The sequence below is a fragment of the Oryzias latipes genome, chromosome 11 (assembly GCF_002234675.1).
Source record: "Oryzias latipes chromosome 11, ASM223467v1".
NCBI classification, from domain to species: Eukaryota; Metazoa; Chordata; class Actinopteri; order Beloniformes; family Adrianichthyidae; genus Oryzias; species Oryzias latipes.
This window is the reverse complement of record NC_019869.2, coordinates 25886661-25947608: the sequence shown is the minus strand read 5'-3', so window position 1 is coordinate 25947608 and position 60948 is coordinate 25886661. Positions and strand designations below refer to the sequence as shown.

Genomic DNA, 60948 nt, shown 5'->3' with positions numbered 1-60948 from the left:
GTCTAGATGACCCAACTCCCAATGGTAAAGTGCCTAGGATAGCACAAGGGTTAGCGGTGTAGATGATTCGTTAACGTTCCTCAGATCAATCTGGATTGCAGTCAAAATGTAAATCAAAGTTCATCCCTAAAACTCAATGAAGCAGAATTTCAGCATGAACTTAACATCCTGAACACTAGAGGGCGCCAAATGATATTCTGACATGAAAAGAATGCAGTGTTTGTTTACATGTGTCTAATGCAGGTCACACTTATTTTTGCCCAAGATGTTTTATTTGTGACAGGCTTGAAATAAATCTGGAAGGATCCATTCTTTTGACGGGTCAGGACCAAACCTTTGGATCAGCAGTTTCCGGATGCAAACCCTCATCCAGGTGGATGTGAAGCCCAGCGTCTGCAGAGTGAAGCTCCACAGACTGGAGTCCAGACTTTTTGCCATGACCGTACAGTTCCTAGAAAGAGCAGCGGGCCGCACATTATTGGTTTATGACAGGAGCCTGCAGGATGGTGGAAAACTGACCGCGGGCCGCATGTGGCCCACAGGCCGGACTTTGGACACGCCGGACACACGTCTTTCAGGTCAGAGGGTTCAGATCTTCACACAGGGCTCTTGTTTGGTTTAGGATAAATCAGCAATTTTCTATCCTGAAAAGTTTCTGGCCGACTGACAGAAAAACATTTCTGTAAGTGGGGAAAATAAAATCCCAGTTAAAATAAGACTCCATGACAGTTGATCAGCTTCAGACAAACGGGAAAGAAATCCACAACGAACGTCTTAGGAAGATTTAATGTACATTTATTCTTAACACGTGGAACATATAGTATAAAGATTTCATACTGAATAAATGATATTCATTGAGCCAAAAAAGGAAAAAAAGGAATTTACATCAAGTCTTTAGCTACATCATCTGAAATACAAATATGCAGAATCCGCATCACTGGAAAAATCAAATAAAATTAAACCGCTTCTTCCTCAAGGTTCCGTCCATCGCCCCGGTGAGCCGGGACGCCGTTTGGCCCCACCGGACACAAACTGAAGCGTGGAGCTAGTGGGGGATGGCGTTGGACAGCAGCGAGACACCCCCGAGGCGGCGCCGGCGGGTGTCAAGTCATCACATGGCGCATTTGATGCAGTTCAACTGGTCAAAGGTTAAAAACGGTGAGGCGCAACAGAAGAGGGGGGGGGGGGGGTGGTCATGTACAACATCGTATTTACACTGCAGCTGGGACTGCATCTAGCGTTGAGAACCAGTCCTATAGGCGCCTCTGAGCGTCCGGGTCAAGTCATACAATCAAGGGACAGAGAGGTCGGGGTGTTGTAGGTTCACCATACTTTGGGGGGAAAGCCGTCTTCTCTCCACATGAACTCAAACGGATTTAAAAACTACAGTTTGCTGCCGAGTCAGCGTATCTCAGTGTGAAACAGTATCATTACAGTATGTTTACAGTTCCAGGTGTACAGTACAGAAAAAAGTCCTACAATCTACTGCACAGCGCCCCCGCCTGTTCACGTGTGGTTCCTGCCAGGCTGAGCCTCCACAGTCACAGCCACGCCTCCACACAGTCTGTGCCCCCCCCCTCCCACAGCGCCCCTCTGTCCGAGCCTCGGAGGGGGGGCGCGAGGGTCCCCCAAACTCACTGTAAACGAGACAGCAACTTTGGTTACAGTTTCTTCTTTTTCAGGAGTTTTTATGTTTCTATAAAAAAAAGGGTCCTGCCCCCCACCCCCACCGCCAGCATCCCTCCGGTTGAAGATCCACAGGGTTCTCCTTCCTTCAGGGGGGGTGGGAATAAAAAGACAGCGGAGTCCGAGGTGAGTTTGCATAAATTAAAAAAAGGAGAGGGAAGAAGGCCGTCTCACTCTCTGAACTCACTCGCAGCAGACGCACACGCAAACACGCAGGGAGGGGCGGAGCCCACACCTCCCCACGCCTGTCATGACTGGCCGATCAGGAACAGAATGTCACAGATTACTTGGGACACGGAGGAGTTCATGAGCGGCGACACAGAGATGTCGAGCAGCCGCGACTCGTACAGTGTGAACTCCGAGTGGTTTTCCTCCACCTTGGCCAAGGCGTGCAGCGCCCGGGCCGCCCGCCGCATCATGTCCACGCTGGTGGGCTCAAACTGGGGGCCGCCCTGCATCTGCAGCAGCGGGTTCTGGCTCTGCGAGTACTGCGTGGCGGCTAAGCTGTCCTCTAAGAAGCCCAGCAGGTTGCCCACGCTGGCCTTCTGCACGGCGATGGCGCGGGCGGCCAGGGTGTCCCCCTGGGCCAGGTTGGCCAGCAGGACCACCGCCATTTCCCGGCAGACCGCCACCTTGCGCTCACCGACCAGGCGCACGAGCGAGCCGTAGAGCTTCTCCAGGCGGCTAAAGGGAGGCGTGGCCAGAATGAGGTCAACATTGTTGTCCTGGATGCTGAGCTTGCTGAGGGTCTCCAGGACCAGTCTCTGGGGGGACAGGGAGCTGTGGGGCCCGAGCGTGGGGAAGGGGTCCAACGCCTCTGCAGAGGGGCAGACGGCCCAGTGCAGCAGGCCGTCCAGCAGGGGGAGACAAATACTCTCTGGGTAGATAGAAAGGTCCAACTGGCCTGAGATGTTTGCCAGAGTGACCAGGCAGTTCTCCCTCAGCACCTCCAGGCAGTCCCACCACCACTCGTCCCGCTCGCAGCTCACGCCCTCGTCCTCGTCCTCCTCCTTCTCGTAGGTGACTGGCGCCTGTTTGCGCTCCGGGTGTCTGTGGTGGAGCAGCACCAGGCGGCCCAACAGAAGCAACAGGCCCGGGTGTTTGGACAACTCCAGGTCGTTCCCGGGAACGAAAGACAGGCTCCGGACGATGTTGGAGATGCAGATGCAGCGCCGCGCCAGCGAGTCCTGCCAGTCCGACAGCGTGCTGAGCGGCGTTTCGTCCTTGCTGTGAGGCTCGTCCTCCAGGATCTTGATGTTGCGGCGGTTCTTCAGATCCGGGTTGATGCTGAACAGGAACTTCTCCTTCTGCTCCCCGGCTCCTCCGCGGACCACCTCCTCGGTGACCGAGCCCGGGCGGGCAGACAGCACATCATCTATGGTGGCGGTGACTGGCGCCCCGGTGGACGGAGGGCTCTTCTCGGCTGGAGACCTGAGAGGCTCAGACGTTGGGGGTTGCTCTCTGGACTCGTCCTCGCCGCTGCTCCTGGGTTTTTCGCCGCTGTCCGGCGCTGTTCCCTGCACCTTCTTGCGGGCCTCAGTGAGGACCGGGGAACGTTTAAGCAGCTTCCGACGGTCCGTCTGGCTCTCAAAGTGGGTCTGGATGTGCTCAGTAGTGTCGCCGCCGCCGATGCTCCAGTGTAGCAGACCGCTGTCAAAGCTTTGCCGCTGGCCAAGCTTGGACAGGTGATTGAGGCGAAAAGGGTTCTTCCTCCGCACCAGCTTGATGGGGAGTTTATCAAACTTGCTGGCCTGCTTGGGCTTCTCTGAGTGGTTGCTGGAGTTGTGGTTGGAACCTGCAGACAGCTTACTGGACGCCTTTTCTTCGTCCTCATCTTCTGAAGACTTGCCTTTCAAAGAGCTCTCTTCCTCTTCCTCTTTGACCCGGATCAGCGATGGTGCGTCAGCAGGTCTTTCAGGTTCCTCATCTTCGTCCTCGTCCTCGGTTTCCATGTCCTCGCCCTCGGCCATGGAGGGGTCCTCCTCGGAGTCCTCTGCGGCGTTGGGGTCGATCAGGGTGCGCTGGCCGTGGTCTCCGACCTCGTACTCCTTTAAGATGCCGAAGATCTGGATGAGGCAGCGTCTGAAGTACTCCACGATCAGCTCCAGGAACCCCGGCAGCTGAAAAACCCATCAGAGGACCTGCGTAAGTTGACTTTCAAGGAGAGTCGCTGTGGAAGACTAGAGGAGAGCAAAGCAGGCCTTACCTGACAGAGGTTGAAGGTGGAAATGCTGCCGTCGTCGTACAGCAGAATGTTGATGGTGTCCAGAGCCCATGTGCTCTCCGCTAACAAGCCGGACTTCAGGGACATCATCACTCGCCACGCTTCAGGGGTGCCTGGAAACAAAACCACTAACTGAGCCGGACGGACTGGAATGTTTTAGACTGGGAAGAATCCTCCATCTAAATGACATTTTGCTCTGGTTTGTGGTGAGTTTTTCTTCTTCTACTCAAAGATGAAGTCAAAGGTTTACCTATTTCTTTCATGGTGAGCCTCCGGCGGGGTTTAAGGTGGGGTTGGGAAGCCTCCACCGAGCCGGGAGGGAAGGCCATGTCACGGCGGATCATGGGTTGTTGCACTGGAGCCTGGCCGATGTGGGAGGCAGGCACAGGAGGTCCAGCTTTGTGCACCTTAATGCCGGGATGCATGTAGGGGGACTTGCTGGGCGACGTCCTGCTTTCTATAGGCCGAGGCATGGGGGCCGGGCTTGAAACCTGAGGAATGTGGTTCTGGGAAGCCTGGTAGGTGGAAGGTAAAGGCCTGGTCATGGGCGGTCCAGATCCGGCGGGGCCAAAAGGCGGCTGCTGCCTGTTAACGTGGCCGGGCCACTGCCCCTCGTGGTTGATGCGTTGGTCTGCTGGCATCATCTCCTCTGAGCGGTTCATGCTGTGGTAGCCGGGGCCCTGACCCGGTCCAGGAGGTCCTTGACGGTTGGGATAGTTAGGATAACCCATGTCGTTGCGGCCCTGCCACATCGGGCCCTGTGGGCCATCAGGACCTGAAGGCATGGGGCTTGGCATCATCTGGGGAGACTGGGAGTTGGGGCCTGCAGATGGCGGCGCTCTATCCCGTCCAAACGGGAAGGGGAACTGGCCCTGTGGACCTGGAGGTCTGCGGTCTCCACCGGGGTACGCGTTGTACTGGTTGTACAGGTCCTGCTGCCCTTGGTGCCCAGCAGACTGTGGACCTGGCTGCTGTTGGGTGCTGTAAGGAGGAACGTTGTACATTTCTCCCTCATGACGTTTGGCAGGAGGACCGTACCCCCCGTCCACAGGACGCTTGTAGTTCTGTTGACGAGAAAGATTCAGGACAGCGGGTCAGTTTGAACATCCTGCTTTTAATAAGAACCCCTTATGGTCATGTGGAATTTTGAATTGTTCAAAGGAAGTAAGAAAACCACAAAAGCTTGTACCTGCTGCTGTTGGTACATTCCTGGGTGTTGGTTAGGATACGGGCCACCAGGGGGCGCTCCTTGGCCAGGGTACTGATTTGTGTAGGAGTCGTGCCTACAAAGAATTCGTGTGCATCATTACAAATGCACATGCTTTGCTGCAATGAGGCGTTTCTGCTAACAAAGATCTGGACTCAGTCACTGACCGCTGCTGTGGGGGGGGGCGGCTCGGTGAGTACATCCCCGTGTCTCCTCCAGAAGGCATCATGTTGGGCTGAGGAGGTCCTGAAGCCATGTTGCCTTCAGGGCCCATCCCCGGCTCCTGTCTGCAACACCAACAGCCCACAGTCAACTTCCCCCCCATCCAGTCATCGTCTCCATTCACACGGGAAAGCGGGCGCTACCTTCTGTCGTATCCGTACGGGAACTGCTGCCGCTGGCCCATCGCCATGTTGCTCATAGGGCCCGGAGGTCCTCTGTTGTACTGCTCCCCCATCCCACTGTTGGGGCCCGGGGGCATGAACTGTTCCCCGGCTGTGAGAGGAAAAGGCGGTTAAATCCGGCTCCCATGAAAGCGTTCAGGTTTGCTGGCGTGGCCAAAGCGCACCTTTCCTCATGCCTCCAAAGGGGTCCTTGCTAGACTCATAGGGACCCATCCGACTCATCATTTCTGCACTGCCCATCCCTGACTGGTAGCCCTGAGAATTGGGAGTCATGGCATTCCTTCTGGAAAAGGCCGGATCACTTCCGTCGGCAAACGGGTCCTGCAGGCTGACGCTGTTCCTGCAGGACGGCATCAAAGTGTTTGTCATGAAGAACTGGCACCTGCTCCTCTAAACGAGGCGCTCTGGGGACAACTCACCTGACACCGGGCATCTGAGGCATCTGTGGGTGTGGGGTGGAAGCCGGGGTAGGGGGCTTGAGGTCCCCCCCCTCAGCCATCGAGCTGCTGGTGGACTGGGGAGTCTGGGGTCCCTGGAGGGATCCAGAACCAGCTGCAGGAGAAGAGAAACCATCGTGAGCCCAGATGAAAAAGAACAGAGGAGATCTTGGTGGCTGGACGCCACACGGAGCTCCGCCCCCGACGCGCTGCTGCCAGGGCTGCAGAGAGCAGCGTAGAGCGCATGCTGAGCGTGCACGAGAACGACGGAGGACCGTCATGGTTAGGCTGCTGAGTCATGCTGAGTCATGTTTCAGCCATGACTGCTACTAAACCCTCAAATGAGCCGGGTCACCCACCCCACCCCCACCCCCCAGGCAGGGATTTCCTTTCATGAAAAGAGGGGGGGTGGCTCTCACAGGAACACACATGAGTAATCTAATCTTGGGGGTGGGGGTGGGGGTCCCCTCATGTTACAACCCTGCACACTTTCTGTAAATGTAACCCCCCCCCCCCCCCAAATACTGAGTGACAGCGTAGCCCCGCCTCTTTCTACAGACCCCATCCCATCAAAGCTTGTTGAGCGACAACACCCCCCCCCCCATTTCCTGTGACTCATAGCAGCCGTCATTTTGACGAATGTGCCCAAACGCAGACTTCATTAGTCAAGCGGAGGGGGCCGGGGGTGTTGGCGCTCACCGGGGCTCGGAGGCTGGATCTTGGGCTGGTTCTTTTTGGTGTCGGTGTTAAAGAAGTCGGGGGGCGGGTCCTCGCCACGCTCGATCTTGCATTCGAAGGCGTACAAACACTGGATGTACTGCTTCTTGAGCGAGCTGGCGGCGCTGCTGGACGTGCCCACGTTCAGGTTGGTGGCCAGCTCCCGCCACTTCTTGTTCTTGTTCACCTGGTGGGAGAAGGAAGAGAGGCGGAGCTTCAGCGGAAAAGCATCCCAACAGAACGCAGGCGGGCCAAACGCAGGTGGAGCTGCAGGTGAACCTGAGTCAGGCCGCCGATCTCCTTCACCGAAACGTAGAGCTTGAAGAGATCCAGAGGCTTCCGACCCACGGCGGGAAGATTGTGCATTCCCATGGCCTTCTCCTCAGCAAAGGCCAGGTATCGGTCCACCCACATCTTCCTCTCCGGCTCTGGGCCGAGTTCGTACAGCCGAGTGATCTTCTCGTTGGTGATGGTGGAGGAACTCGACTTCTGTGTCCAAAGTGAAGGAGACCGTCAGGACATGCAGGAAAGGTAAAGAAAAGGACTTTCTCTGGATCTTCTACCTTTTTGGATTCTTGTTTGGGAGTCCCATCAACTTTGTTGTTCATCTTCTGGGCTGGGGTTATTTTTTCCATACCAAAGTCAGAGCCTGGAGCCCCCCCTGAAACAAAAGATCACCTTCTGTCAGAGATGCTTCAAACAGCAGGAAGGAGCCCATGAGAGACAGCTGGACTCACCGGGGGTGCTGTTAGGCATGTTCACACTCATGGGATAAGGCCCCGGCCCCCCCTGATTCATGACGCCGTGCATGCTGTTCATTCCTGGGCCATATGGAGACCCCGCCCCCATCATGCCGGGGGACATGTTGGGGTAGCCCGGCGGCCTAAGCAGGAAAACATTTGATGTTGAATCATAGACAGAGCCCGACGTCTCTGGGATGCTTTCAGGGTTCCCTTCAAAGTGTGGGAAATATGAGTCTGCTTGCCCACCTGTTATGTATGGAGTTCGAGGGTCCGTGGTGCATGGGGGGGGCTCCGTCCTTCCTGTTCATGCCTGTGGGCGGACACATGCCCGATCCCATCTGGGGGGGCATTCCTCCCATGTTAGAGCCCATTCCAGGTCCAAAGGGTCGAGCCCCCATCTGGTGTCCCGGACCTATCCTGTTGGGGGGCATGGTTCCATATGGCCCCCCGCTGCCCTGACCAGGCATGGGGTTCATGGAGCCGGCCATGCCGGGCCCGCTGGGGTAGTTGGTATTGGGCATTCCCGTGTAGCCGGGCTGTCTGGGATAACCTGATTGGATCCACAAGGAAAACTCAGTGTCAGGGAAAAAGGACGGACCCCCCCGGTCCTACCGCGTCTGCCCCCGCCTTACCTTGTGGGCCGTACTGGCCTCCCTGAGGGACGTAGTTTCCCATGGTACTGTTCTGGGGGTAAGGTCCCATCCCAGCGTGCATGTGGCCTCCTGAAGACTGGCGTGGAGATAAGGCGGAGCCAGGCTGTCCAGGGGAGCCGTACGGGGGCATCTGAGGGTTGCGCATGTACACTGGAGGAGATAAAGGGGGCCGTTACTCATGCACTTATGTTTAAATGCAAAGTGCTGACCACCTGACTCCACCACACCAGTCTTTTCAGAAAGGGCAGAGCTTAAAAAGGAGAATTCCAAACTTTGCAACATCATCTTTAAAACAAACAAAATCATTCTCTTCAGAACAACGGTTCTTCCAGGTTCTGTCTGTAGCTTCACCATCAGAATTCATCAGTTCTAGAGCCAGTCAGAGGAAGGTTCTGGTTCTGTTCAAAAAGGCCTTTCAAATGGAAAAGAGAACCGACAGAACCGGGAATCAAACCCTCAACTTGAGAGACGTGGAGGAACCTGAAACACAGATGCCGTCAGACGGGGAAGCGGGGGCGGAGCTCCACTCACCCCTGTCCTGACCCATGGCTGACTGGTTCATGGAAGGATGCATGATGCTGTCGGACTGGACGCTGGGGGGCCGCAGCGGCATCTGGCTCCCTGTGCAGGAAACAGTCCTGTCAGCTTCAGAAACACGTTTCCCCCGGACTGAAACGCTCATCAGTGCTTCAGTGCCCCCCTCCCTCACTGTCCTTTTTAAACAGTTGACACTCAAGTCACAATGGAGTACTTTGTGAGCAACCCTTGAAGGAAAACTCTACCTGGCCCTGCAGCGGGGGACAGGGGGCCACTGCGAGACGGGGTGACGTTGGTGGGAGAGCCCACAGGTGAGGGGGAGGGCCCTCGAATGCCTGGAAGGTGAGGGGGTGTGTGCGGAGAGAAGGGCGACTGGGCCGGGTTGCTCTGCTCGCCCTGACTGCTGGACACCCCCGACGTGCTGACCCCCGGGCTCAGGGCCGCCTCGGTGCCGGTGGGGAGGTCGTCGATGGAGCCGGAGAGGTCCTGCAGCGGAGAGAGCGTGGCATGTTTCACCGCCGATCGTGGAGGAGCGTCAGAAACGTGCAGCCACAGAGCAAAACGCTGCAGCGGTTCAGACACAAAGACATTTCTGTGTTTGTCGCTGTTCAGGAGACGCTACAGAGTTTCTGTCTGACTGCAACAACATGACCGAAAAACTACAATTTACCAAAAAGAAAAAACCTGCAGAGAATCTCTGAGAAACTGGGGTTTCACTGCATGGAGCAGCAGCAATAACTGTGGCTGGGCGGGGGCTCTGCTGCCATGTGGGGGTGTCATGGTGCTTCAAACAGGGAGGTTGGTGTTTACACATCAGCCAATCACGTGGAGCCCATGTGCTCGCTCTGAAATGCAAGCTCATCCGGCGTCCAAGGAGGGAAAAATGCGAGGGGGAGGGAAAAAGAGCAGATACTGGAAGAGAGCCAAGCATTCCCACAGAAGTCTCACAGGCTGGCTGCGGCCCCGAAGCCGGCGGTTTCTGCACTTGAAACGGCGCCCGCTGCTATTTTTGGGATGTGACCTGATGGAGAAACCCCAGAGGGAGTGACAGGAGGAGAACGCTGATTCAGAAATCCCCCCCCCCCAAACACACACCTCCCCACTGCCTCACTTCTTTGAGAGAGAAAAAAACACAGCTCCTCTGACCTGCAGCGACTCCAGCTTCACTCTCAGCCTGTTGGCTTCATTTTAATGACAGGCAGCAGCAGGAAAACAGAAAACAGGCAGGAAGGACAGCCAGAACAGGACTGAAACGGGCCTCAAACGGGTCTGAAGCCCAGCTGAAACATGGCAGGAACAGGACTGAAGGTGGTGGGATTCTCCATCCTTTGCTTAATGTTTTTTTTAATCACCCGGGTCAGCTGACCTGCATTCATAGTCCAGAACTTTCTCCGTCTCCAGCAGCAGACATCACAAGACCAAACCGTACCAAACCGTGCCAGATCAAGGTTGGTGTGGTAGAAGTTCTGCAGATGATCTGATTTTAAGTTTTCAGTATAGTTTACAAAGCCCCTGCCCCCCCAACCCCCCCTCCCCCACCCCCACCCCACCACACACAATCAAACCTCTTCTCAGTTTTGGGATCCTGTTGGATGTTTTAGCCCCACACATCAGAGTTCATGTGACAGAAACCTCAAACTGAGACGGAGCAGGCAGACGCCAGAGGACCTGGAAGGCTTCCTTATGACCTTAGGAGGGGGCCGAGCAAAAATGATCCAGGTTAGCTTCTTAGTCACTAGCTTTTGATATAAAGTTGACTGTGTCCATCTCAGTGAGAGCCCCCCCACCCCCCACCCCTCTAACTTTTAAGTCAATATTAGTGTCATTGTCAACGAGGATTCAGAAATCATCAATACAAGTTTCTTTAAGCATTACAAAAATACCAAAGCCAAACATTTTAAACAAATGAAAACAATCATAATAGTGTTGAGCTGCCTTCACGCCGGACGCCATTTGTATGTCAACGTTGGACGCCTGTCTTTGGACGTGGGTAAAATTTGCTCCTTGACGCCTGTCCAAAAATGTCCTGGAACGATAACGGCTGTGGGAGGAGCTACCACCAAATGTCTCACAGAACGGTGTGTCCAACCTGGACGAGGCCTCAGCGATCAGATTTCTTGATTTGAAAGCTGATCCTGTTCCCGTGTCTGGTTGATGACATCGTTCAGAGTCTCTCCTGCAGTGGGAGCCGTTTTCAGCATTACCTCCGTCTGTCTGTGGCTCCGTTCAAACAATTTGTGTCCCGCGTTAACCCCAGAGGGGAAAAAGAAATCTGGAGGATCTTTTATTATTGTCTTGATGAAAACAAACATCAGAAGTCCATGGAGCTGGAGCGGTCGTGCCCATGGCAGCCCGTCGCCCACGGCAGCCCGTCGCCCACGGCAGCCCGTCGCCCACGAGAGCCCATCGCCCACGAGAGCCCGTCGCCCACGAGAACCCGTCGCCCACGACAGCCCGTCGCCCACGGCAGCCCGTCGCTCACGTTAGCCCGTCGCTCACGACAGCCCGTCGCCCACGGCAGCCCGTCGCCCACGGCAGCCCGTCGCCCACGGCAGCCCGTCGCCCACGAGAGCCCATCGCCCACGAGAGCCCATCGCCCACGAGAGCCCGTCGCCCACGAGAACCCGTCGCCCACGACAGCCCGTCGCCCACGGCAGCCCGTCGCTCACGTTAGCCCGTCGCTCACGACAGCCCGTCGCCCACGGCAGCCCGTCGCCCACGGCAGCCCGTCGCCCACGGCAGCCCGTCGCCCACGGCAGCCCGTCGCCCACGGCAGCCCGTCGCCCACGGCAGCCCGTCGCCCACGAGAGCCCGTCGCCCACGAGAGCCCATCGCCCACGAGAGCCCGTCGCCCACGGCAGCCCGTCGCTCACGTTAGCCCGTCGCTCACGACAGCCCGTCGCCCACGGCAGCCCGTCGTCCACGGCAGCCCGTCGCCCACGGCAGCCCGTCGCCCACGGCAGCCCGTCGCCCACGGCAGCCCGTCGCCCACGAGAGCCCATCGCCCACGAGAGCCCATCGCCCACGAGAGCCTGCGCCCACGAGAACCCGTCGCCCACGACAGCCCGTCGCCCACGGCAGCCCGTCGCTCACGTTAGCCCGTCGCTCACGACAGCCCGTCGCCCACGGCAGCCCGTCGTCCACGGCAGCCCGTCGCCCACGACAGCCCGTCGCCCACGGCAGCCCGTCGCCCACGGCAGCCCGTCGCCCACGGCAGCCCATCGCCCACGGGCCAGCATAGCGGGCTACTCTGTCCAGCGGGCGTGATGGTTCCAGCTCCAGTGGCCGGGAAAGTCCTCGCGTAGAGCAGCCATTTTGATTTTTTTTTTTTTTTACCCGCTGATGGAGTCACTGTAAACGCTGCGTGCCCAAAGCTGAATCCCTGACTGGTTGAGGCACCATGTCAACCTCACTGCATCTGCTGGACTGACAGTATTTCACCACCCTTTCTGAGTCTTCTTCTAGCTCTGCCCCCTCCCGTATAAAATCTTCTAGCTCCGCCCCCGGTGAGAACACAGAAAAACACAGGTTTGTGGGGGGAGGGGTAACAGCTGTAAATGGAAATAGAGACATCAGAATAAAGAGCACACCACAACAAACAGGAGTGGGGCGGTGATGTGGCAGATCCACGGTCATTTTTCTACAGGGCAAATATCAATGTTTGAGGGCAACAGCTGAGGTCATCAACAGGTTTCCATGACAACCTGCAGTACAGGCACGGAGTATCACCAGCACACCAGTGGAAGTTGGAGCACTTTTCTAAACTTGAAGCTAAGAGAAAGACTGCAGCTTCTGTTCCCCCAGAGAAGGACACGCCCACTGCCTGCTGATTGGCTCACAGAGGCAGAGCCCCTTCCCTGTAAAGTGGGAACAAAAATATAAATAAAGTGTTGCTTCACCTGAACATGCTTGTGCCATAAAAACAACAGCAGTCTGAGCTCACCCCCCCAGCTTGAACTACCAGATCAGACAGCACAGTGTAGGGGGGGGGGGTTCTGCTGAGAGGAAACATGGCTGGAAGGCGGGGGAGGGGGGCTCTGCTAATGGCTCAGACTCTTGGCTTGTTTTTTTTTTGGGGGGGTTTTCAGTGCTGCACAGCAGCAGCCTGTTCTGCTGACTGCACAGGTCGGGGGAGGGGGGGGGGGGGGTCCTGAGTCTCTGCTGTTCAACACTCATTACTGGAGGATGATGAGGAGCATCAGCCATGACTGTGGGCGGAGCATCATCAGCTGATGCTGAGGAGACGGAGGAAGACGGGACCTTTCTGTTAGCAGGAGGAAGAGCAGGAGGAAGAGGAGCACAGAGGAGGAGAGCGCTCAGAGAGACGGCAGCCATTTTGTGCTTTTAGCAGCTCTGCCTAACATGGAAACTTCAGGCCAAGCGCAGCTGCTCAAGTCTGCGCAGACGGAGAGAAATGAAAGAAAGACCTCTCACTGAGATGGACACAGTCAACTTTATATCAAAAGCTAGTGACTAAGAAAAGCCTCCCCCCCGGCACTGGAATGAGTGACCCGGCTCGGCACCGGAACCAGATCAGGTGCTGGTGGTGCCGGGGGAGGGGGGCAGAGCTTGTCCCCCCATCAGGCCCTCTCTCTGACCTCACTCTCAGGCCCACAGATGCTAAACAAAATATACAGGGGGAGGGGGCAGGGGCTGCCATGGTTACCAGATTCACGTGGTTGACGCATCGCAGCGCCGCCCCCCCCACCACAGCCTCGGTGTCCCTCCATGCTCTGGCTGCTGGGGTCAGTGTGCAGACAGCCTCAGGGGGAGGGGTCTGCTGCTGGTACCCCCCCTTAAACTTTGACCACTTTGAATACACTTTATCTATTAGCTGTGATCACATGGGGGGGGGGGCTTCATCTACAAATCATGACTCCATGAAGCCCCCCCATGTGACTCTGTGAAGAAACAGAAAGTTGAGCAAAGATCAGACGTTTGGATGGTGAAGGAGAAATGAGAAGAGCCCCCCCCTGACAGAGGACTGCAGGGCTTAGCACCACCATCGGGGGGCGCTATCATTCCACTGCAAGGGAAAGCAAAGGCGGCCCCCACCCTCAAAAAAGCAGCCATTACTGGCATTCACCACGCTGGCTCAGGTCTTTTCTGCCTCACGAGGGGGGGGCATGCACCTGTACTCCTGTGGTTTCAGACAGATGACCCCCCCACAACATCACCTGCAGTCACATGCAAGGGGGGAGGAGGGGTTAAATCTGCACAATTTAAAAAAGGGAACCTTGATCAATTTGGGGGGGTTGAACATTGACTTAATTGAGCTTCTGTCGGGGGGGGGGGGGGGGGGGGGTAATGGTAAAGGGACACTGAATAATGTGGGTCTGTGTGTGTTTAGAGGGGGCGGGGGCTTTTGTAAAGATTACAATAGACAGGGGGGGTCAGGACAGACGCCCGAGGTGAGAGCCCCCCCCCATCCCACAGTGAGAGTACAGAGAGGGGGGGGGCGAGTCAACAAGGAAGAAAAGCTGAATATAAGTGTAACGTTTCATGGGGGGGTCGGCAGCTTCTGCTTTCTGCAGACAGGCTGCAGTCAACCGTCTTTGTGCTGCAGCCCAGCGAGGGGGGGGGCAAACCGGCCCAGGAACATGTGGACGAAACACACCAACGCTCGGATCCAGTCATTAAGAATCATACCACCATGGGGGGGTGAACCCCCCCGGAATCTGAATAAGACACAGAGAGCGGGCCCCAGAATAGGAACAGGAAACGGGCCCCGGACTCTGAATACTGACAGCACTGCACAGCGTTATGAAAGCTGACAGAGGGGGGGCGAGCAGGAAAGGAAAAAGAGAATTTAAAGTGAAAGAGGAAGGAGAGAGAGCGGCAGAGCGGAGGAGAAACGTATTAAACTCTGAGAGGAAAAAAATGAGTGCAATACTGGAAAAGGCTGGGGGGGCGGGGCCTCGTCAGGCTGATTGCTCCGGAGCGCTGTCGCAAAAACAAGCTTAGCTGCCGCAGCACAGCAGAGCTGGGCTGAGCGGGGAGGGGAGGGGAGGGGGCCGCGGGATCCCCGCCTTTAGAGCAGGATGCTCGCATTACAGCTGCTGCACGTGCATGCAGGACGTCTGCATGCAGGACGATGCAGGCGGAGGCATACACGTCTGCAGGTAGACGCATGCACGTCTTCATGCAGGACGATGCAGGCACGTCTGCAGGTAGACGCATACACGTCTGCAGGTAGACGCATACACGTCTGCAGGTAGACGCATGCACGTCTGCATGCAGGACGTCTGCAGGTAGACGCATGCACGTCTGCATGCAGGACGTCTGCAGGTGGACGCATGCAAGTTAGGAAAACTGTCCTTCAAAATAAAAGACCAGATGTGGCATCCTACTCTGAAAGGCTACAGGAGGAAGCAGAGGATAGAAAAACACCAAGTGTGTGACCAACATGTGACCCCCCCAGCCCTGCCCAGCCCCCGCCTGCTCTAAGTCTGAAGACCTTTTGAAGCAGGAGGGATGACTACAAGCAGGGGGCGGGCCTGGTGAGGGATTATCCCACAACAGAGAAAAGACCTAGGAAAGGACAAGAAGGGGGCTCATTAAAGAAAAGAATGGGTGTGGGGGGGCATTAAGAAGGAGAGGAAGTGTCAAATCACGGGGTGATAAAAGTCCAGAACTGACAGCTACACACAGCTCAGTTTCAGATGTGTAGGGGTGGGGGTGCAAAATAAAAACTGTTCAGGTCACCTCCTGAAGGACCCGCTCCAATCCAGCTCTGATCTGTCAAAGCGTGCCAAAAAATATAAATAAAAAATTAAAACCCTGTGTGGCTTTCTACACTGCAGAGCAGCAGGAGTTCATCACAAACCCCCCACTAGCTTACAGCCCCTCACAGCCCCACACAGCCCCATCCTAACACTAGCGGTTATCAGATCTATCCAGCCGTCCAGTTCTGATCCAGATTCCAGCTCAGAGCAGGAAAACTAAGACGTTCATGGATCTATGTGCCTGCAGGTGGATGATCAGAATGGAGCGGAGCAGGGAGACTGTGGCCCCGCCCATTGCAGTTTCTACATCACAACTGAGAGCTTTTGTAAACGCCATTTTTTCATCTGATTCAGGATGAATGAAGAAAATCCTCATAGACTTTTCTGTGTCCTCCATCATGGAAAAAATGCTACAAGAACACGTTAAAAACACAGAGAGCTGCTCCATGTGAGGAAAACCCGCCATGGTCAATATAATGATGACCACATAACTTTCATTTGAGGGGGGGTGTCTTCAAATCAGCCACCAGGGTTACTGATTGACACTTCAGTCAGTAATGACTCATTTGAGTGAAAGCTCCTCTTCACAGGTTAGAGCAGCTTTGTGCTCACACGACAGACGACTCCTCAGACACAAACCGGCTCAACCCGCTCTGCTGGTTCCTCAGCCGCCTGGAGCAGCCCTGCTCCTCATACCTGCGCCTCCTGCACACCTGATCCCAGCTCTCTGCCGAGCACCTAGTGTGGATTCACAGTCAGCCGTTTGGTTGAGGATTCAAACTGGATAGGAGGCGGATTTGAACCATCACCACAGCTCCTTCCAAAGCAGGAATTTCCTCTCAAACTGGAGCCAGCCCCCTGCTGGCTGAGCAACATGTTTGTCAGCACAGCAGCAGCAGTCAAAGAACTGCAGGTTCAGTTTCACTCCCTATCATGATAGCCCTCCCCCATGCCACCTACAGCTCAAACGGTCCAGCTGATGTTGCTCTGATAAGCCGTGAAAAGACAACACTTCAACGTCCCGCTCAGACATAAAGAGGTGACCTGCAGCAGGTGCAGCGTGATGCTCTTCATCCTCTAGGCTCCCCGTTCAGCACCAGGAACGCTTCTTCAGACAAAAAACAGCCTCAGTTTTAGGCACTTGACCCAAAAAGGCTTTTTCAAACCTCATTCATTCACCTCCAGCACTCTAAGGGTTTGAAGTAGCCGTTCAGACCCGTTCAGACCCAGTCTTCTGTTTTAATGAAACCAAATCAATCAGGGCCGTATTTAGGCATAGTCATGATAAAAACTAACACTTTAGATCCCAGTACAGTTACCCCAAACACCAACACAAACCCTCATGTCTGTGTTTGTGTTCTTGAATAGTACCTGAAGGCGTCCTTCAGATCCAAACCCAAACCCGCATCACTGAAGACAAAGATCCGTCTGCAGGTTCTGTCCCCCACAGCAGAGCGCCTCCTTCTGGTTCTGCTCACTAAAACAATGTCTTCTTTAGATTTCCCTATCTTTGCAGCAAAGTTACACACATGAAGCTCAGAACACACAGGAACCCACCAAGTCCTTCTCAGGTGGGACGCTGCACCTGCGACTTTTCTCCATCATCCACTAAGATTGTTTTGGTGTGACCAGCCGGACTGAATGATCAGCAGTAAACAAACAAAATGGTCATTTATTTGGGGGGGGGGGGGGGGGGGGGGGCAGCTGTCTAATGCTGACACGGGGCAAGTTTCAGGAATCTCTGGATGCTGCAGACTGTCTGAAACTCCCCATTTTGATCCGTCACATTTCCTGTCCCGCCCCCACAATCCGGACGTCTGCAATCATTGCAGTCAGAGCAGAGCCAGCACCTCCCAACGACCGGGAGCTTTTTTTAACTGATAAATCTGTAGATCTGCAGGACCTGCGACGCAAAACAAAGGAGACAACTTCCTTCAGGAAGATGTCGATTATAGGGTTGTGCCGATGGACGATATCATCGTCCATCGTGATGGGTGACTGACATCCCGATGGAGAGACACCATCGTGATGCCACGCCCCCGCCACGCTGGGAGTCGACACCATGAGCCGCGGTTACATGTGAAAAATATCTTGATGGGATCAATGGTCGGATTAGAATTCAACCGTGTAGATGGGCCCAGAAAACCTTTTTCAGAATATAACAAACGTTCACTAAGGTCACACTTTCGGTCGGAATAAATCATTCGCACATGCGCAGTAGGGTTTGAAAAACTGGAAGCGGATATCAGTTCCGCCGAGCAGCTATTTTTTTCTCAAACTTTATTGAATGTAACAATTCAATACAAAACAATGTTGCCGAACGGCTTTATACATTGATATGTCAGCTCGGTAATATACAAGACGATCTTCTAAACGTGCTTTTAATAATGTTACGATTATTATGAAACGCCTGTTCGCTCATCGTTTTATTTTTAATCCGTGTGGTCAGTGCTTTGTCTGTTTAAGAACGGAGCCGGAAAGAAGCCAGAATTAGCAGTATGCTAACACGGGCTAACAACATTAGCTTTGGGTGGTGCTGCAATCTGCATTTTGGCTGCATTTACACATGTGGGAATAACATCAGCCTTTATTTAGTCGGGACACGACTGGAAACACAAATCCACGTGATTGCTTGAACGATTTCTAAGGACTGAGCGACATTTCTGCTTTGAAGCTCACACCGCCCCAAAGTGCTGTGTGTGTGCTGACGATCCTCTGCTCCGACACACACTTTTAGACCCGGTTCTGAGTTCGGTAGCCCGTTCCCCTAGAGCTGCGGAACAGATCGCAGTTCTAAATCTCCTACATGACGCTCATGTAACAAAGCCCCCCCTTCCCCTCAAACACAAAGCTGTAAGTCCGCACTCCGCCGGTCCGCTTGACTAGTTAAATGCGGGAGCGGACCATTTCTTTTCTAGTTTGTTTGTTACTTTTTCTGTTAAAGTTATTTCCCTCAGTACTGCAGATGAGTCATTAGTTGGGAAATAAAATAAATAAAGTAAAATAACGAATAGCAATTATATAAGACCGAAATATTAAAAATAGCCCCCCTACCCCCCCACGACGATATCATCGTCCATCCCGATGGTTGACAGCAAACATCATCAACGGCCAATTTAGGGGACATCGCCCAACCCTAGTCGATTATGTCCCACAAACCCAGAGATCTGACCGCCTTTCCAGAGTTCAGGGACGTGTGGTGAGGTTGATGGCTGGTGAGGCACCGACTCCTCTAGAGTCAGATTTACAAGAACTGAATATTTCAGCATCCATCCAACAGCAGCTAACAGCTTATAAAATACACACAAGAAGATATTTGTCCTCCAAAGAATATTTCGTTTATAGACATGAATTATTCATATGTACTGTAAACAAATTTAAGTATACAGATGTGTCCAGCACACATTTGACCCTCAGAAACAATTTCTGGTATTTTTCCAACTTCTAATTCTGGAGCTTTAATGTTATCAAATGTCTGTGAAAATGATTATAAAAATGTTATTTTTAAAAAACAAACATTGAAAACCATGTTTGGCCTTACTTTTTGACTCCGTGCGCCGATCCTTCACAAAAAGCTCAATGATCTGTTGGAAAGTCTTCCTCTCAATGGAGACAGACGTCCTCGGTCTGTTCTGCTTCTACGGTATCAGTGTAGCTACAAAGCAGCTGTCAACTGTCAGCTCGGCCCCCTGCTGGTGAGGCTTGCCTCACCAGCAGCCTTTTCTGCGGGCCTACAGCAGTGTTTTCAGCGCACGTCTCTGTTAACATTGAGCCCTGCTGTCAGACATGAGGCACATCGCTTCAGAGCCTCACCCGGAGTTTCAGCTCCGTCTGTGATCGCGCAACACTCAAATGATGCGATTTGAACCTCAGAAACTGTGGGAAACGTGTCGAGTTGACTGAGAATGTATATTTAACACAGATCATTGGAAAATAGTATTTACTTAATTACCCTTTTCTATTTTATCACGATCATGACAGGTGAGGCAGTGCCTCACTTGCCTCACCTGACCGCACGTCACTGCTGTAGTCATCGTGATCCTACATGATCAGCCTCCCAAATAAATCCCACTTTCAGTCTCCTGAATGAACGGTCCTGAAGCTGCACTGAACACCTGCATGAGAGCCATCTGCAGGGATGCAGAAGGGCCCGCATCAGCCAGATTAGCACCTCTCTCAGCCAATCACAGGCCACCATGGGGGAATCCCCGAGACCACCCTCCCTTTGACAGCTAATCCCAGAGAGGTGTATGAATAAATAAAAAGGAAGGAAAGCACATCCTCAGGGTTACCCCGCCTGCATAGACAGCCCTGCTTCTCCAACAGTGCCCCCCCCCCCACGCACTGCTCCCTCCCTTTCATTAACGATCTCATTTCTGACTCTCCTTCCCTGAGGCCCAGAATGAGGCTAGCTCCTCAGTCTGACCCACAAACACTGCCATGGAAACAGAAACCTGTCCCACGGTGAGAGAGGATGCCGCCGCTCACCTTCAACTCAAACACCCCCACCCCCCAAAAGTCAGAATCCACCCAAATCCATCCAACCTTTTCCATAAGGTTAGGATGGACATGGATGGAACGTGGGAACGACAGAACTCGGCGGCGGCTCACCGGCAGGCTGGACGGCCGCCCCTGCAGGCTGTCTTCAGGGCCGCTCTTGTTGGGCTGGGCAGCGGGAGGAATGCTGGACTGAGAGCTGAAGGAATCCTGGGAGATCTCCTGGTTCTACAAACAAGACAGATGAGATGATCTCACAGTGAAGCTGCACGCTCCTGCTTTTCCAGGTCCACGCCGCCTGACCTTCAGACCATCTACAGGTCTGCGCTTGTACATGAAGACGGGACAATAAAGCTTTTTGAAATCTCAATCCACTCTGGGACTTAAGCTATAGAAACTGACAAAACGCAGGCGTTACCTGTGAGGGAGGGGGGAACCTCTGATATGGTGACTGCTGCTGCTGCAGGGGGGGGGTCTGGGAGTAAGGTGATGGCTGACTTTGCTGACCGTGGGCTGGGGGTTGCTGGGCTTGGGGAGGCAGACCGCCTGCTTGTTGCTGCTGTTGCTGGGGGGGTGCTTGTTGCTGTGCTGCCGGTTGTTCTGGCCCGGGGGGTTGTGAGTACCCAGGTTGGCCTTGGGGGCTCGGCTGATTCTGAGGGCCAGGGCCCTGTTGCTGTTGCTGCTGCTGTTGAGGCTGGGAGGGGACATAGGGCTGCTGTCCCGGCTGAGACTGCGGGGGCTGGCTATAGGAGGGCTGCGCCGCAGAGCCGCCGTGGGGCACCTGGGTCTGTGGAAAAGGGGCGCCTGGCTGCCCGTGTTGGCCCGCAGGTTGGGAGGGGTGGCCCTGCTGAGGATAGGGGGACCCAGAGCCGCTCTGGCTCTGATATGGAGGCTGCTGCTGGCCGGCATTGGGAGGGGGGCCGTGCTGAGCGTAGTAGCCCTGGTTCTGCTGGCTGTAGCCCCCTGGGCCCTGCTGTCCGTATGCAGACATCTAAACAGAGTGATAAGTGAATCTGTTAGGGCAGCATCACAAGGCAGCACCAACGCAGCAGGGTTTTTGGGGGGGTGGGAGGACCGTTCAGATGTAAACAAAAACAGTTTGCTGCAGCTTTCATTCCCTGCTTTTTTTCTATTTTTGGGAAGTTGGCTGTGAAATGTATCCAGCTTTTATTATTTTACAACAATAATGATAAACATCTTCACCTGCTTTCCATCATTTACATTTCAATAAACCTACTTTTCCTGACGCTGCATTATTTATGACCAATAGTGCCGTTTGAAATCGTGGCCTTAGCTAACTCTCACATCTTTCAGTAACATTTATAGTGCCGTTAATGTTACTGAATCTGAATACTGAACGCAATCATCGCGTTAAAGTTCTTGTATTAACGGATTTATTAACTGGAAACCAAATGCACCAGAGGCTGGTGTCGTGACATGACACTGGGGGGTCAACAACAGGATAAGCTATAGTGATTGACACAAGTCCACACTAAACAGGAGGAAGAAGCTGTCTGGAAGAGTCCAGCAGCACAGCCCAATGAAGAGCTGGTGTTTACAGGGTGGAGGTTTAAAGACAGAAATGGTGTTTTTGATGCTTAACATGTTCTTGTAGCATTTTTTCATAATGAAGTACATGTGGAAAAGAACTTCAGGTTAAAACTGCATTTCCGAGTATTTCTTTGTTCTAATCGTTACGGATCAGAAGCAGATTAAAATCGCAGGTTTGTGACGCAGGAACTGCGATGGGCGGGCCAAAGTCTCTCTGCTCCGCCCCAATTGTAAATCCTCTACTTGGAGACAAATGGATCCATGTACGTCTTCATTTTTCTCGTCCAGCTGCCATCTGGCTCTAAACTGGAACTTCTGACATTGCTAGGCATTTTTTTGCTACACTACTGTTAGCTTGGGCTTGTGGGGCAGCCATGGTGTAGTGGTAGGGTGGTCGACCTCCAATCAGAATATTGCAGGTTCAATTCCCGCCTTGCCCGCCCATGTGTCGAAGTGTCCTTGGGCAAGACACTGAACCCCAACCTTCTAGTGGAAGGTTGCGGAGCCGCAACCAGTGTGTGAATGTGTGTGAATGTAAAGCTCTTTGGGCCTTTAAGGAAAGTAGAAAAGCGCTATAGTATACGACATTTACCATTTCCCATGGCTGAAGACTGATGGGAGAGAGTGAACCAAGGCATGCTGGGATATCAACGTAGGGTTACGTCTGTGCCAACAGCCCAGCCCACAACTACAAGGCAAGTTTCTAATGAGTTCCTGCTGCTCTGCAGAAAACAAGTCTTGGAAAACGACAGGTTTTTTGGTTTTTGCTAAAGGCGGAATAATCATAATAAAAAGACCACTGGGAACGACTTTACAATAGAGAGAAACTTCCAGAACTCCCTCCAAACCATTGTCTCAAGCTGCCAGAGTTTATTTATTTACAGTAATAAAAAAGAACATTTTATATGTCAGATTGTTTACTGTGGAAGAAAAAAAGTACAAATGTATATACAAGACAAGCTATCTGACATTCTACCGTAATTTCCGGACTATAGAGCGCACCCGATTACAAGCCGCACCCACCTATTTTCACGTATTTAACTTCTTTTGTACATACACAAGCCGCGTCAGTGTACAAGCCGCATGCATTATGCAACATGGTCACCCTGACACATCACGTCCTGACTCCCAGACTGAGTGCAATTCATTAGCACACTGTGGGTGGAGTCAGCCTTGCCTCAGGATCATGTATTTAAATACACTCACATCTGCCAAACAGCATGCACCTCTATTCTGTTCACATGTTCCTCAGCTATGGTTTTTTTATTTTATTTTTTTTAAAGATTTTTTTACTTATTGACAATCTAGGTATCATACATAAAATTACACACAGTTACCATATAATCAACATTACATCCCTCAGTTATGATGAGGAAATTAACATCCGCGATCCCCCATTTCCCATGAGTCTTAGGGGCTAAAGGCGGGTCTAACCCGGCTCGCCACACTGTTGTACGTGTTTAAGAATGAGCAAGGAGCAGCGGTGGTGGGAGGGGCGAACGGGAGAGCAGCTCTCCTTCCGCTTGGGTCGCGGCAGTGTTATGGGAGTAACAGGGCTGGTTAAAAAAACACACCAGTAAAATACATCAGCGGCGACTGAAAAGAGCGCGCCTCCGCGCGGCGCGTGCGTCAGTTTCCTTCCACAACAAACACTGTTGCTCCGCGGACGTCTCTGCGCTCCGCGCTCGCCAAGCGGGCTCCTTGTCTCCCCTTCCTATCTTCTCCGACACCCCATGCGAGAGCGGCTCCAAGGAGGAGCGCTTCGTCCCCATTGCGCCGGTGGACGGAGCAAATCGTGTCTGTGCAGAGCAATCGGAATTAAAACTGAACGTTTTGTGGATGAGGGGCGGATGAGTTGTTACGTGTGGGAGCCTTCAGACTGCCATCGGCAGTGTCTCCAGCTCACACAGAGGCTGTGAGCTTTTCAAAGCAAAATTCCGCTCAGTCCTTAGAAACAGTTAAAACGACCACGTCAATTTGTGTTTCCAGTCGTGTCCCGACAAAATAAAGGCTGATGTTATTCCTACATATTTACGTGCAGCCCAGCTGCAGATTGCAGCTTTTCCGTCAGCAGCTGACCGGCTTTTCCAAACCCGTTGGTGATGGTGGATTTTTTTACGCTGCTTTTAACGATTGCTTTTAACTTGAAAGCTTCATCATATTGTAGTGGCGATCACGTGCACGTTGGGTCTAATGGAACCAAAGGATTGTGGGATGCGGCTGGGCATGCGTGTTTCGTTCTGTTGAACCATGACTGAAGTGTCTATGATCTGAAGTGAGGTCCATGCTGTCTGGCTGTTTAGTGTGTTGAAAAATAAATGACTTGTTGCTTGGAGTTGAATAGAGAATTCAAACCATGCACTGAGTACGAAAAAATGCGTACATGGCGGCCGTCAATTAAATCCATAAATTAGCCGCGTCACTGAATAAGCCGCAGGGCTGTAAGCGCAGGAAAAAAGAAGCAGCTTATAGTCCGGAAATTACGGTACTTTGATTTATTTTCCTCGCCTCTGCCCCGGGTCTTCCCCGGGGCCTCCGTCTCTCAGCTGGCCTGGGAACGCCTCGGGGTCCCCCCAGAGGAGCTGGAGGAAGTGGCCGGGTGAGGGAAGTCTGGGCATCTCTGCTCAGTCTGCTGCCCCCGCAACCCGGTCCCGGATAAGCGGAGGAAGATGGATGGATGGATGGATGATTTATTTCATTTTAAAAATAGACCTAAATGCACTTTTATTTACATGTTGACTTTTGTTGTAAACAAACTACATGCATATTCAGGTTGTTTTATCAGCTTGTTATAGTTTGATTTATTTTGTAACAGAGAAAAACAAACTTTATAACCAAAAAAATGTTACCTTCGTGATGATTGTGAACAACAACACCACCTTTCTCTGCTTTACAATAACAAAAACACCACCTTTAAATGAATACTAACACCACCTTTACATTAACAAAAAGAGGTAACGATTTCTTTTACAGTAGAGTACTTACAGTGTACTTAAATGGTATTTACATGGTACTTATTGTGTAACTACTGGGTACTTTCAGGGCATTTAAATGGTACTTTTTTGGAATTTACTGGGTACTTTCAGGGTGTTTACATGTAACACCACCTCTACATGAGCAATAACACCACCTACACCTTCTTTACATTAACCAAAAGACCACCTATAAATGAAGAATTAATACACCTTTACATGAACAAAAACACCACCTTTAAATGAATAATAATTCCACCTTAACATTCACATTCACACCACCTTTATCTGCTTCACAACAATACCAACAGTCCCCTTAGTTCATATCCAGCATTTGCCTGTTCAGGTGTATGTTTCAGGTGTATACGCTTTCCCGCCCGATCATTGTAGTGGAGTTGGCTATCCATCATTTCATTCCACTTCCACAGACAGAAGGACACACAGCTGACCTTGTCAAGACATCAACACAACAACCAATTGTGTTTTTTCAGAACAATTCAAAACAAATACAAAACGGTCAAGGATTGGTGCACATTTGAAGCAACATCAAGTAGGTTTGGTTTTTTTTGACCTGTTGAGAAGAGGACAGTGTTTTCATGTCTGCAAAGCTCTAACGGAGGTCATGGTCAAACAGCAGGTAAGATAACCACAGCCCAGAAAGAACCACAGGCCAAGACGAAAAGGCCACATGCTTTTGGATCCCTGCAATGCGTCAGAGTTCACAATAAAGAGGCATTTTCCTTAAATGAGTTCAAGAAAAACTGGACTTCTATGTTTTTCTGTAGGTCACAGATGGGTAAGTCCTTTACCCATCTGTGAGCAGCCTGGGAGTCCTTTGGCGGCCTGTTAAACTATTTCATCTGTCCCGCCAAACGGGAAAAATTCTAATGATGATCCTTGATAATGTTTTATTTTCCTGTAACTCTGGTTTTTCCCCAGAGATGAGAGATAACAAACAAAATGACCTTTCTTCTGGGTGCAGAAAGTGCTTCTGCATTCATGTGGTGTTGGAGGATTTGTTGCTCTTCTGATGTTTGAGTCAGACGGGCATTTTTCCCATCATTTCAACACCACATGAACGCAGCATTTCTCAAAGTTGGCGTTTTTCCCTGAGACACCAACCCATTAGTGCAATGGCACTAAAATGAGCCCAAAGGTCACATGACCTGATGTTGTTCAGTCTGCTCATGTGACAGCACCTTCCACCAGGTGAAACCGAGGCTCTTCTTGGCCTGTTTGATTACGTAACATCATTTAAGCAGCAGGTTCACTTCTTTTAGCAAAAATACAGAAGCAGGTTTCTTGACTTCATGTCTACATCTACACTCTACCTGATCTGGAAGGAGCTGCAGCTCACCTGCATTCAGGTATCAGTAGCCGCGCTTCTATGTGCAAAATGTCTGAATGATGATCGGATCAGAACTGAACTGTGCTTATGGGCCCAGAAAAACCTGATCTGATTATAACAAACGTTTCCATACGCCACACATTCCATCAGAATGAATCACTCTGACATGAACAGAACTCTCTAAAATACCAGAAACGACCAAAGAAGAAGAAATATTGAGTTCTGCTGTAAACAAACAAGCTGCAGCAGAGAGAGATGATCTTCTAAAGGTGATTTTACTGTTGTTATGCTTTTATTAGGTGCTTGTTTGCTCGTCATTTGCTGAATCCGTGCGGCCAGTCCTTTATTCTTGGCAGCAAGGATCTGGAAGGAGGTTTAGCATTAGGCTGCTGCTCAGCTCAGAGACACGGTTTGCTCACGCAGAGCAGTCGGACAGACCTCCTCCAGACCACACGCCGTGACAAAGCACCCTGCCCTGCCCAAAAACACGAAGCTACGAGTCCGACTGCTCTGCTCAAGAACGTGGTTCACTCGTGTGGAGCAGGCGGCCGGTCCGGTTCGCGGTCCAAAGCCTCCTGGAGCGCCACCCCATCTATGCGTGACGTAAACCAGAGCAGTAGTGACCCACGATCAGAATAGACTGTTTCTATGCTCCACGATCGGATCAACAATCAGCAAACCACCTATCTCCATCGGAAAGACATGTCGAGTCTGATGGGGGCAGAGTTATATCATGTTTACATGACGCATTTTTATTCTGATCAGGCCTTCATTCAGGTTAATTCTGTCCATGTAAACTCAGATATTGAACAACAACATGCATGCAACACCTCCAGGCTGAAAACCACTTCTAATTGGGTGGGGGACTCGGGGGCCTATTCTTCCCTCCTCTCAGGTGCATAAAAATTTTAAGTTTAAGCTCAGGGAGACTAAATCAGGTGTGGTAGTGCTGCAGCAACATCTACTAGACTATGGAGTTCATTCAGTCTCAATCATCAGAAATGCACACAACCCCTTTCACAAATACACACAAATGTAATTTTACACAAACGTGCAATATTCATTTGGAAATGCACACGTTGTGTTTCACAAACACACACGTTGTTTCACACATGCACAATAAGTGCTTCTCACAAATGTGCATGATTATGTTTCACAAAAACACAATAGATTTTTTCAGACATGCAGAATAGATGCTTCACAAACATCATTTTTAAGTACACTTGTAACATGAACTCACAGTTTGTGGATATTCTAGAATGTGCATTCACAAACCTGCTCTCATTTGTGAATCTCCCCACATTTGTGAAAGATTTCTCTGCGGTGAATATTGAGACTCCCTTCACTCTGCAGGTCAACTAATGCCACCATTGGCCAATGAATCTGTCAATCAAACTCATCACCAAAGCAGGCCTGCTCGCTTTCAGCCAATCGAATGGCCCCTTAGACTTTCTCCAGCTTTCACACTGATGTCAGAACTGAAGGTGCACGGCACACAAGCATGGCGGAAAAGTTTTAAATTCCAGGAAATGCAAAGTCCCTCAGTTAGGAGTAACAAAATCATCCACTATGATTGAAGTCAGTATTATAACTCTGTTCTAACTTTAGGGATAACGCAACAGGACAGTTTGAGGCTGACTCCACTCCACTCTCAGCCCAGATTTGAAGAATGGAGAGAGAAAAAACGGGGGGGGTTATTGAAATTCCACAGAAAGTTCTGTGGAGATTTTTCTCCTCATGATCCAGACTGAAGGGAGTAAGGTGTCTGAGTGCTAAAAGGACACTAGCATCATAGCTAATAAGGATAAAGTATCAGCATCTATCCTGATGAAACATTCATTGTAAATCCCATCAGCAGGACACTGTTCACTGGATTCAATGCCAACTGCATTCTACAACTGTTGCATTTCTTAAGCCAGTAATTTTTGAAGACTGAAGGCAATAAACCTAGAGGAGCCATGCTAAAGCTAACACGCTAACACCGACCGGTACCTATACCCGGTACAGAATCAAAGATGGGCGGGGCTTTCTGTCACCTGTGTGGAAGCTGGAGAAAGTCTAAGGGTGCATTCGATTGGCTGAAAGCGAGCAGGCCTGCTTTGGTGATGAGTTTGATTGACAGATTCATTGGCCAATGGTGGCATTAGTTGACCTGCAGCATGAAGGGAGTCTCAATATTCACCGCAGAGAAATCTCTCACTAATGTGGGGAGATTCACAAATGAGAGCAGGTTTGTGAATGCACATTCTAGAATATCCACAAACTGTGAGTTCATGTTACAAGTGTACTTAAAAATGATGTTTGTGAAGCATTTATTCTGCATGTCTGAAAAAATCTATTGTGTTTTTGTGAAACATAATCATGCACATTTGTGAGAAGCACTTATTGTGCATGTGTGAAACAACGTGTGTGTTTGTGAAACACAACGTGTGCATTTCCAAATGAATATTGCACGAATTTGTGAATCAGAGCGTGTGTATTTGTGAAAGGGGTTGTGTGCATTTCTGATGATTGAGACTGAATGAACTCCATACTAGACACGCCTAACGGCTCATCCAGTCATTCAACTAAAGCCAGGCAGCAGTCTCTATAGGAAAATGGACTCTTACTTTAGATCAACAGCTTCACAACTTGATCATTACTAGGCATGGACAATGATGACAGTATTTTGTAACAAATGTTGTGGCAAAAAATATCCCCATTTCTCACCGTCATCTTCAGGGAAGGAGCTGAATTATTGACTTTGTTTTACTTTAAAATTTTGTTTTGGTTTGTTGGGAATGCTATAAAAAATTTAGTTGATCAAAGAAAAAAAAAGGCTAAACTACTCTAAATTTACCCAAAAAAAACCTTCAACTACACTGGTGGATAGTTCCCAGTTTGCCATGCGACAAGTTGATGTATTTGTTAGCTGGGATAGGCTCCAGCAACCCAATGAAGGATGAATGAATGACGTTTTTAAAACATTTTAGCAGCAGGAAAACTGACTCTTAATGACAGCTGTCAATAATTAACATCATTTATGTTTTTATTCTAAAAAGGTGAACAATAAATTTGAATATGTATTTTAAAACAGCTAATCAAATCCTATAATTGACTGTCTTTCTGACAAATTTCTGTCTGACTTTAACAAAGGACTTTTATTTCCAAAATGAAACGGCCCACTTTGTTCGGGTTAGGTCAGTGGTTCTACAGAACATAGTATAAATTGGGCCCAAGTATATTCTTCAGAATTCAATAAAACGGATTGTGGCCAAATAACTGGCTGTTAAACCACATGATGGGAGATCAGACGGTGAACGTGTCAAATGTGTTTTGACGGTGACCGCTGCACTGCAGCTACATTCAGTCCTTTAGCAGAGGAGGACTTCATCATCTCCTAATGTCCTCCATAGGACAGAAAAGACTGGGAGGAAGTATTGCACCGTTATTGCTTTAGCATTTAGAGGCTCCTGTCTGAGGTCCAGCTAGCTAAATGATCTGCTTTTAGAACTTGATAACACCGCTCATCCGGACCGTGAGCCAAAAAGGTTTTCCACAGCAGGCGACGGCGCTGCCCAACGTTCCTCTCTGGGTTCTGAAAATCTCTTATTCTCTTAATCTTTTATTTTCTGCATATGCGGTTTCTTCCGCCTGCACCCACCCGAACCTCGAGTGTTCAGAAAGCGATGCCAGGACCGTCCCATCAGCAGCAGCTGACCTCACCCCTGCAGGGGAACTCTCTCTCGCTTCATCCAGACGTTCCTGTTCCCTCTAAAGTCACAGCCTTTGGTGTGTGGAGACAAACACGCGGCCTTCCTCCTTCACGTCATACACATCTAAGCTTTTCTCTATTCCACAGACAATCCTGATCTCCGTCAGAGAAACGATGACCGAGTGAGGATTTCCTGTCATGGACGTTAAGAGGACGCAGAAATGTTTCTGCTGTCAATCTTCCACTGACCTGCTGTCCGTACTGCATGCCTCCCATGGCGCCTGGCGTGCGACTCTGTATCCCCATGGGGTATCTCTGAGGGGCCGGGGGCCCGTAGCCCTGCCCCGCGTAGGAGCCGCCCTGCTGCGGTCCGGGCCCCGAGGCGGGCCCTTGCTGCTGCGAGGGATAGGGGTTAGGTCCTCCGTACGGCTGTCCGCGGATCTTCCCGAGCTGGTCCATTGGGCCCGGCGGCTGGAGGGAAAAAGAGGGTCAGTTGGACACGACTGTGAGCTGAGAGCCTGCAGAGCAGTTCCTGCAACAGGAGCCCACCCAACATGAAACCTTCCGGGAGCAGAAGAGCCGTTTCAGAAGTTCCTCAAGTCAAAGACGGGATGGTGAGAAACGGCTGGCAGGTATGCCAGGAGTGGGAACATGGAAGAAGTTCCTTATCTTACTGTTATGTGCATCGGTTTTATCCAACAGCCGGAAAAGAGACCGTACTTCTGAGAGGAGGATCTAGTCATGTGACCTGTGAGTGTAGTTTGCCTTCATGTGTTTTTAGTTCTGCATTTGGTATCATGTAAACAGGATATGACATCATCCAACATTTCCCTTAAAAACAGTGTGATGCAACATCACCAATGCCGCGCAGGTATGAGGACACGCCCACTGAGACTATTTGAGCTCTGTGATTGGAAGACCGCCTCTGTGACCTGGCATGACTTTTCTAAATGAAAAAAGAAAGTGTTCACAACATCATGACATAATGCAGAGCTGCATGCAGACACGCCAGTGTCAGCATAGTCTGCAGAAAGTTCCACCAACTTCCTGGTGTTTACAGGAAGCGCCAGACCAAAGGACGAGTGGCGCTCGCTGACGTGAACACGGGAGACGCTGCTTTCACGCCCACTCAGTTTAATCGCCGTCTCCCCCAGAGTTCAACAGTTCTGATGAAGAGCCAAACACGCAGAGCGACTCCGCAGCTGAAGCTCAGATCCATCTCCAAAGAAGGAAACGACAAAACATCTCAGACTTTGAAAACACCACAATGCTTGGATTGGCTGGATGAACAGTTTTTCACTATTTTGAGGTAACTTTTCTTTTTCTTTAGCGCCGAGTCAACATTTAACAAGATAGCAAACGCAAAGGAAGTAGTTCACTAAAATAAAAGCAAGTATGTAAAAAAGTAAATAAAAGGGGAGGAGCAGGTGAAGCCCCCCCCCCCCCCCAATTTTCCCTCCTTCAAGACTTTCCACGCTCTTTAAGTAAAGCTTCATAGGTCTATATCATGTAAATCAATTATTGTTTATAAAAGAATATATATATATATATATATAAACATATATAAATATTTATCCCAAAAAAACGGTAGTGATATTTTGATCCTTTCATGCATCTCTGATTATTCCTCTACTAGCCCCCCCAATCCACAAAACCATTGGGTCCTCACATGGTGACATCACAAAGTGAGGACCAGCCCCTTATAGGAAGAGTCTGCACTGCCAGCTCCGCCCCCAGGCTAACACACACGCCCACTTTCTCAGCCGAGCTAGCGGTGATCGGCTGAACACTTTCCTTTTACGAGCAAAATACCTTTGCAAAAATTTGGATGTGGTTTGTTTTCGAGGGAGAATGGAGATGCGCTGCCGAGGCCGAATCTACGATGACGTCATGAAATGGGCGGCACCCACACAGAGAGAAAGGCGGCACCCTTAGAGATTGAGTGGGAAAATGAGCTGAGAAAATAACTCCCATTTCATTTAAAAAATCCTTCCTTTAGTGTGCCAAAGGTGATATATTATTGTATCTATGGCTATAGTTTAGTCTGAAAGGCTTAAGAAAAGCCTGATATCGGCCCTTTAACAAAGCAGCAAATTAAGTGAAGTATTAGACAAAAAGACAGAAACGGATGCTGACTGAAATGATTCTGGACATTGAGAGTAAAGATGCTCTCACAAAATCTAGTCTGACTTTAAACCGTGATCACATGTAGGCGAGACACGGAACAGCTTGTTAGCCTAGCATGATAGCATCCTAGTACTTAGCATGGTAGCATTAGTGTGTAACCACACCGCTGGCTCCAAATCAACACTTTTATGAAACGCTCTGTTGCTGCTGTGAGTCCAGCAGGTTCATCCTCAGGTTCTGTCTGGATCCTGTTCTAAATCCTCACACGTTCTGCTGCTTCATCAGCTGAAACTGAAGCTACACGGAGGAACCAGCAGAGGTTAAGCACCCCCCCTCAGGTCTTTACTCCCAACAACGGAAGGGCAAGAAAGCAGAGAGCTGGGAAAATAAAACCTTCATTTTCCCAAAAATACATCGTCCAAAACAACCAAATCCAATGACGCAAGACAAGAGGCAGAGGAGGGAAACACTGCTCTGGATTTAGTATCCGACGGGAAAGAGAGAAAAGTTGGCCGAGGATGAATGAGTGAGACCTGAGCATCCGGCAGGAGTGTTTCCCACTGCTGCAGGAGGGGCTGGAGGGGCAGGAGGGGCAGGAGGGGCTGGAGGTCGGAGCATCCCAGGAAAAGTCTCAGCTTTCACACCACAACGGCGTCCCCACACGTCACCATCCTGGCAGCTGCAGCAGCAACATGTGGGCCGCCGCAGGAGCAGCAGGTTCTGGCCTGCTGACCCCCCCCAACCCCCCCAGCACACACTCCTTCCCACGGTTATTAATCTGTGACTGTGTTTTTCCTGGCCTCCTCCTTGGTTCAGGGAGACAAGCGCCGGGGCTATTTATAGGCAGCGAGACGAGAGGGCAGCGTGCCGAAAAAAGAAGCAGGTCCCAGCTGCACGGCGGTTTGAACCCTGGCCAGCCCGCTCTTCCTGGGCTTTCATGAAGCAGCAGGCTTTGGCACTCGCTGAATGACAGCACTGCAACCAGAGGAGGTTGGCTGGGGGGGGGGGGGGGGGGGGGGGGGGGGGGGGGGGGGGGGGGGTGGGGGGCTCAGCGGGGAGGCTGTGTGTGCTGCTGTGTCTGTGGATGCTGGAGATGACTATAAGTGGCGGGGCAGGTTGGGGGGGGTTGTCAACAGTTTGGTCATCCAAAATGACGACATATTCCACTCCAGATTTTCCTCCCAGCCTCCCCCCTGCCACCCTTTCCTGAAAGTATGACTGTGTCCATGTGTTTGCGTGGGAAGAAGGGTGTGGGGGGGGGGTTGCTATGCTCCCTCAGGTCATTACCAACGGCACCATGGGGGCAAGACGGGGCGAGCATGGATAAGCAATCTCCTGTGACCTGAGTGTCCCTAACCTCAGTCTGGAAGGAAGGAGCCCCCCCACACACACACACCTGAAAACATGCCAAACACACCGGGGGGGGGGGGGGGGGGGGGGGTAGCTGAGGGGTCTGGTCTGCCTCACAAGTCTGTGGACTCCAAGGCGGGTTTCCCCACCAGAGTACCAGATCCAGTCAACTTCAGCCGGACAGTCCAGATTCCACTGGGTTCTGGATTTCATTTAATGTTGATTTTCTATTCAAAAGCAATTTGATTCAGTCCTAAAAAACTTTTCTCACAGACAAGAGAATTAAGAGGAACAGAGAGGACATTTTCATGACAAATGATGTATTCTGACATTAAGAAATGAACTGAAAACTAAGAAACTCGCTTATTAAATGCTATGAAATGATGGACTATATGAGCATTGATGGATTCTACATCAATCATTGGATCATTTAAAGTGACTGACTTCTGATGTTTGGCTCCGGGTCCAGCCCAGTTTACCCTCCAAATAGGAGGCCCATCAGAGGGGAGCAGGTCTGCTGGAGACCTCACCTGGATCAAGAGACGGGACCGGAAGTGCTCTTCTTCGTGTACACGATGTAGCAGCTTCCTTCATGCTACAACATCGTCACCAGAACGCAGTGAAAGCAGAAGAACCAGATCCTGAAGTCCTGGTCACATGCATCTGCATGGGGGGGTTGACCCCTACAGGGGCAGATGGGCACAGGTGTGTTTTGCAGTTCCCTTAACCTGAAAGGACGGCCCTAAAATAGAGCTAAGTCTAAGGCTGTGTCCGAATTCCACCCTGACCCCCTAACTACTACAAAACTAGACAGTGCCCCGGATTCTAAAAGCAACTCGGACACCATGCTCACGACTTTGTTTTTTAAAGGCGGATATGATGTCATCAATTTCACAAAGTTACGATCGTATTGATATGAGTGTTTTGTGACGATTATTTATGAGTCCTCTGTCTTCTGAAGATAAAAACGTTGATAGTTTGTTAAAAAATATACACTAAATACATTTTTTGGGGGGGGTTCCCGACGCAGTTGTCCTAAGGTTAAGGACAGTCATATGGTTCTAGATGAAATTTCAGACGCAACAAGGAGGCCGGTAGCACATACATCCAACAGGCCTAAGATGGATCATACACCCACACAGCACACACTGTACTGCACCCTCCCCAATGACCCCACCCACTTCAGGGCTTTGACCACAGAAAATCCACACATTCAACCAGAGGAGTGAAAACTGACCAGTAACCGTCTGATCCTGTACACCAGCTTCTCTGAAGAAAGCTTCAGAGGGAAAATAAAAATGGCCGGTAGGCCTGCACAGTACACCGCAAATTTATCGTAATCGCAATATCAAGCTGTGTGATATGCATATTGCAAAAGACAGCAAAAATTGCAATTAATGGTCACCTTAAATGTGCTAAAACAATCTTATGGCAACTTGAAGCATTTAACGAAACAAACAAATCCCTTCACGTTGTTGACCAATCAGATGGAGGCCTATTATGTCAGATGTTCACCTCCTATGTCAATGAGGGTCATTTGGAGTATAATTTTTAAACGGTTGCAATTAAATGGTAATGATGTTTTTGGTTGTTTTGCTCTTTGTTTATATACCGCAAATTATATCGTTGTCGCAATATTAATCACCAATACCGCATATCACAAGTTTTCCTCATATAGTGCAGCCCTAATTTACTGCCTACAATGGAGTGTAAACCCACCCAGGGCGAACCCCACCTTTGCCTGATAGTGGCTGGGATAGGCTCCAGCAACCCCAAAAGGTACTCAGCAGGTTTAGAAGATGGATGGACGGACGGATGGATGGACAGATGGGTAGGTAGAACATGGGATTCTATGGAGCGTCTACATCATCATCCAAAAGTAGGCGGTACCTAGCGAAAGTTCACTGCCCGTGACTGAAGTAGTCGCCAGCTACTTTCTGATGACAAGGAAACGTTTTATTTAGTACCTCACAGTACATCATCTGTGTATGATGTAATAATACACTCACTCTGAAATAGATTCTGTTCTTGTTTACTTGATTGGCACAGTCAGAGACTGTCTCGCCAGCTGCAAACAGCGAGGAGAAATCAGAGGGCTACTCACCATTTTAATCTGTTGGTAAACGTCAGAACATCTGATGAGTCCAACTCAAAGTGGAATCAGCACTTTTTCTGGACTTCTAACCAGCAAACACACTTCTCTGATGGAGGGTTCTGCTGTGACGCCAACTCCAACTGGATTCTCCTCTTTCACCATGAGTCAGAAAGAACTGAATGAGTGTGAGGAGTAACATGAGGAGCTGGGAGTTCCCGACACACTCAGAGGTTAGCCAAGGTTTAGTTTGAGACTGCAGGAACGATGAGTTCAAGAGCAGCAGCTGAGGCCGGGAATTCAGCCTGTCATCCTCTTAGGATGTCGTCTACAGAACAGGAGACCTTTGAATCAAGAATAATAAAAGCCTGTGTATGATGTAATTCCAGAAGACATAGATAAACAAGCACAATTAGCATATGGCTAATCTGCATAGAGGAGAGCAGCATGATCCTGGCAGGAGGCTGATCTGAAGGGTTGTGTCATGGGTACTGCACAAGGCTGGGGGTTTGTAAGATGTGTGTGGGGGGCCACATCTGAGCACACAGATCAACCAGAGAGGACAGACTGCAAGTGGCGCTCTGATCATCTTTTGATCCGTTTTAGAAAGCGTCTCCTTATAATGACGCTGTTTTCAGCCAAAATCAAAAACCTGTGTTGTTTTTCTTGTTTCAGGAGTTCATTAGAAATTCACCTCTGAGTTGTGGACAGGACCGTTAAGGCTGCTCCCATTTCCCATGATCACTTTGTTAACCCTTTCTCCCGCTGGCTTACAATCCCTCACACCCCCAACATAACACCAGCTAAACCAAAATGGCAGCAATATCAGAGCTATTTGTGTGACAGTGGATGCATCAGAATGGAGCAGAGCAGGGAGCTGTAGTGGGCTCTACCTCACACCTACAAGCTTTTCCCAACAGTATTTTTTGTCTGCTCCTGATTCACAAGGAATATTTCAATAAAGAAATATTCATAAATTTGATTTTAAGCCTAATTTTCTGTACATTTGTCCTCCATCCTGAGAAAAATGCCACAAGGACATGTTAAAAAGACTAAAAAGAGCGTTTCCTTTGGAGGGGCTCTCTGAACAGCCAGTCAGTTCAACAGCCCCATGGACCTGCTTCCTATCAGCTTCCATTTAAAGTGGAGAGCACAGAAGTTCAGGAGTTCCTCAGCCACCATCACTCCTCCATCGTCCAGCGGATGCACTCAGACAGGGTTTCTATGTTTGGAATCATTTGAACAAATCCCCCTTTAAAGGATCCTTACATGATTACACTACATAAAGTAAAGGAACTACAAGAGAAGAGTAAATGTCAGGGCAGGGGAGCCTGGGCCTTCAGGTGCCTCCATCTTCAGTCACACCAGCACAGATGTTCCACCTGCTGAGTTTTTTCACACTCAGGCCCAAGTGGAAACCTCACACTCAAATGACGACAAAAACAATGACGTAAACAAACACGCATCCATGCCAGCTAAGTGGAAGAGGGGAGAACGCTGCTGAAGGGGAAAATTCCTTCCTGGAAGCGAGCAGGTGGAGGTTTTCCTTCCTGAAGTGCTGTTGGCGTTTCACCAGGTAAAGGTAAACCTCCACAGCAGCACACACGCCTGCTTTCACAGAGCCTACAGGCCTGATATGATCATCACGTGACAGCAACAGGAGAAAATCTCATTTTGATTCTGTCAGTCAGCAGCTCCTGCTTTTCTTTCATCACAGACTTTCCACAGAAGCCCTCCTGAAATGGTCAGGATTCCCACTGAAATCAGCTGAAACTGCTGCCTGCCGTGCTAAATGTTAACTGGTAATGACTAGTGACAGACATGCAGCTTCGCCTGATGAACGTCACGTCTTTGGCTGTCAGCAGCTGCAAAGCTGCAGTCTGCATCAGTCAGACCTTCAGAAGTGCTTTAGCTGCTGTGAACGGTCAAAGACGGATGTGGGAAAGAAGCGCCGGAACTGAACACGCAAGGCGACCTCCAACGTCAATCACGACTTTCACCTCACGAAGTCCCCATCCGATCTTAAAACCTTTTTTTTTTTCGACGACATAGTGTCTGCAGAGCAGCAAGACTAGAAATGTACCTCTGAGTTGTGGGCGGGACTGTTGGCGTGGAGCTTCCCGTCACCCATGTGTTTACAGACGTTCTCCAGCTGGCTTATAGCCTCTTAAACCCTCCCCACCCGACAGATTGGCCCGCCGATTATAGCACCCAAGTCACACCTCCAAGCTTTTTCAAGTGCATTTTTCCGTCTGCTCCTGGTTCACAAGGATTTGAACAAAGACATGCGCAGTCATGCAATTCTGAGGTTCATTTTCGTTACACATGAGAAAAATGCCATTTTCATTGGAGTCTGTCTTTAAGGTATCTGAGAAACTTCTGCATCTACCTGCGTGACAGAAAGCTCCTCCCCTTTCCGCTCCACTCATGCCAGCTCTGAGTTTCTGTGCTGGAGCACACCGCCTCCCTGCAGGCCACTTTCCTGCTGGAGCTTCACATGAACCGTTCTCTGCTCCACAGACACTCTGACTGTCCTCTGGCAGCTCCAACTGCTGTGGACCAACCAAGTGAACACTGGTGTGGATCACTGCAGCAGGGATGCAGGCGCAGGTCACAGCAGAGCAGAGGTGGAGGGGAAGTAAAGAAATAAACCAGAGAAAAAAGTGAGAATCGAGAATAAGTTGAGCAGACGCTAAGTGACGAGGCAGAAGATCTGATCTCCACAGAGGAAGAGCAGCTGCTGGAACTGTGGATGGGCGAGAAAACCAAACTACCGCACTTTTCATTATCTCCATTGAGGCAGCATCTCCCCAAATAAAGAAAGTGCTCCCAAAGTAAAGTAAGATGTGATGCTGGGAGTCTGAGAGGCTGATGGGTGTCATTCTGAGGAGCAGCAGCTGTGAAGACCATCCCTGTGGAAAGAGCCTGACTGGCAATTTGGTGTTGAGCTTTCCCTCCACAGACTGACTGCCAGCTGTCAACCCGTCAGGACAAACTTAGATTTCCAGCAGACAGAGGATGAGACATTTCTCTGCACTCGTAGTCATCATCGCGTCTAAAGCTCTGCGTCTCTGTTCGGCTTTTTCCTTCACCGCGGGAGTCATGTGACCAAAACATATCAGATAGCAGCGAGGTAGTTAAACGTCTCAAATGACCCGCCAAGAGCCGTGTGCAGGTCAGTACCTGAGGAGTGAATGCCCCGACCACACCCAATGACCCTTGACCCTCACAGAGGGGTCAAGCCGTTCCGTTTCTCTGGGAAATCCCGTTACACGTCAGAGGTTTTGGCAGCGCCTCACAAAAGACCAGCGCAGTAAAGCCGCCTGTGAGCGCGGAGAGTCGCAGGTGAAGCTCGGGTGGGTCACACCGGCAGCACCTCCCCAGCTCTGAGCAGGTGCTGACCCCCCAGCTGGCGCGGTCTGGAGGGACTGGTTCTGGCCGAGCCTTAAACGGCCTCAGTCAGGGTCCACTTCCACTGGGGATCCAACGGTTCACTTTCTCCACGACCGGGTTCTAACCTCCACTTTTGGGTCACGGTTTTGTTTCAGTTCAATAAATAATTCCTGTTTTAATGAACAACAAAGAAAAGAAAAATTCAGATAAATATTGTTTTTATTTGCCAAGACATACGGCAAGAGTTTGAGGGCCAACATCCAAACCAAACTACATTTACAAGAACACTCGCAAAATCACTAAATAAATGTCTTAACTTTAAGTAGGGTTGTCAAATTATCGCCCTAATCGTGATCAATTAATTACAGACAAATTAGCATGTTATTTTGTAATCGCATTTGTAATCAATAACTATGTTAGGATCTCAAATGTGAAAAACAAAAGCTCCAACAGTTTACTTACATGGAGCTTTTATCTGAAGTCTACATCACTGTCAGTGCACATCTAGGTGTCTGTGTACCGCCGCGTTTATGCTGTGACATCATCAATGTGCGACATCTTAGTCCCCTACTGAACGAATGCAAACAAGCCCACATGTATTGTCTGTAATGTGAGGGATAAAGTCTGACCTGGTGTTTGTTATCATGAATGAATGGGGTAGGCGGAGGGCTGACAACAGCAGACTGTAGAATAAGGTATGCCAACATATATACTATGGGATTAATAACTAGGTTGTGGACAATCAGTTTGGGATTCCTTAGGGTTAAGATTAATAATCGCACATAAAATTAATCGCATGACTGCGCTCACTTTAAGAGAAAGAAATTACGACAAAGTAGCAAAAAAAAAAATCTTTTTTCTCATGAATTTACGACTTTATTCTCGTAAATGAATTTCTATTTTTAATTTTTATGGTGACCCTAATACTCTGTAACCTTTCAGTTGCCTTAACTAAGCCTGGAGTGGTGTCTAAATCAATGACTAACAAATCCTTAAATTTAGCACAATTTCAAGGCAAACATCAGCAAACCCCAGCAGTAGGAAACAACCGTTCACCCGCTCCACCATCGGGTTCAATGGTGTAACACACGGAGAATCCCACCATGATACAAGTCATCTGGGATTTGAACACATTTGAGAAAAACTTGGACAGATTTTAGGAACACACAGCATGACTGCACTGGTGGAAAACACCACCATTTAAGGACAAACACGTCCAAAATGGGATTTTTCAAAGCTCACTTGTGATGTGCTTTGTTTCAAAGCTGTTGGTTTTCTTCAGAAAGCATCATCCACTGCCTCTGAGTATCAACAACTGCACACATTTAAAGGTTAACCACTTTACTCCAAACAAACACAAGCGCCATACGTCATGTAAATAAGTCTGTGGTCCTGCACAGGCTCAGGGAAGGATATTACTATGCTAATCTGCCGCATTTTAGAAGGTAAATGTCAGAGGAAATGAATGACTTTAACATTCCAGCATGCACTGATGCAACAGCCCAAGCCTGACATTTGTCCACTAGGAGCTCCTTTTTCCCACAGTTCCAAACGCCGCGCAAACACGCCATTTTTCAGACGGAGGCATTTCCACCTCTGAGGTGCACCCGGGGTGCAGAGACGCTGAGCGCAAAAGTAAAAGGTCTGATTTAGGAAACCACCCAAAACAGCAACAACCCAACAGAAGCTGGCGTGAAACCGCGACTCCGTTTGTGGCTGTCAGCGGGATGCAGGAGGCTGATGTTGTCACGGAGACGGATGGTGGCGACACGTGGAGTACGAGCAGGTCACACACACACACAACTGCCACACTTTGTACACAAACACACACAGCTGTCAGGGCAGACGGAGATCATTCACAAAAACCCCCCTCCCTCCCCTGGGTATCACTGACACCATTCTCCCCGACACACACACAAACACACACAGTTGCCAGGAGGCAGCGTGCTGTCCATGTGGCTTTTGGAGAATCATTACTCAGCATTGAAGACGAAGACGCCGGGAGGGAACTTCCTCCTCAGTCCTGAACAAAGCTGCACGCTTTTGCTCAGAGGTGAGCGCCCTTTTCACAACAACAGTTCAGAATCTTCTCCGTTTGGGCCAAACATCCAGACAAGTCAAACAACGCGTCTTCATCTCAGGCCTAACGCCTACATCTCAGGCCTAGCGCCTACATCTCAGGCCTAGCGCCTACATCTCAGGCCTAGCGCCTACATCTCAGGCCTAGCGCCTACATCTCAGGCCTAACGCCTACATCTCAGGCCTAGCGCCTACATCTCAGGCCTAGCGCCTACATCTCAGGCCTAGCGCCTACATCTCAGGCCTAGCGCCTACATCTCAGGCCTAGCGCCTACATCTCAGGCCTAGCGCCTACATCTCAGGCCTAGCGCCTACATCTCAGGCCTAACGCCTACATCTCAGGCCTAGCGCCTACATCTCAGGCCTAGCGCCTACATCTCAGGCCTAGCGCCTACATCTCAGGCCTAGCGCCTACATCTCAGGCCTAGCGCCTACATCTCAGGCCTAGCGCCTTCATATCAGATATAGCATCTTCATCAGCCAGAAGAACATTCAGACACTGACTCAGAAGTTGTTAACGAGCCGAAACCATGTAGGCTAAGTGGACAAAACCTCCAGTTTAAGGTCTGACTCCTCCCCCATGAACGCATATATATACCAGCTCTTAGACCAGCTAATTCAGAATTCAAAAGAGAAAACGTCTTCTAACTTTAAAAAACCAAGTCCAGATGACATCCCCTAATCCTACTACAATATAGTGATCACCACATAACTTCAGATACATGAACAAACAGCAGAACAACTAAATACATCATTTCCATTTCACTGCAACAGAGTCAACATCAATCAAGTTGTTCTCCAAATGACCCTCGTCTACATAGGAGGCAAACATCTAACATAAAGCTCCATCTGATTGGTCAGTGATGTAAAGGCCTCCATCCATTGGTCAAATGCAGAAAGGGATTTTTTGGATTTGTCAAATACTCCAAGCTGCCAGAAGATTGTTTTAACACATTTAAGTAACAATTTATCACAATTTTCTCCGTCTACTGGGATATTGCACAGCTGGATATCGCGTTGTGATGAAAAAGATCGATGGATTTTTGAAAATTCATCTGTGTGGGGGAAAACAAATCAGTTTTGACTGACCAACAAGAAGAAAAACGAAAGAAGAAAAGGAACGGACACAAAGGAAGTGACGGGTTAGAGGCTTGACCAGACAAATATGACACCAATGAAATCACGTCAGCTTAGAAGGAAGGAAAAACATCAATCTGCAAACCAGATTCATTCACAGCTTTACAGAAACTGTTCATGCTGCTCTGAAGACACGGACGTCCAGGGTCTGTCTAGTTTACTTTAGCTATAAGCTATATTCTAATAAGTTCATTATGAGTTCTGATTCTATGTTTTTGTACAATTATTGGTGTGAAGCCCGTTCAAAAACCTGTGTTGTGATATCAGGCTATGTAAAGAAGAATTAAATTGGTCTACGTGTTCAAACGCCACGCTATATCAACACTAACTGGTACGGAAATCATCTTTGACTAAAGGCCCGTACACACCAGGACGAATATTCGCCAGGCGTTATTCGCCAGCGTTATTCGCCACGTCTTTTGTGTTCACACCCAGGCGATTTTCGCTGACGATGAGCCGAGCGAACATGCAATTTCATTCCCTGGCATTAGATGGCGCTTAATGTAAACAGAAATACTCCTGTACACAAGGTGGCGCTGCGCAACTTTACGATTCTTAAAGTCGCTTTTCACTCAGAAGAAGAGAGCAAGTATTTACGCGCTTGTCAGAATCAAACAAAGAAAACATGAATATTTCAAGCATCAGTTGCTCCAACTGGTGCTTGGTTCGGGGATGTTTTAGAATGTCCGTCATTATTTCTTTGCGGCAGTGTAGACGCTACTTGGCGTCTATCTTCTTCGCTGGTATGTGTGCTCAGCAAGGCAGTTTTGTGTTTGAGCGCCCCCAAGTTGTGTTTTACCGTAACTTCAGAAGCTCCAGACACGTGTGCAAAAGCGCAATTCTCATTGGTCGAATAGATTTCGACGCGACGCGTCGAAAAAAAAAAACGAACCCGAGGCGTTTTTTTTTTTGACGCTTTGGCGCGTGGCGTTTTTTCGCGTCGGTGTGCACACTCTCACTGGTGCCCTTTGTTTAGTCACGAGGCGTTAAACGTCGGCGAAAATCGCCGGCGAAATTCGTCCCGGTGTGAACGGGCCTTAAGTCAAAATATATATATATAAAAATGATGATCCCATGTGCATGATAGGGCTGCAAAGACCGCTAGCAGAAATACTGTGGGACGTAAATAAAAAGATAAATAATGAAGCTTTACAGTCTAAAATGCATTTCCCTGGTCAACAAAACAAAGATTAGATTGAAAGAACCACCCCAAATAAAGTTGTTTTTGCTGTTCTGAACATTTTCTTGTGGTATTTTCCTGATGATGAAAGACATATACAAAAAAAAAATTAAGATTAAATTTGCATTTGAGTATTTTTCATTCAAATCACAGTGAATCAGAAGCAGACGAAAACATTGCAGTTGGAAAAAGATTGTAGCAGCTCTACAATGGCAAACCATAAGCTCCCTGCTTTGCTCCATTCTGATCATCCACTGTCAAACTAACAGATCCATGAACGTCTTAGTTTTCCTGGTCTGAGCTGGAATCTGGATCAGAACTGGACGGCTGGATAGATCTGATACATATATTTCTGTTGGACCTGCAATCTTAGGTTGTGGTTGTGAGGGGCTGTAAGCTATCGTCAACCGAGGGACGATGGGAAATGGTGGCAGGCGTGCTCCACATCAACAGTCATCAGTCACATTCTAATGAACTGCTGCTGCTCTGCGTCCTAGAAAACAACACAGGACTTGGATTTAGGCTAAAAACGCCATCATCGTGATTAAAAGCCCCCTGGGAACGCTTTCACAACACATCCAAAGAACATCGGAGTGGGACTTCAAAAAAAATGCACACTGCAGGTTTATGGAGTGGCCGTGTGTGTTAGCCTGGGGGCGGTTCCTCACTTTGTGATGTCACAATGTGAGAACCCGCTCGTTTTCGTGGGTTGGAAGGGGCTGGTGCTCAGATTGCAGGTTTTCAGAGGAATACTCAGAAATGCGTGAACGGATCTAAATACCACTTTGGGGATGTTTGTCGTGAGGAATTCACACTAGAAAACTTTAAAAAAAAGTTAATTTTGCAGAAGAAACGGTGCTCAGTTTTAGGCCAGGCTTGGCAGAGTTGTTCCACAGAGGATGAATACTCAACAGCTTTTGTCATCTGAAGTGCTTTACAGAGTTCAGTTAACTTGTTAGCATGTTGTTTATGCTAAGATCCGTATTACTGTTGTTTTTTTATGCTAATGTACTACACCACTTCCTGTTCGGACCTATAATATTCTGAACATGTTTGCCGCTGTTCGAGCACAGATGTAAAGCTGCATTTTCTAAACATAAGCAGCAGCTCTGTGTGTAACAGGGATTTTAAAAAATGGAATTAAAGAGTCAAAGTTATGACACCGCCTTTCTGGAGTGTGACCATAACACGCCATCAAGCTTGGCGTGGAGTGAAAACATCTGCACATGTGGCCGTTATCTGGAGGAGAGGGATGCGGGTGATCACCGTTGACATGGAAACCCGGCGTGGACGCTAATTAGGCTATTGAAAAGCTGCAGGAAGCTCCAGGAAAAGATCCGTGTACTCGGCCGGCTTGCTTGTAAACATGACTGCAGCGAGCGTGACTCTCACGTGCTAGAAACCCTAGGCTGCCTCCACCTCTGATCTGGAAACAGTGCAAACACAGCTGTGCAACCCAGCTACCAGACCACACCTACTTTGTAGGCTGAACCAGAATCAGCCGCCTGGAGGAGCCCCGCACGCCACGAGAAAACACCGTAACACCAAAAATGAGACTTCAGGTGTTGACGGTCAGCAGTGAGAAAGTCCAGGAACCACGTGAAGACGTCCTGTAGCCTCTCAGATGCAACACGGAGGATCCACAGCAGGAAAGGCAGCATGCAAATTACTGCAGTGGGAGGAAGTGAGCAAACTGTCCTCACAAACGGCTGCAAGGAGTCCAACTGAAGACCAACTTAGGATCTGAACTGAGAGCAACCATTTCACTCCTCCTGATCATGTGACCTCAGTGGAGTTTGTAGATAATATAAGAACGTGTTTAGAATATCTCAATGTTTGATTTTTTTTAAAGGCCTGAAAAGCCAGAAGATGCTGCTTGGAGGCGCACGTCGGGGCAGGAGGGCTGTTTTTCTGCAGCCTGCCATTAGCAGCAATTATAAATGGCCGAGAGCGGAGGAGCAGGGAGCCAATCAGAAGGCGGCTCGCGCGTCAACCTAAGACCAACTGTCTCCTGGCTCTGACAGCAGCGCCTTACCTCCATGATTCAAATCCCTCAGCTAACCTGCGCGTTTCCGCTGCAGCTGTAAACACAACCAGAACCGAGCCGAACCCCCCCGCCCATAAACACAGAGGGCCTCACAACCGCCCCCCCCGCGAAGACGCTTTTCCAGCGGACTTTTCTCGTGATAATGCAAATGTTAACGGCTCGTCATTTGCATCTCGGCTATACGGCGCTGACAGCCGTCTGTGTGCGCGCGCGCGTCCATGCGGGCGGCTCGTGGAGGTGCGGACGCTCCGGAACGAGGCCCACACTGATCCTCCGCTCCGAGCCGCAGCCCGGTCGGACTCGCGCCCCGCACCAAGCACCCGCGGGCCGCAGCCTCGGCACGTGAAAAAGGGCGCGTGAACACGGTGAACGCGGCGGTGTCGGTTTGAAACACACAGGCAGCCATTTTAGAGTTCTGGCTGCATTCACAATGGCTGGTCCTGCGCGGCCCTGCTGCTCGGCCTCCTCTGCGGCTGCAGCTCAGCTTTACCTGGTTCCGGTTTGGCGGCTGTCCGGTGTTCCCCGGGCTCATGGGGGGCGGGTGGTGGCCCCTCTGCGGCCAGCTCGGATGGACCCCGCTGTACGGAGGCCCGCTCACATCCCCCGCTGCCTTGCTGGGCCCTTCCTGGTTGTTGTAGTCCCCCTGCGGGTAGTTGGGATAGCTCCTGGCGGAGCTGGGGGAGGTCAGGAGCTGGTTGAGGGTCGGCGTGGACGTGGGCTGCGGGGTTCCGATGTTATACCTCTGGTTATTATAGGATGCAGCCATAGCCGCCGTGGCTCCCGACGGCTGCTGCTTGCCTGACTGCCCCCCGGCCGCCGGAGGCTGGCTGCCGCGCGGGGAATTCATGCCCCCGTAGCCCTGGCCCTGGTACGAAGTCCTGCCCGCGAACGGGCTGTAGTTGTTGTAGCTGTTGGGGTAGCCGTGTTCGTGGGAGTTCGGGGGGTACGGCTCCATCACGCCCGGCCCCGGTGCAGCTGCCATGCCAGGGCTTTGTTGTCCGCCATGTTGATGAAAAGGGGCCCGGCTGTAGGGCTGGTTGTAAGCGTAGGGAGGTGGAGGGAAGGGGCCCTGGTGGTGGTGGCCCATTCCGGGGTGGGCATTCCCCTCCAGTCCGCCCGCATCGTTCTGGTTGCTGCCGTTGTTGTTGACCCGGGCTAAAGTCCCGTTCTTCATGTCGGGATCCCCTCCTCCACCAGCCTCGGCCCCGTCCTGCAGCTCCTTCTGCCGCGGGGAGCCTCCGTCGGCTCCCGCGTCCTTATTTTCATGCTGCTTCTCGCCCGGTACCGACTCGTCCTGCGCGTCCCGGTCCGGCTTTTTGAGTTCGGAAGGCGGGCTGGTGTTGAGAGTGGCGACCTGCGCGGCCATGATTCCCGGTGTGTCGGTCCTCCTCCGGTGTGTCAGCGCGGCGCCTCACTCGCAGACGAACTCCGGACAACCATGGAAAATAAATACGATTATTTCAGCAACGACGTCCCCGCCGTCCCGGTTCATCCCCCCGCTGCCCTCCTCCCGGACCGATCTCCGGTAATCCACCGCGGCTCCGGTAAAGTTGAACTCGGAGGGAAAGTTTTTACAAAAAAGCGGCATAAATGTGGAGCGGGGACGTGAAATTACCGACACGGGTCGGTTTGCGCGTGTGTGTGCGCGCGCGGGTGTTTGTTCAGGGGGGGCTTCTGTTACAGAACGGCAGCGCAAACTCGAAATCAACCGGACCAGCACGAGGCTCCGCGAGACACAGCCATCTTACCGACCTGCCGCGAGGAACCGAAATCCCGGCGCGGATCGCAGCGACGGCTGGATCCGGATCCCGTCCGCGTGCTTACGTCAGAGGGGCAGGGGCGTGTCCAGGACGGGCTAACGGCGGGCGCAGCTTCAGGAGGGTTTAGAAAACCTAAAAGGACGTGAAATCAGAACATTTCTGCTGGGTTTCCGGCGGATTGTGAGCCGTATGAATCTGTTTTGTCATAACTCTTGTTTCTACGCATCTGGACCACACACACACACACACACACACTGCACAGTGGAGCAGTGATGAGCACTCTTCCTCACAGCAACAAGGCCCCTGGTTCAAGTCCTGGCTGGGGGACCAGAACACCAATGGGGGACCTTTCTGCATGTTCTCCCCATGCATGCATGGGTTTTCTCTGGCTTCCTCACACCGTCCATAAACATGCTTCACATGTTCATTGGTGACTCTAAATTGTCCCCAGCTGTAAATGTGAGTGGGTGATTGTGGACCTGCGACAGACGGGCGACCTGTCCAGACCTGGCCTTCACTGACAAGTGGCCGGGATAGGCTCCAGCAGCCCCGTGACCCCAAAAACGGACAAAAAATATATATGCACACCTAAACCACCTGACGAAGCCCATCAACCCGCTTATACCATGGTCACTTACAAAAGAAAGAAATATCCAATCATTTTTTAGTACTTTATTTATTTTTTGGTTTAAGTCACTTTTTTCACAAAAAGCGGACTATTTCATACGTATTGCAGCGCGTTGTCATTGCAACAGCTGACCTCGAGTGCAGCGCCAAAGGAAAGAGATATCTATGCTGATGATCACGATGTGTTAAATAAAGCATCAGTTCAGAGAGAAAGTTCACCTCTTACCGCTTGTTTTTGTCCAGATGATGAAGCTAAAGTTTCTTTGGAAGAAGCCAGCGCAGTGATACAAAACATTTAAGCTAGGTGACCGGAACTACTTTTTTAGGCGTGTGGTTATCGCTGTGCATGATCACATTTATACCACGGTCCAGGTGAATACTCGATTCTGATTGGCTGCTGGGTGTGCGTTAAAAAGTGATATACCACAGGATAACCGCATGGTGAAAAAAGAAGTTCCGGTCACCTAGCTTAAATGTTTTGTATCACTGCGCCGGCTTCTTTAAAACAACCTTTAACTTCATCATCTGGACAAAAACAAGCGGTAAGACGTGAACTTTCTCTTTGAACTGATGTGTTATTTAACACATCGTGATCATCAGCATAGATATCTCTTTCCTTTGCCGCTGCAGCAGAGGTCGGTGCCGGCTAAGCGGCACCACATAACAAATGGTCGGCTTTTTGTGAAAAAAGCAATCCAAACCGTAAAAATAACAACAAAAACAACAAAGTACTAAAAACTGGTTGAATATTTATTTCTTTTGTAAGTGATCATGGTATAAGTGGGTTAATGGCCTTCAAAGTTTGCATTATCAGCATTAACGCACTTCACGGAAGCAACCGTCCTTCGCTTCGCGTCGGAAAATACAGGCTTCCACGTGATACGTTAATTTCTGATAATGCACACCGTTAACCCTTAATGAATCCACACCCAGGAGCCAGTATTCACCCGGACCATGGTATAAATGTATGTTGCTCGCCATTTTTGCTGCACTGCTAATGTTAGGTTGGGGTTCTGAGAGGCTGTAAGCTAGCAGGAGAGAGTGTACATAAAGGCATGATGGGATATCAGTGGAGGCTTACTACCACACCAACAGTCCCGCCCACATCTCAGAGATGAATTTCTAATGTTCTCCTGCCGCTTTGCAGACACTATGTCCAAGAAAACAACAGGTTTTTGGAGTTTGGCTAAAAACAGCAGAATCATAAATAAAAGACCACTCAAAGGTAGATCAGGAAATGATTGGAGAGGGACTTTAAAGACTTTCAGTTTTAATTTTTCTTTTATTTTTCTTTTCATTGATGTGAGTTTGAGACTTTGAGACAACAGCACAGATACAGTTGCATATGCTGCTCTGTTGTTCTTGCTATCTTATTCAGTGGTGAGGAGTGTAAGAGAACAGGCTGCAATGTCATCTCCGATGAGAGCGGGCTAATGGCTGGAAATCACTGCCTCCATGTGTCTGCAGCAGCAAATGAGAGGAGCCAGCGCAGGAAAGTGGAGGAAAGCATGAAATTACAACCTGTGCAGAGCCAGAGGAGAGGGGGGATACAGAAGGAAGACGGATGGGGGATGGATGGAGGCAGCCGCAGAGCCGGAAGTGCAGACCGAAAAAGAGAAGCAAGAAGTGGAGAGTGTGCAGCCACCAAGAGTCTGCCGTCAGTCAAAGGTCAGCCCCAGCCAGCTCATGCAGGGAGCAGAAGATCTGGAGGAAGGCCTGCAGTCGCTCATTAACAGGGACAGACTGCACTCCTCTTCAGCTGGTGCTCCCTCCCCACCCCCGTGCTGCCTGTTCCCTGCCTGCCTCGCACGCTCAGCAGCCTTCGTGCTCCCTTCAAGCGCCGTCGGTATTTTCACCATCACAGAAATGACAGACAAATGCGTCTTGAAGCAACGTTGATAAACTGAACCTGAGTTCCTAATCATCAGCAGCCCCAACCAATGAGCCGCTGTCAACTTCCAGCAGGCTTTTGCTTTAGTCGTGTAAAAAACGCGTATGTGTTTGTCAGAAAAACATTGATCCACGTTCGTACCAGAGAGCTGACATGAAGATGCTGAGGCTCTCTTTGGGAGAAACCGGATGATAAGATCAGGAATGAATCCATCAGAGGAACAGATCATGGTAGATGTTCTGGAGATAAATGCAGGGAAGCAGATGGAGATGATGGTTACGAGGTGCAACAGTGATGACATTAGTAAAAAAAAAAAAAAGATGCCAATGTTGGAGCTAGGAAAGAGGAAGACCAAGAAGGATGCAGAGAAGGAGGACATGGTGGCGGTTGGTGTGAAGGAGGATGCAGATGAGAGGATTACATGGAGGTGGATCATTCATGTGGAGACCTCGAAAGGGAGCAAAACAAGGAGGAGATGGCTTCAGATGTTTTGTACAAGTGTCAGATGGAAAGGCGTGCAAGCACCAAAAGCACGTCTTCAAATTCACTTTTTGTATAAATGTAGACTGGATCAATCAGAGGAAAATCCCAAAGAGATGCATGTTACAGTCAATGTGGATGGAGACTGTTGAGTCAGGAAAATGGTGTCTTTTGAGGAGTCAGGAGGATCCTGGAAACGGTCATAAAGTCCTCTTGGTGCTCGCTTTTTAGTTAAAGTATCCACGTTCACTTTAACATTTAGAATAAAGAATTTGAATTAAAAATGACTTATTGATGAAGATTTATTTAGTTTTTAGATATGTTTGAGAGTGGAAGTGTTGCATCCTGGGCCTCGGATCTGTTTAGGGAAATTCATTTGAACCTTTTTCTTTAAACTTTGGTTCTCAGTTTGTTTGGCGGTTCTGTGAGAGGAACCAGAAAGAACCAACTTTTTTCCTATTTTCTTTATATTTTCGGTTTTTATAGGTCCAGATGCTGTTAATTAGTTAATTTTGTAGACAATGCCACCTTTTTTTTTAATCTTAGGATCATGAATTTTACTGAGATTTGAAAAAATCAAGCTCAATCCTTTGGCTTGTTTGATGAGATTGTTGCAAAGATTTTCTTCTTTAGCTGTAATGCTGTTGTAATGATTTGGTTATCCATGTAGAATTGTTTCTTACTATTTCCCATGGTACTTTCTGAATTCTTTGTGTCAAATATTCCTTTTTGCAGTGTAAAATCCAATGTAAAATCCTAAGGACATGTCATTATGAAGCCCGGTGGGTTTGTGGGATCTGCTAGACTCGTAATTTCATGTTCATATGGGACTGAAGAGCCGGCTACCCTTCGGAGATGCAGATTGTTTCTGTGGAATGTGAAATGTGTCTTTGCAGTTGTTTTGAAAGCAGCCGTGCTGCGGCACGGGGGATTTCCGAGCCGCTGGCGGGTCCGTGAAGGCATCAGCGCTGCTTGCAGAGCAGCAGAACTTTGCTATGTGGCTGTGGGGGATGGGAGCCGCGCGCTCTGCTTTCTACCCACATTGCGGGCCTTTCTGTATATATTAGCGCGCTTTTTCGCAGACAAACACTTCATGTTTCTGATCAAAGTTTGACAGAGAACCCAGCACAAGAAAGCACCATCTTTTGGAAGCTTTAGTGTGTTTGTTGGAGGAGAAAAGCGGCTGTGCTGCTTATATAGGCTAAGGGAGGAGGGTGCGTTTGCTGAAAGCAGAGATCCAACAGCCCTGTCAGGCAGGAGGGGGTAGGGAGCTGCTTTTTAGCATAAACTTGCTGGTTATTGTGGAGCACTGCTCCCTCCTTCCTGCTATGGTGGACACATCAGAAGAGGCTTCCTGTTCTTGAGGTTCCTGAGCAGAAGAAGCCTCCAGATGGTCCGTCTTCACCCTGAAAACGGTCTGTGCGGCCGCAGAAACACCTGGAGAGCGGCCGTGCGTTTATTTATGTGGTTTGTGTTGTTCATGGATGAGGTGTCGAGCTGCCTGTCTGAACAGGCTCGGCTCCAAAACCTCCTCAAGTGCAAATGATCAGGGAGGCGGCGAGGTCCCAGTCAGAGAAACGCCAAACGGTTTTAGTCTGTCTGCTGCCGCTGAACCCAGAGCAGCAGACGTCAGCAGAACCAGAACCAGCGTGTTTGATGGCACACAGGAGGAAGATGTGGAGCGGTCTGTTCCATCCTCATGGTGGGCTGAAGACTCTGATGGCTCCATCTCAGACTCCCACCGCCGATGGGATGTTTGGAGGGAAGGCAGAGGGATGGGGGGGGGGTCACGTGACACCATCTGTCCCAGGATGATGATTAAAGAGTGTTTACTTGAGCCTCGCCACCACCTCCCCGCGAGGATGACCATGATGCATAACCTTTGGCAGAATGCCGGCGCCGGTTTGGGCCTCGCCACGACACCAGCCAGAACATCGTTCTTCTCTCTTCTGGACTCATTTATAAAAGTGGTTTTTGATCCGAAAACAAAAAATCTAAACACTGAGGCGCATGTATTTTGACCGGGCTAGTGCGAGTATTTACAGAGTTTAAGAAAGAGACTTTGGGAAATAAAAACATCTAACTAGAAAATCATCCATTTTCTGAGAATCTCTTCTGAGCGTCACCTCCTTTATTTTTGATCAGGTGATGACAAAAACATCTAGCTGACATTTTTGTTTCCTTGAGTCAAAAGGTTTCATTAAATCACTTCAGAGCAACATATTCTGCAGCTCGTTTCTGCTTCTTCACCTCCAACGTTTGCGCTAAATATGATCAAGGTTTTTCCAAAAGAAACGGTACGGCAAGCAAAAAACACATACTACGCAATGAAATCCACAATAAACACTATGATATAACAGAAGGATGAGGTTTGTTTGGTGGACTTAGCCTTACGCAAAGGTAGGTGATTGCCTGGGGCCCAAAACTGAACATAAAAGTGTCTAAAATAACTTTTATTATTGAATAACTGCCATAAAAAAGACCCCAAAACACTAAGATGGTATAAGTTTGAACATGTGAAAGTGTTTTGTCCTCCCCCGTCCCTCTGCAGCCATGGAATATTCCAGTCAAGAGCAGCAGAGAATTCACTGAACCCATGAAGAAGTTATTTCCTGTTTGATCCTGGGGAAGGATTTAAAAAAGATTAACACTACGGCAGCAGAGGGCCCCACAGTTAACGAATCTGATATTTACCTCAAATAAAATGAAAGAGTTTGAATGACATATTTACATTTTAAACAAATATTTCAACTATATACTCTGCTGCTATCATTGTGTCCACAGTCTGGGATTTTTCTAAGCTTTGTCCTTCATTTTTATTTTCTGTCTCAGGTTTTTTTTACCTGTGATCAACCTCTGCAATATATGAAGATCATATGAAGCAACATTTAATGTTTCCATTTGAAATAAATAAATATTTTCTGCTCAAGCTATTCTTCATTTTTACGCCTTTAATTTTGAAAATTCCTCTGAGGCCCAAATGTTCCTCCCTCTGCCTTATGTGGGACCTTTCATCAACATATAGGATGAGTGATTTTCACAAACTAGAAAGACTGAAATGAGAGTCATTCTGCTGACTGATGCCTCTTTTATTCTTTCAGCATCCAGTCTGGGAATGAGGCCACATTATCACCACGGCAACCCAGAATTGTGGCGTGGAATCTGCTAACAAGAGTGCAGTTGAATTCAGGCACGCATACACGTGCACAGCAGCCAAACACCAGCCGTCGTGGACAAAAAGGAAAATTTATGACCCTGAAGAGTGGCTGAGTTGCTCTGAGCGCGAGGGTCCGTCCCACGCCGGAGCCACACGCAAACGCCCAGATCGCTGCTGGACGCTGTCCAGACGGTTGCCAGGCAGCCCAGCATATGGTCCGGTGAGAGAACAGGAAGGAAGTGGGCCTTCCTAAAGTCCAAGTCATTCCCAGACACAACCTGCTGATCGACCCCCCGTGAACAGGTACGTCCCCCGACACTTTCACCTTTCTGCTTCAAAACAGCCAGAATGACTGTCAAGACTTCAGCCGGAAGGCGATGAAAGCTTCTCTGGGGATCAGAGCGAAGAACCCGGTTCTAGCCAACAGCGTTGTGCTTTTTCAGGCCAAACTGCTGGTCTGCTCGTGTCTTTCCCCCTCCTGCAGTGACCCCTGAACTCTGATACGACCCGTTAGAACTCACTGAAAAACTGCAATAGGATCAAGTATGGACTCACTTTGATGCAGTTTTCTCTGACATAAAATGACTTCTTTTTGGAAATATCCACGGTAAAATGAATTTTTTCGTTCTTTTAGTTAGTGTAGTCGTTTTATCTTGAGCTGTTTTTATTCTGCTATTGCTTTTTGAATGACAGCAGAGATGATTCATCGTGTTTCTTTGCATTTTCTGTAATCCTTTATTCAGTAAACTACAGATGAATGACGGACTGTAAAACAAAGAACTGAATGAAGCCTCATGAGCTTCAGAGGGCTGGGAGTTGAAAGCAGCCAACAACAGATGAAAAGAAACCCCATCATCCCAGTGCTTTGAGCATTCTGGGAAAAACTCAGTTTGGGAGCTCAAAAAACTCCCCTCCATTTACCTGCACCTGCATTTTTCCTGCAGGGTGGGGTCAAAAAGTTGCAGGAAAAATTGACGTGTTCAGCTCCACACGCACTGCCTCATATGGCGGCGGCCGAATGTCACGTGTGACTTACTCTGCTCGTTTTATAGAGCATGCTGGGAGGGGTCTAAAGGGGGGGGGGGGGGGGGGTGAACATAGATTTGTGTTGATGCCGGTACGATAAGAAGTGTCATCAACATAAATCTGTGACAGCAGTAAATGCTGATTAGGGGTGTAATGATTAATCCATGAATTGATTGATCCAACCAGATTGATCTGATTCAAGCTGTTACTTGAATGACATTGAACTATAACATTCTAAAATTATTTCTTTCTAGAAAGAAACTGAGGATAATTGATTTTGGAAAATACCATCTGGATTGAGACATGGAAGACAACACACATGTGATGACATCAGCAAATACGGATCAGTCCATCATTCCAGTCCAATGTGTGGACAGACTTTGAATAAAGTCATGTGACCATCCAGTGTCTAGAATGTTCTAAGAATGTTCCCTTTGGATTCTTTGGATGTGGAAAAACAACAGTGGTGAACTTTAGGAAACTAACATGTGAATGGATTTGACATTCATTTTAGTTTACTTGTTTGTTTGGACACAGATTTCATTTCCACTTGATGATCTGGAAGAAATCCAAGAATCTGGAAAACTTCACTGTTCAGTAGCAGGAATTTCTGTCTGAGTCTGACTGCTGGAAGTTTGGAGGAAGAGGATCTGGATCCACTTTAGGTCAAAGGATTGGATCATTCAGAATGAACCGAAATTAACTGTGAATCATATCAGCAACCACGATCTACAATCTGAAATGAATCATTGTTAAAATGAATCGTTAAAGCACTAACATAGAAAAATGTAAATAAGAATAAACCTTGACTGTAAATAAAAATACAGACGGGTTTTGTGGAACAAATGTTTGAGTTGATTATTGGATGAATGCAGGAAATGCTCCTCCTCCTTTCTCATTTTCTTCTTCTCCTCTACTAATTACAGCTTCTGTCTCCCTCATACTGGGATCGTGAGCTGCTCCATGCATGTACCGACCCCCCCCCCGCATTGTTGGCAGCAGCACAGATCTGTGCAGGAGGGAGGGAGACCGCTGCAACAAGAAGAATCAACGTCCACACAGAAACGTGGAGGGAATGAGCGACCCAAACCAGAGAATTCAAAAACAGGATTTAGAATGTAGAATCTCGAATCAGCTCCAGAACCAAAACCTGAGAACTGACAGAATCTTCTCCAAAACAGGATCATTACTGACAGCAGAAACCAGAACAGAGACGCTTTTTCAACCTTTACCATTTAAACCTGTCTGTTGGTGTTTTTTCATTAGAATTTCTATTTTGTGTTGTTTATCTTTAACTTTGTTTCAAAGGAAAAACATTTCTAAGGTAAAAAGTTGAATTGTAATCGGTTGTTTTTTAGATTTTAGCTTCTACTGTTGACATTTTATCTGGTTCGAGCCCCGTGCCCTGTCCAGGTTTTGCATTTGTTTGTGTTTTCAAAAGTTTCAGATTTGATAGATATGAATGTAACTTCACAGGCGAGCATCTCGCTTTCAGCAGTGGCATAGACCACATGTGTGTTAACTTCTTTTTGTGTCATTTGTCACACTGCTGTCTGAATTCTAATGAAGTCAGGTTGTGTGGAACCAGGTTCAGACTCTACTCAAGGTCATTGCTTTAAAAATAGAGCTACATGAAAGACAAGAGGATCTGTCTGTGCTCTCTGTTCTTCCCTTGACAATTGGTATGAGTAGAAGAAAAGTTAAGTAACAAGTAGTGACTTACGTTTTGTAAAGTAACAAGTAAAGTAATTTAATTACAATGTCATCCAGTAAGGTAATCACCTGGGGAGGGGGAGTAATTCAGCTTTCTGTCAGCCCGTCAAACTAAAGGAGCTACACTCTTCACCTGCAGACAGACTTTTGTTGAATTCAACTTTTTAAATGTATTTGGACATTGTGTTGAATATTCACAGAGAGTTCAGGTTGTTGAACACAAAGTTGTTGTACCTGGAAACTGATTGGTAAATTCCAGACACAGTCCTTGTCATGACAGTAAAGTACATTAAAGTTGTTGGGTAATCAGCTAAAAGAGTCATTTATTGGCTCAACATTTACGTTTCCTCCTTTGTGTGAAAAACAACAACAGAAAAATCCTCATTTCACAATGAAATCTCAGTGAAGTCATTGAGACAACAAAATGAAAGCTTTTGGATTTCTATCATTTTCTTCTCCCTTTAGAGACGTTTGCTGCCACTCCAGAGTCAACCATGAGCTGGTAACTGGTTAGTGCTGGTAGAATCGTTTCATTTGAGGCAGGGACCAGACAAGTCCAGCAGGTCACCACCACAGGGCTAGTTACACACTCACTTGATGGATTTACAATGGAGATATCAGGGAAACGGTGCAGAAATAGGAACGTGGTCTTTCATTAATTGGATGAATGTCCAATCAAAGACCCGTTTCCTGTTTCTCCAGCTTTAAGGCACGACGTTGCCATGTCCACGGACTGGAAATAGAACTTCTGTGTCAAGCTCGCGTAGCGGTGCAGACGGACGGATGTCAGACGCAGACGAGGTGATGTTAAAAACCGCAAACGGACCGGTGGAAATCATGTAGCTGTAAATGTAGCTGCAGGGCCCCAGTGAAGCAGGATCAACTACTGTGGTGATATAACCCAATATGACACGTCCACACATGTGGACGGCAGGCCTTAAGGAGGTCAGGGGAGCCCTGGCTCCAGGTCCTGCAGGTCTGTCCAAACGTTTGTGGTTGCACTTGGTTGTACCATCAACCATCTTGTTCTCCAAAGGTTTGAAACTTTGCATCAGGAAAGGTCCATGAAATCTGACATCAGACAACACAACAGAATGCATTAGGAAGGTGCAGCTCGTCTCATGCTCTGACCACGGGCAGGGAAGTCTCTGTTTGGGTCATTCCTGCAAGTCGTTTGGAGTCGTTGATTCAAAGACTCCATTAGTTATGAGGACAAACATGAGGAACGGAGGAGCAAATGTTGCAGAGGAAGTGAGGAAGTTACCGCCTACAGAACGGATCATGAGCACATGAAGCAAGATGACCAATGAGACGTGAATGAAGGGAGGTCATAGAATAAGAGACTGGCAGCTGTGCTTATCCAGCGTGAAAATGGAATGATGACAGAAGCATTAGTATGGATAACCCTTTCTCCACTCGTAATGTCATGGCTTTAAAAACCGCAGATGTCAGTCACTCTGCAGGCTCAGGAGATGTTCAGGAGATCAATTTTCTCACCTATGGGATCATTTCAGCAGTGGAACCGTTCACTCCTTTTCCTTCTGTTTACATATGCGGCTGTTGTTGTGCCTGGAATCTGATGGGGGCCCATGGAGCTGCTGTTCCAGCTGAGAGGGAGAGGGGGGCCAGATTACGTTAGAAGACGAGCAAAGAAGCTGCTAAAGGATTTGGGGACCAAGAAGGCCACATTTCTTTCCAACTGGACCAGATCAGAAATCCCAAAATGCTAGAAGGGCTCCTCTGATGGGAGCTTCTGAAGGCTGGAAAAGAAGCTTCAGCGCGGCAGTTTGGTGTCTTGTTTCAAACCCAAACAGAGCAGTCAAAAAATATGGAGAACAGCCTCTCCAAGGTGACGTCTGCTGGAGCTTTCATGGCCCCACGCGTGGTGGAATGCTGGGACACTGGGGAGGCTGAGGGGACCCCCCACCAGCCAAACATGAAAGCAACCTTAAGGCCTGTTCACACCGGGATGAATTTCGCCGGCGATTTTCGCCGACGTTTAACGCCTCGTGACTAAACAAAGGGCACCAATGAGAGTGTGCACACCGACGCGAAAAAACGCCACGCGTCAAAGCGTCAAAAAAAAACCGCCTCGGGTTCGTTTTTTTTGACGCGTCGCGTCGAAATCTATTCGACCAATGAGAATGGTGCTTTTGCACACGTGTCTGGAGCTTCTGAAGTTACAGTAAAACACAACTTGGGGGCGCTCAAACACAAAACTGCCTTGCTGAGCACACATACCAGCGAAGAAGATAGACGCCGAGTAGCGTCTACACTGCCGCGAAGCAATAATGACGGACATTCTAAAATATCCCTGAACCAAGCACCAGTTGGAGCTACTGATGCTTGAAATATTCATGTTTTCTTTGTTTGATTCTGACAAGCGTGTAAATACTTGCTCTCTTCTTCTGACTGAAAAGCGACTTTAAGAAGCGTGAAGTTGCGCAGCGCCACCTTGTGTACAGGAGTATTTCTGTTTACATTAAGCGCCATCTAATGTCAGGGAATGAAATTGCATGTTCGCTCGGCTCATCGTCAGCGAAAATCGCCTGGGTGTGAACACAAAAAACGTGGCGAAGAACGCTGGCGAATAACGCCTGGCGAATATTCGTCCCGGTGTGTACGGGCCTTTAGAGAGGAGACTCCCAGGCTTCCGAGTGCAGACACCTTCCTGACCACTGTCCTGCTGGGGAAAGGCTTTAGATGGGGGGGTCACACTAAGTCTGCATTGAAATGCTGATGAGAGGGGGGACGTTTGGCTGTAATTGCTCTTCTGCTGTCATTTGCCATGACACGCCTCCGAGTCTGACAGCGGGAAGACCAACCAGGAGGGCTGGAGGGTTGCAGCCTCTCTGCGCTCATGTCCAGGGATGGGGAGACGGAGATTATGAGGCAAAATAAACCCTAATGTGTGACAATAAGGTAAAACAAGTCTGTGCTCATGACTCCCCAGTCTTTCTCCATCTGTTGCCAGACATGTTGATAAAACATAATCCGCGGTTTCCTCTGAATGCGAGATGAGTGCTTACAATTTGGAACGCATCATTTGGATCATTTAGGACTTGGATTAGATTCCCATTTGAAGAGGCTATTTCAACCACAACCTTAGGAGACACTGCGAGGCACCACTCATGCCAAATAGGGCATTTATGAAAGTTGGCACGGCCCTGCGGAGTAAAGCTGGCAGAGGCACGGTGCCCACGTTCCGATGCCAACCCCGGGTTTTGGTTGGCATGTGTCTGTGCTGCTCGTCTCTTCCAGAAGACGCCGCTTTACGCTGCAAGTGATGAAAGCCGAGGCGGCGCAGGAGCGAGGACCAACACCAACCAGGAAGCTCTCCCAGGATGAACTCCAATGAGGAGGAGCATTGTGGGTAAATAAAAGTCACAGTAAAAGGTTTTTGAGAGAAAGGAATCAGCCAAAAAATCTGACTCAACTGTGAACAAAGTTGGGGGGGGGGACTGACTTGCTTGTGCAACAAGCCACCCAGTGGGTATCTGGTGAACTGGCCTGGTTCCAATTAAACCAGCTTCAAACAGGAAGTCAAAATCAGGTGGTTTTCCTCCAGAGTCCAGGTTTTTGGTTATGGGAACCCTTTTGAACTTTGTTTTAATTTGCTAGATTTTGCCATTTAGTAAAGGCGGCAAATCTGCACAACTGTTGTGGGGGGGGGTTGCACTTTGGGCCCCACCAACCTGAGGACCCTGAGATTATCACTGATCCACTTTGTTCAAGTGGATCTGGTCTTTTGGAACCATTTATCAGGTGAGCACACAAGCTGCATTCCAAAATTCAGTTTTTCAAAATAAAAGTCAGGGACAGAAAGCCATCAACGGGTCTGACAGAAGAGCTGCACAGGATGTTCTAAGGTTTTAGTTCTAATTACAAGAGAGTCGCTTTTAATGAAAAACAACAAAGACTCATAAACATGGGATATGAGGATTTGAAATGGTCCTTGACAACTTTCCATCTTTTTCTCCACGTTGGTGAACATTCGAACATGAGAAGATAAAACAGTACGAGGACGTTTCCTGCCACCTTGGACCCCCCAGCTAGCATTGTGGTGTTGTTGATGCCCCCCATGACTGCAGCATTTGCCCTGCCTGCTTCCATGAAAAACTGGGTGGGGCGCTTCAGGCACAGAGGAGGACGACTGTCCAGAACTTTGCCAACAGAACCAAGTGCATTGGAAAGCATTTGAACCTCGCTGAGGCCCACACTGAACCAGCAGACCGGGGGGGGGGGGGCTGTATTTAATGGGAGCCCCTCCCCAGAGGCCTTTATCTGTCAGTCAAAGGCAGCAGCATAAACACATATGATGCTGGAGGACAGAGGGGTTTCCATAGCCACAGTTATAACGGTGCTGTTTGTGCTGAACAGACCCCCCCCCCCCCAGGTTTTTTGTTTGCTGTGGTGTGGAAAGCGCCGGTTCTCCTGCTCAGCTTGCAGCTATGGTAAAGGGGGGGGGGGGGGGGGTCAACAGAGAGAAAATGCAGAAATACAGTTAATGCAAGGCTTCTGGAAGGGGGGGGGGGTGTCATCAAACCAGCAGAGGTGAGCTCTCTGGGAAGACTCAACAGACTTCCCGTGGGGGGCATCTTCATGAGAGCAGGTTGTGACACCCCCCCAGTGTCGTCACACACTGAATGAACTGCTTGGTCTCTGGGGAAATCAGGTCACCCGACAATAAATTCACAGCCCCCCCACCAACTCCCCAGCATGTTCCCAGTTTCAGCTCCTCCTCTGAGTCCCTGACGCCTGGCGGACTCACAGGTGGGGGGGTGTCACTGCCCGAACAGTCGAAGCTGCATTTTCTGCAGTTATTGCATCTATTCCAAAGGAAACGACTGGTTTAAACAGCAGGTTATACATGGGGGGGGGGGGGGGGTCAATTTGTCATAGCTTTATGTTCAAAGACAACATCAGGCAAAGGGTATTTGTTTCCTTCTGTAGCCCCCCCAGTGAAGCCCTGGTCTTTGGCATTGTGCCGACCACAAAGCCTGTGAGCAGCAAACACAGTCCGAGGTGTGGGTGTGGGGGGCAGGACTTCTCCCCAGAACCTCTGTTAGCTGCTGTCATCTCTGCTGGAGACCAGGTAGGAGCCGTCAGCGGAGCTCCCCGCCCGCCGCTTAATCTGGCGTGCAGCCACGCGCAGCGACAGGCACACAAAGCCGTCCAGCCAGCCCGACAGGGCTCTGCTATTATGTAACCACTGACAGCTGGGCCTTTCCAGGGAGGGGTGAACCCCCATCCGTGTGGCAGCACTTTGTGTCAGTCAGACATGGCAGTCGGGGGGGGGGGGGGGGGGGGGGGGGGGCACAGACTCAATAACAAACATCCCTAGACGTGGGGTTCAGAATGGACTGAACAGACCCTGAAGGCACCGTTTCCTGGGGGGTCAGTTTGACTCTGTTTGGCGCCACTCATACTCTGGTGTTTCCACGTGTCAAAGGTGACAGAAGGACCAGAAATGTTAGAGTCTGCCGTCTGCCAC

The 60948-nt window shown here is 49.4% G+C and overlaps 1 protein-coding gene across 2 annotated transcripts; it reads right to left on the bottom strand.

Moving 5' to 3' along the window:
• Positions 1 to 768: 768 nt before the first annotated feature.
• LOC101159069 (AT-rich interactive domain-containing protein 1A) lies at positions 769 to 46546 on the bottom strand. 2 transcript variants are annotated; one of them, XM_023960240.1, is made up of 20 exons: positions 45291 to 46546; positions 29645 to 29866; positions 20249 to 20821; positions 19945 to 20058; positions 8854 to 9094; positions 8603 to 8692; positions 8051 to 8221; positions 7665 to 7968; positions 7413 to 7558; positions 7239 to 7336; positions 6955 to 7164; positions 6658 to 6862; positions 5941 to 6073; positions 5686 to 5861; positions 5483 to 5612; positions 5285 to 5404; positions 5100 to 5193; positions 4161 to 4974; positions 3893 to 4023; positions 769 to 3806 (listed from the first exon to the last, which is right to left on the bottom strand). In XM_023960240.1, the coding sequence occupies exons 1-20, from the start codon at positions 46164 to 46166 to the stop codon at positions 1935 to 1937; spliced, it is 6720 nt and encodes a 2239-aa protein (XP_023816008.1). In that variant the 5' UTR covers positions 46167 to 46546; the 3' UTR covers positions 769 to 1934. The 2 variants fall into 2 exon arrangements, with proteins under 2 accessions (XP_023816008.1, XP_023816009.1); XM_023960241.1 differs by lacking the exons at positions 19945 to 20058; positions 20249 to 20821.
• Positions 46547 to 60948: the final 14402 nt, after the last annotated feature.

What these genes read in the sequence shown, in the direction of transcription:
- LOC101159069 (XM_023960240.1), bottom strand. Translation starts at nt 46,166, where the DNA reads ATGGCCGCGCAGGTCGCCACTCTCAACACCAGCCCGCCTTCCGAACTC. An exon ending in AGGCCAGTACGGCCCACAAG is followed by an intron (nt 7,969 to 8,050) that starts GTAAGGCGGGGG and finishes GGATCCAATCAG; the next exon opens with GTTATCCCAGACAGCCCGGC. An exon ending in CCACCTTCAACCTCTGTCAG is followed by an intron (nt 3,807 to 3,892) that starts GTAAGGCCTGCT and finishes TGGGTTTTTCAG; the next exon opens with CTGCCGGGGTTCCTGGAGCT.